Source organism: Arachis hypogaea, chromosome 19 (genome assembly GCF_003086295.3).
Source record: "Arachis hypogaea cultivar Tifrunner chromosome 19, arahy.Tifrunner.gnm2.J5K5, whole genome shotgun sequence".
Lineage (NCBI taxonomy): Eukaryota > Viridiplantae > Streptophyta > Magnoliopsida > Fabales > Fabaceae > Arachis > Arachis hypogaea.
The window spans coordinates 70,650,720-70,722,808 of NC_092054.1; the positions used below are offsets into that span (position 1 = coordinate 70,650,720).

Below are 72,089 nucleotides of genomic sequence, written 5' to 3' on the forward strand. Positions count from 1 at the left end.
ATAAATATGTTACTAGTGTCATTTATGCTAGTAGCTCAGAAAATAATTTTTAGAGATGTTTTTACAAGTGTTCCGATACATCTAGTTTTAGTAGTTATACACCTGAGATATTTTAATATTATTTTAATCCACCTCCAAGCCAACCAATCACAACTCACCTTACACCCCCAAGACCTACAAGGCTGTCTCATTTCATCATTTTGGCCGAAAATAACAAGAGAGAAAAGAGAGAAACTTTCATGAACACTTAATCTTCAAAGCTTGATTTCTTCTGAACTAAAACTCAAATCAAAACTCCGATTTCACCAAAATGATCCTCTCTTCTTCCTCTACATAACCATGTAACTTATCAAGGATGTAAATAAGGTGAGATGGCTGTCTCCCTCCCATTTCAATTCGGTTTTCAAGGAAAACCATGCAAAACATGTGTTTTCTTGATGTTCTTCCTTAGGAATCATGCTTAACTTGACTTGAGAGCCAAGAAACGTGAATTTCCAGGAAGTCTATGGTGAGATATCTCTTCCTAACATAATGAGTGAGATTTGGTCAGTTGAGAGTTTTTGGATTTAAAGTTGTTCTTGATGTGATTTAGGAGGAAAAAGTGCTTAAGGACCACCTGAAAGTCTAACTGAATTAGGAGCAGCAAAAACAGGTAGGGTGTCACGAAATTAATCTTGATTATTTGTGTTTGATTTGTGTGAATGTTGTATAAATTGGCTGTGCTAAAAATTAGTTGCATATATGATTGATTCTTGGTGAAAATTTGGTGAAATTTTGATGAAATTTGATGAAATTCAAGCTTTAAAGTTCATGTTCTTGGGCAGCTGGAAAAACGAAACCCTAAGCTTAAATTGAGGTTCAATTTGTGTTGAAATCATGTAGAAAAGATGGGGTTTTAGTGGCTGCTAATTTATTATGAATTTTGGTAAAAATCGGTTGCTAAAAAGACTGAAAAACGGGTAAAAACAGAGAAAGAATTTGAAGAACTTACGAAGAACACGAAGAACACTTTGAGTGTGGTGAAGAACATTGAAGAACACCTTTTAGATCTTAGAAAGGGCAAGGAAGTAATTATTTTGGTGTTTGAGGGATTATTTGGTAATTTTTGAAAGTTAGGGTGGTAAAAGTAGAAATATTAAAAGTTATGGGTGGTAATAAGTGAATTTTAAAGGTTAAAAGTTAAAGTGGGGTAATTTTCGAAAATTTAATGATAAAATAATAAATAATAATAAAATATTAAATAATAATATTTAATTAAAAATAATATTTTAATAAAAATAATAAAATAATGCGAAGAAGGCAGTTTTCTGTAAAAGCCTTAGAAAGACAACTTTAAGCGCAGAATCTCATAATTACCTTCATAAAACACTTAGGGAGTGGTAAAAACATATTAGTGAGACAAAGATAAATAAAAGATAAAAAGTTGAAGAAAAGATAAAAAATCGAAGAAAAAGTCTGTAAAGTTTTAATGACAGAAAAACAGACAGAAATTAGTGAACGAACTAGGGCAACATAGTTAGTCCTGGAATTGCGAATAGGGTTAGGTATTATATGAAAAGTTAAACTATTTCAGTATAGACTTAATGAACCTATACTTGGGACAGACTAACTATTCATACCGAAATTTACATAAGCTTTAAATACATACGTTAAACAGAGAAATCAGAGCAGAGTAAAGAAACACAGAGAACAGAGTAACCAGAGAAAAGTAAAGAGATACAGAGAAAAGAGTAATCAGAGCAGAGTAAAAAGACAAAGAGAAAAGAGTAATGTGATAAAGAGAAATGGTTTGAGTTACGATGTTGTAAAAGTAAAAGCTGTAAAGTTTGTATAGCATGATTGAACAGAGAAAGAAAGAGGTACTGCATAAGAATGTGAAAGTGATGATGATAATGAGAATGATTATGTAATGATCTGTTGCGTGAAGGCAGTCAGATAGATGGTGGTACGACCACTGAGAGTGCTTTCCTGGGATACTTAGCTATAATGCTATTCTGTAAGTCAGAGGACTCTTACAGAGGTATCGAGAACACACGACTAGCATATACTCCTGTAAGTCAAAGGACTCTTACAGTGAGAGTGTTTGTGTATGCTCCTGTAAGTCAAAGGACTCTTACAGTGAGAGTGTGTGTATGATCTTGTAAGTCAAAGGACTCTTACAGAGAGTGTGTTAGGCAGATATAAGTTAACTAGCTCCACCATGCAAGTCAAAGGACTCTTGCAGTGGGTTGCTAGTGCCGCCCTGCAAGTCAAAGGACTCTTGCATTGGTTTGCCTCAAAAGTCAAAGGACTCTTGCGAGGGACATTGCCAACAGGAAAGCCTTACCTGGTCAGAGGACTCCGGGTAACGTCGGGAGCGGGTATGTAACCGACAAATGAGCTCATTACCTGCGCTAGGGCTAGACATGCATCATACTTTGTAGTGCATTTCCTTTGTTATGATTCTGGTATGAATGTATGTTTTCCTTGTTTGTATTCTATTCTCTGTGTCTGTTTTGTATTTTCTTGTATCTTTCTGTTTTTGTTCTGCTATCTGTTTTCTCTATCTTCTCTATTTATCTGTATCTTCTATTTACTATTTTTTTTGTATTCTGCTATTTACCTGCTAAATAACATGGAATTAATGAACTTAACTAATAACCCCCACCCTACTAAGAACTCCCCAGTTCTTACCCCTTCTCTCTCCCTTCCCCCTTTAGATGGAAGTATGAGTACCTTATCGTAGTTCGTTGATGATAGTTCTGCAAAGAGGATTCCGCTCTGGATAGTCTTCTGAGTCTAGGGTGAATATCGTTCTCTGTTTACATGTATATACTATGAGACCACCCAACGTCTGTATCTCGTTTGTATGCGAACTTTAACTTAAATAATGTGTACCAGACTCCTGTTGTGTTGGCTACTTGATAAGGTACCAGAGAGACGTCCTATGGCAATGTCTGATCGTGCAGAGGAGTAGCAGATGATGTTCTACCTTTTGGTGACGTTCCACCTGACTTGAATTTTGAAGACCTAGAACGTACTTTCCCTCGCTTTAGAAGTTTAGAGGGACTAGGTGAGTATAGAGTCTAGGCTAGCCTAGGTACCAGCTTAGGGACCTCTTGAACAGGTCAGGACCTGGGATGTTGTATGTATATATATGTATATAGATATTATTTAGCTATATCTAGGGGTGTTCTAACTAAAGGTCTATACTCTAACAAAGGCTGGATCTCTAAATGTTGCTAGCTACTTGTGATGTATTTATGTGTGGTTGTTTATAACTGTTTTATCTGTTATTACTTGTGAATTGATTATAAATGATTCTGTATATTAATCCAAACGTTTTTAAAAAAAATACACCACGCAAATTAACTACGCGTCTAACAACGAATCAGGCTCATATGATAAATAATAGATAATAATTAGGAAGACAAATTGGTAGCGCTCAGTTTTTGGTATGATCTAGACATATTGAAAATTGGGTCGTTACACTTCGATCAGCATTCCCTTCACCAATCCATCACAAGTAAGTAGCATGAACAAATTACATGAACACAGAGTAATGCAGCAAAACAGAGCAGTTTCGCACAACAACAGAAATTCAAACAATGCCTAAATGCACTACTTAGCCCAGATTCGCTAACCACCTAAATCAAACTAAACTAACTAACTAAACTAATTCTAACTGCACTAATGGAATTACAATAAGCAGTAAAAATAAGTAGAACAGGGGAGACAGAAACCTGGGGTGCAAAAACTAAACGGGGTAAATGGAATGAAGGCAAAGTGGAGTGGTGGTTTGGCGTGGCTGTGGAGCTTGCGCTAGCGACAATGGTGGTCGCAGTGGCGCTGAGGCGGCGCTGAGGCTGGCCTCGAGAGATAGAGCTGAGACAGAGAGGCGTCAAGTGGAGCGAGAGAGAGCGAGAGAGTGGAGGTTGCGCGGTGATGGCGGCGATGGTCGTGGTTACTCGCCGGATGGCAGCCGCTGGTTGCTGAACAGAGGAGGGAGGTGTTGGTGGAAGAGAAATGGAACGTTGGGGATGAAGGGGGTGTTGCGCGAATGCGCTAGGGCTTCGCGTCTCTGGTTAAATGGGGTTTTTAAATCCACGTGAGCGCGCACCGTCCGCGTCCGCGTGGGTGATAAAAATAGGGAGATGGCGCGAAGGCGCCATACGCGCCTACGCATATATGGACGAGTTAAGGGTTGGCGCGGACGCGTACAGTGCGCGTCTGCGCGGGTATGCCGGGTCAGAGGCACAAAAGAGGCCCAGAGTTGGCACAACTCTCGGGTCCTTTGGCATGGGTGATGCTAAACGCATCGACGCGCGCTCGCACTGTGCGTATTCGCGTGGATGGTATGAGCTTATGGAATGGGCACGGAGGCGCGAAGTATGCCAACGCATGTATGAAGAAACAGAGAGTGGCGCGGACGCGTACAGCGTGCGTCCGCGTGGATTGAGACACAGAGTTGGTCCAAAAGTGGCACAACTCTCTGGTCCTTGGCCCATATAGTTGAAATGGGCAGCCTACTGATGACAAGTCATCTTAGCCTAGTTTCACTAGCCTTTTTCTTTTGTTTTCATTTGAATTATGCACCTTCTTGAGCCATAAGCAAGCCAATTGGGTAGATTTTCATGCTTCCTTTGATTTAATCAACCATAGATGAATTAATGCAATTTCATGAGGTTTTATGCTATAATTGTCACATATTATGAAAGAATGAATATCTCATGATTTTGAGCATAGCTTTGATGTGTTTGGTTAATTAATGATAGGTGAAGAAAGCTTGGAGAAAGGTTGAAGCAAGAAGGAATGGCTAAGAGGAAGAGAGGACAAAAAGTTTGAGCAAAAGTTTGCCTCAAACTTTAGCTCAAACTTTTGGAATAAGTGAAAATGAACCAGGGAGCAAAAAGCTGGACCAAAAGTTTGCCTCAAACTTTTGTGCAAACTTTTGGGCAAAAAGCTTGAGCAAAAGTTTGCCTCAAACTTTTTGGCAAACTTTTGGCATCACAAATCAACACCCTGGAGAGCAAAAGTTTGCGCCAACGTTTGCCTCAAACTTTTTGGCAAACGTTGGCGCATGAACAACACACCCTGGAGAGCAAAAGTTTGCGCCAACGTTTGCCTCAAACTTTTTGGCAAACGTTGGCGCCATGAGTGTGCAAGGGGAGGCCAACGTTTGAGCAAAAGTTTGACCCCAAACTTTTGCCCAAACGTTGGTAGCAGCAAAATAGGGTGGCTGATGTGAAAAGTTTGAGTAAAAGTTTGCCTCAAACTTTTACTCAAACTTTTACTCAAGCTTTCATGATTCCAAACCCGGTTCACTTCGGTTCTTCTCCAAACTCCAAGAGCAATCAACCAAGGCCTCTATGAACCCAATTCCATCAAGAGCAAAGGCCCAATTGAAGGCTTGAAGACCATTTGAAGAGAGTGTATAAATAGCATAGGATTTAAGTTTTTCGAGGAGCTTTCCTTTGAGTTTTCATAGAGAGTTTCAGAGAGCTTTTGGTGTTGAGTGAATTTTAATTTCTAAGTCTCGGGGAAGGAGAATTGAATTCCCTTCCTCTTAGTTTTCTTGCTTTCACTTTCAATTACTTTACTTGTCTTGGATCTTGGGTTGGAGAATTGAAGGAATTCTGTTTCAATCTCATCCTGAGACCTCTCTGTTTCTTTACTGCACAATTGAATTTAAATTTCTGTTAATTGCTTCTTCATCTACTTTCTCTGCAATTTACATTTCCTTGGCAATTGTTCTTGTTGGATCTAGGAAGGCATTGAGATCTATACTTGGTTATCTAGTCTCTTGGGTCCTGAGATCTGAATTATCATTTTACATTCTCTGTTTACTGCTTTCAAGCTCATTTACATTTCTGTTTCAAGATCTGATTCAATCCAATTCATCTTCCACTCTTATGTTTGTTGAATCTTACTTTGCCTTGTTTAATTTCTGCAAATCCAATTCCCAATTCCCTTTATAATTCAAGCCATTTACATTTCTTGCACTTTAAGATTCTGCAATTTACATTTCTTGCGTTCTAAGTTTCTGCCATTTAATTTCTTGTTCTTTAAGATTCAGCACTTTAAATTTCAGTTCTCTTTAATTTCATGCAATTTACCCATTCCCTTTACTTTCTATGCAATTTAAATTCTGCAAATCACAAATCTCTCAACCAAATCTTGATTCGCTTGACTAAATCAACCACTAAACTAAAATTGCTCAATCCTTCAATCCCTGTGGGATCGACCTCACTCCCGTGAGTTATTATTACTTGATGCGACCCGGTGCACTTGCCGGTTAGATTTGTGTGTTTGGAATTCGTTCTCCAAAAATACACATCAAGTTTTTGGCGCCGTTGCCGGGGATTGAATAGATTGACAATGATTAAGTGAGGTGGTAGTTTAGATCAAGCACTTTTTCTTTAATTTTGACTAACCCACTAACTGTTCGAGACTTTGTCTCTACTAACTCTAACTGCACTCAAGTTACAGAGTGCTCTGTTTTAGTTTCTGGTTCTATTTGTGTTTCTTATTTTGTGATAGGAGGAAAGAGCGATGAATCCACACCTTTTGATCCTGAAATATTTTGGAGGTTGAGGAAAGAGGCAAGAGATAGAGGGGAGAAATGCTGGGATTCAGAAAATCCCCACTGAGAGTTTCTCACCAGGGGATAAAGTGATATTAAACACCCAACCAATGAAGGTGCCTCCACAATTATCTGAGTACTATACTGTGAACCGGATCCCTCCACATGAATACCTAGAGATCATCAAAGAGAAGACTGGAAGGAAGTTCACAGTAAGAAGAGAAAAGCTGAGGCACTATGATTTTCAGCCTCCATGATCAAAGAATGAAGGATGTCAAGCTAGTGACAATAAAGAAGCGCTTTGTTGGGAGGCAACCCAACCTGAGGTAGTTTTCTTTCCATAGTTATTTTAATAAAAAGGTTAATTAACTTCATCTATATTGCAAGAAGCTAAGTTTGGTGTTGCACACCAAAACAATCTAAGGGAGAATGAAGGATTCTAAGTTTGGTGTTCCACCAAAATTTCATCATAAGACGCATTCTCACTTTCTGCATAATGCTAGCTTCAAGCATTTAGATAAACTAGTTAACTATTCTGCTGTTTCCTAGTTTTCAGTTTTATTACCTTTGAAAAAAGAAAAAAGAGTTTCACATATGGTTAATCTAATGCATAAGAACCAGTGGCAAGGTACTAAGTTTGGTGTTCCCACACCAAAGTAAGTACAAAAGCCCATAAATAAATCATGCATGCTAATCATTGTTTCTAAGTGCTTGGGGAACAAGCAACTTTCAATATCATTGCAGAGGTCCATACAAGTTTTTGGAAGGATTAAGCATCATCAACCAAAGAGATGAAAGAGGAATGTGTGGATCAGTGATGATGATAATGAGGAGTAAAGCAGGCGAACTCCAAAAGGTTGTATTGATAAGTGATTATCTTACAACACACACTGCTATGATTGAGAGTGGTTTTGTTTCCCTGATTATCTGTCTGTTTAGTATAGTTTTTTTTTCTGAAATTCAATAAGCAAGATGCTTGATCATTTACAACATCATACTCTCAAAAACTTGTTTGCACTCAATTTTTCAAAAAAATGCATCACATGAAAGTTCTTTGAAAAGAAGGTTTGAGGAATTAAACAATTTTGAGGCAAGCAAAAGATTAGGAGAAGTGGTGGTTCTAGTTGTATAATTATGTATTGAGGTTGCATGCTTATGAAAACTTGCATGGGAGCTCATAGGCGGGACATAGAGTTCAAAGAAGTGTTGTGGAGATTCTCAAACATTTATTGATCCAAGAAGCAGCAAACAAAACAAAAGAAAATAAAAAAAATACAAAAACAAAAAGAACATGGCCCAAGGCTCTAAGCATCAATTACTAGGCAAAAAAAAAAGGGAGAAAGAAACAAGAACTCAAAGAGTTGTTAGCCTAGTAAATGCTTGTGGTTGAGTTGTGTCAAAGAAAGAGGCTTGAGCAAGTAAATCCTTAGGGGTGCTTTAACACCTAATACCTTGAAACCAACTGGTTTAGGAGTATTGATTGAAAGCTTATCTAAAGAGCCGCTTTGAGACATGACACTTAGAGTCAAGGCCAAAGCAAAGAAACTATAAGCTGCTTCAAGGTGATTACATATAAAGAGATCTCCATGATACCATTTGGATGAAAATCCTAAGACCTAAGACTCCCAAGATGTAGGGACTAGTAAGCACTGAAGCCCTTGCATGAGCATATGATTTAGAGTTCACCCCACTGTCACTTAATCACTTCACTCACAGGACCTGACAAGTTATTCTTCAATCCGTCTTAATTGAAAGAACCCTGGAGCATAATTCTTTTCTTGCTTGGGGACAAGCAAGCTTTAAGTTTGGTGTTGTGATGACAAGTCATCTTAGCCTAGTTTCACTAGCCTTTTTCTTTTGTTTTCATTTGAATTATGCACTTTCTTGAGCCATAAGCAAGCCAATTGGGTAGATTTTCATGCTTCCTTTGATTTAATCAACCATAGATGAATTAATGCAATTTCATGAGGTTTTATGCTATAATTGTCACATATTATGAAAGAATGAATATCTCATGATTTTGAGCATAGCTTTGATGTGTTTGGTTAATTAATGATAGGTGAAGAAAGCTTGGAGAAAGGTTGAAGCAAGAAGGAATGGCTAAGAGGAAGAGAGGACAAAAAGTTTGAGCAAAAGTTTGCCTCAAACTTTAGCTCAAACTTTTGGAATAAGTGAAAATGAACCAGGGAGCAAAAAGCTGGACCAAAAGTTTGCCTCAAACTTTTGTGCAAACTTTTGGGCAAAAAGCTTGAGCAAAAGTTTGCCTCAAACTTTTTGGCAAACTTTTGGCATCACAAATCAACACCCTGGAGAGCAAAAGTTTGCACCAACGTTTGCCTCAAACTTTTTGGCAAACGTTGGCGCATGAACAACACACCCTGGAGAGCAAAAGTTTGCGCCAACGTTTGCCTCAAACTTTTTGGCAAACGTTGGTGCCATGAGTGTGCAAGGGGAGGCCAACGTTTGAGCAAACGTTTGACCCCAAACTTTTGCCCAAATGTTGGTAGCAGCAAAATAGGGTGGCTGATGTGAAAAGTTTGAGTAAAAGTTTGCCTCAAACTTTTATTCAAACTTTTACTCAAGCTTTCATGATTCCAAACCCGGTTCACTTCGGTTCTTCTCCAAACTCCAAGAGCAATCAACCAAGGCCTCTATGAACCCAATTCCATCAAGAGCAAAGGCCCAATTGAAGGCTTGAAGACCATTTGAAGAGAGTGTATAAATAGCATAGGATTTAAGTTTTTCGAGGAGCTTTCCTTTGAGTTTTCATAGAGAGTTTTCAGAGAGCTTTTGGTGTTGAGTGAATTTTAATTTCTAAGTCTCGGGGAAGGAGAATTGAATTCCCTTCCTCTTAGTTTTCTTGCTTTCAATTTCAATTACTTTTCCTGTCTTGGATCTTGGGTTGGAGAATTGAAGGAATTCTGTTTCAATCTCATCCTGAGACCTGTCTGTTTCTTTACTGCATAATTGAATTTAAATTTCTGTTAATTGCTTCTTCATTTACTTTCTCTGCAATTTACATTTCCTTGGCAATTGTTCTTGTTGGATCTAGGAAGGCATTGAGATCTAGACTTGGTTATCTAGTCTCTTGGGTCCTGAGATCTGAATTATCATTTTACATTCTCTGTTTACTGCTGTCAAGCTCATTTACATTTCTGTTTCAAGATCCGATTCAATCCAATTCATCTTCCACTCTTATCTTTGTTGTATCTTACTTTGCCTTGTTTAATTTTTGCAAATCCAATTCCCAATTCCCTTTATAATTCAAGCCATTTACATTTCTTGCACTTTAAGATTCTGCAATTTACATTTCTTGCGTTCTAAGCTTCTGCCATTTAATTTCTTGTTCTTTAAGATTCAGCACTTTAAATTTCAGTTCTCTTTAATTTCATGCAATTTACCCATTCCCTTTACTTTCTATGCAATTTAAATTCTGCAAATCACAAATCTCTCAACCAAATCTTGATTCGCTTGACTAAATCAACCACTAAACTAAAATTGCTCAATCCTTCAATCCCTGTGGGATCGACCTCACTCCCGTGAGTTATTATTACTTGATGCGACCCGGTGCACTTGCCGGTTAGATTTGTGTGTTTGGAATTCGTTCTCCAAAAATACACATCACCTACGCGTGCGCCCGCTTTGCGCTTGCGCGTAGGTTGGTTTTTTTTTTTTAATGAGCGTCAAAAAGAGCTCATAACCTTCCCATTCTTCTCTGAAACTCTAAACTAGCTAAGATGCAAGATTAAGCGTATTTTGAAACATAGGGGATTCTTCAAATAACTTGAGAAAACTTGAAATTCAAACAAAAACTCAATTCAAAGAATTATCCCTTATTAAAGCATAGAATGTATAAACATCTTAGCAAGCAAAGAAAAATATACCAAGAAGTAAAGAAACTATATACAATTGAACCCAATTCATTCATTCATTATATCTACAAGAGAATGGAAAGAGTTTACCATGGGGGGTGTCTCCCACCAAGCACTTTTAGTTTAAGTCCTTAAGTTGGACATTGGGAGGCTCCTTGTCAAGGTGGTTTGCGCTTGTATCCATCCTTGAACCTCCAAGAGTGCTTGTCCTTCAATTGGTTGTCAGAAGTTCCAACCTTCTTCATTAAGCTTTGGTGAGGTCCTTTCCAAGACGTGAGCTCCCGAGATTGACCATCGTAAGATGATCCAGGATCCCATATCTTGTCCTCGTACCCATATTCTAGTTGATTGCCTTGACTTTGTTCGGGCGACGAGAAAATAGAATTCTCATGGAAGCACCAAACTACTCTCCTAGACCCAATTAATCGAGCATTACACTAACCCATGCTCTCCAATTTCGAGCTTCCCACCATAATGAGCCTAGATTTAGAACGCCAACCACCAAACATCCTCCTCTTTCGCTTAATTCCACAAAGCGCCCTAAGTTGGCCATCCGTTTTAAGCAAACCATACTCAAGTGTGATAGTAAAGCTGAGAGTTAGAAGTTTTACCCACTCAGGCGGAGGATTGGATGACAAACTAGGTGGGAGAATTCCCAAAGATCTTGATAAAGCATGCTCTACTTCCGTCCATCCTCTTCTAGAGGTTTTCACCACTTGGCGAGGTTCTTCAAGTTCCTCCTCATGCCGAGCTTCCTCAAGTTCACCTCCTTCTTCACTAATTTCTTCTATTTCTTCCCTATCACTCTCATCATAGATAGAAGGTAAAGTAAAATCTACCTCGTAATCGAATCTAGACATTTTGGGGAAGGACTCTTCAAACTCGGACGAATCATATGTTGATTCGAAATCATCATAGATAGGAGTGCTTGTTGCTTGGAATACTTCTCCCAATTCTTCATCTTCAGTAGGCCTTGGAGGTTTCAAGTCTTCCTCAACCTTGCTTTCTAATCCACTGGGGAAAGGTTCAACAAGATCGTCGAGGGAGTTGATCAACATGGGTAAAAAATCACTAGTGATGGAACCTACTTCTTGATCAATTTCCTTCGACTCTCTGTTTACTTCTGCAACATTACTCTTTTCTTCGACATCCCCTTCAAGCTTCTTGGAAGAGGGTTCTTCAATTCGAGATTCCTTTATGTGCTCAACGTATCCCAAACATCCATTTATTACTTCCTTTTGTTCGCTAATCTCTATCTTTTCCCCTTGTTGTCCTTCTGGCTTCAATTCTCCTTCCTCACCATGGAGGTTCAAGTTCATACTCTCACTAAGCTCCTTGATTGTTTCTCCACATTCAACAATGGGGGTACTTAAAGTGCATGAACTTAGGTGAGACGTTAAGTGATTCACGGCTTCTACCATGCTAGCTATCTTTACTCTTAGCTCCTTAAACTTAGTTTTATCCTCCTCTTGCCGCCTTAAGATGGGAGATTCAAGGTCTCTCAGTTCTGATATGAAGGCTTCGTCGGGAGGTGGTAGTGGAAGAGAGGGTTCCTCGGTTAAGGGAAGATTGTTGTAATCGAAAGGTGGTTCATGTTGGTGGAGTTCTTGCGTTGGTGTATGTGGAAATTGTGGTTCTTGGGGATATGGGTATTGGGATGGTGGTCGTTCCATATGTGATTCGAACAATGGTTGATATGGTATGTATGAGTTATGGTCATGTAGAGTGGAATGGTGGTGTGAGGCTTGTGAGTATGATGTGTGGCTATATTGAAGAATGGGGTCACATGCATATGATGATTGTGGTTGACAACCACAACAAGGGTCATCACACACATTGGACTGGCGTACGTTAGGATCATAATTATACCCATAGGAGTTCGTAGGAGGTTGTTTCCATGAAGGTTGTTCATAAGCTTGAGGTTCCTCCCATCCTTGATTCCCAAATCCCTGATGCATATCCTCATTAGAGCTTCCATTTCCTACAATATAGTTTGAACTACACTCATAGCCAAAAGGATGAGAATTCATAATGAAATAGAAAATAAAGACAAAGGGCAATAAGAAATAAAGAAGATAAAATCCTAACTAGTAAAACTAGCAAACAAACCATGAATTAATGCCTAGACCTTTCACTTATGTATTTTCTATGGTGGAGTTTCTACACCCCATAGATTAAGGTGTGGAGCTGTGCTGTTCTTCATGAATTAATGCAATTACTACTGTTTTTCCTTCAATTCACGCCTACTTCTTCTCCAAGATATACTCTCGAACTTAATTCAGTTAAGTCAGAATGAAGGGGTGACCCGTGACAATTACCCAATCTTCGTTACTCGCTTAGGCAAGATCGCGTGCCTGACAACCACAAAGCGATCTACATGATGTTCAACGTAGTCATTGGACGACAGCTTGAGTATACTCTCTTGGATATCTAATACACGAACTGAGTCCGTGAGATTAGTATCTTCGTGGTATAGGCTAGAACCTTTGGCAGCATTCCTGAGATCCGAAAAGTCTAAACCTTGTCTGTGGTATTCCGAGTAGGATCTGGGAATGGATGACTGTGACGAGCTTCAAACTTGCGAATGTTGGGCTGATAAACCCATATTTCATGAGTTATTTTGTGCTTAGTTTGAGTGATTTATTCAATCCTTGACCCACTTATTCATGTTAATTGCATGGTTTTACTTTCCCTTCCTTATTATGTGATGTATGTGAAAAACATGTTTCCTAAGCTTTAACATTAATTATTTTAATTACCTTTACTTCCATTCGATGCCGTGATTAGTTTGTTGAGTAGTTTCAGATTTTCTAAGGCAGAATGACTTAAAGGATGGAAAAGGAAACGTACAAAAATGGAAGGAAAGTGCGAAATGGAGTTTTGCAGAAACTGGTATCCACGCGATCGCATGGACGACGCGATCGCGTGCCAGAAGCGAAGAAGCAGCGACGCGGCCGCATGACTGATGCGACTGCACGCCTTAAGTAGAACGCATACGACGCGGACGCATGACTGACGCGACCGCGTGGCAAGGAAATGCTCCGAATGACGCGACCGCGTGACCCACGCAGACGCGTGACAGAGGCCACGTATCAGAATTTACAGAATACGCCCCCAGCGATTTCTGAAGCCCTTTTGGCCCAGATCCAGGTGCAGAACACACAGACTAGAGGCTATAAAGTGGGGGAATGCACCCATTCAGAAAAAGGCTCGCCAATTTTCACTTTCGATGATTTAGATTTAGTCTTGAGAGAGGTTCTCTCCTCTCTCTCTTAGGATTAGGATTTAGGATTTAGGACTTCTCTTAGTTTTTAAGAGTAACTCTCGATCCAGGTTTAATATTTACTTTAATTTATGTTTCTATGCTACTTGAATGCTTTTATTCGTATCTATAAATGTTGCCAACTTGACTTATGAATCCTTCCCATGTTATGATTTGAATTAATGATTATTTGAGGTATTTCAGTTATTGATTGCTTTCTCTTTAATTTGTGTTACCATTGCTTTCCATCTAAGGACATTTTTATTCCAGCAATTTTACTTTTTCCCCTTTTGGTCTTGGTTAAGAAATCAGTAACTCAACATTATCAAACTCAACATAACTGATAATCGCTATCTTGCTAATTGAACTGAACTTCAATAATCCCAACTTTTTCTTAGGAATTAAATAGGATTCCAAGGTCAAACTAATTAGTCCCTTTACTTTCCTTTGCTTTAGTAAAGGTTAACTAAGTGGAATTTAGATTCAACTTTCATTATTGTTGAGAGAGATAACTAAGTTGGACTTCTAATTTCTCTTACCCTGCCAAAAGTTGCTTTACAGTATTTATTTATTTCAGTTGCCATCTACTTTACTTGTCATTTAAATCACTTGCATCTCACCTTCTAAACCCCGATTACAACCTTTATAGCCAATAATAAGAACATACTTTCTTGCAGTTCCTTGAGAAGACGACCCGAGGTTTGAATACTCGGTTAACAATTTTCAAAAGGGGTTTGTTACATGTGACACCCAAAACGTTTGTAAGAAAGGTTGATTGCTTGGTTTAGTAACTATACTTACAACGAGTATTTATTATAACTTCTAAACCATCAATCCTCAGTTCTTCAAAATGGCGCCGTTGCCGGGGAACTGCTAACGTGTGCATTATTATTGGTTATTGTAAATATTTTTCTTTTGCTTTTTTATTTATTTTTGTTTTTCCTTTTTATCTTTATTGCTACCATGAATTCTCACCCCTCTCGCTTTGAGTTTGGTTCTAACTTTGCTGAAGGAAATAGAAGTTACAGCAGGAATATGCATCAAGGTCAAACCAAGCAAGGATGGATGGAGTCAAGAGGATCTAATCAACCCTTTAGGCAGCAACACCCTCCGAGATATCCTGGACAAAGACCATTCTACCATGCATACCCAGCTGAAAGATATGGTGGACAACCTTGTAACTACCAACAAGCCCAACCCCGTGCATATAAACCATCCTTTCAACATAACCTCGAACCACCACACTCACAAGCTTTTCTTCACCATTCGCCACCATATGGTCCTTCCTTACCCCAGTACCAATCCAATCACTCCCAATCACCGCCACTTTCCTATGTATCATGCCCAAGTCCGGCAACCCGAGAAGCAGAGGTTCGCCTAAAGGAAACAGTAAATAAATTTCAAACAACTATTCGACAACTGGAGCAAGTAGTAATTCAATAGGTTTCTAGGCGCTCAAATACACAAGGATCAGCCACATCCCCATGTGAACAATCTAATGAAGAGCATAGCATGAAGGAGATACCAGAAACTCCAGTGGACAAGACAGAGAATGAATTCGTACTAGAACAAGTAGAAGAAGTTGTCATTGTTCAAGAAGAAGAGTTGGTTGAAGATCTAGGAGATGCTGAACCTCCATGGGATTCTAGAACTGAGGAAAACTCCGTCAAGGACGCTACAGTTGATGCTAAGGAGGATATTGTACAATCTCCAAGGCAAGTTGTTTATGAAGAATCAGACGGAATAACCCAGGACACAAATTCCCTTGATGATGATAGTCACAAGTCTAGCTCTCTTAGTAATGAACTTGCATTCGCAAGTGAAGTCTCTGAGATTGAAGAATCTTCCCCAGATGAATACGAAGATGATGCAGAGGTAGATTTCTCTCAACCTCCAATCTATGACTCAAGTGATGAGGAAGAGATAGAAGACTTTGACCAGGACACAGATACAATTGTAGACTCTTGCAAGGAAGTAGAGAAATTCACAGAAGAACCCAAGGGAGAAGAACTTACAGAACCACCAGAAACACCTACCCCAAGGCCATTGCCAGCTAATACAAGCTTCAAGTGGGTACAATCTTTAACCTATAACTTTACTTATTCACTTGAATATGGTTTGCTTGAAACAGATGGCCAGCTTAAAGCTCTTTGCGGCTTTAAGAGTAAGAGGGAAATGGCTCGTACTCAGAGTTGGTGCACAAGGTTCAATAAGGTTCCACGCATCACCTCGAAGTACACGGATTGGTATCATGCTCAATTGCATGGATCATAGAGAATGTTTGGTCACCATGGTGAGATTTTACTCTTTAAACCGCCCGGATGGAGACATGTAGATCAAGACGGAGGCGGATTTAATAGCAAAGCTTGGGATCCTGGAATCTATTCTTACATTTGTCACCCCGGGAGCCTAACAATCTGTTTGAAGCTGCTCAGAAGCTTTACATGCCTAGTTTGGGACCCCGGAGGCTATTGGCATTCCAAGCACTGGTGGAGATTTCTGGATGAATTTAAACACAAGCCACCATAACAGGAAGCCCTTCCAATGTCCAACTTAAGGACTTTAACTAAAAGTGCTAGGTGGGAGACAACCCACCATGGTATGGTTGCTTCTTTTTCAATTTATTTCTTGTTAATTGCTTTCATTTTTATTTCCCTTTTCATTTTACTTCATTGAACCTGGAATCATGCATAGCATTCATGTTAATCATTGCATTCTGCATTTATCATACATGAAAAAAAAAAGGGATGCACGACGCGACCGCATGCCCCACGCGATCGCGTCATACTGCGAAAACACTATCCACGCGACCGCGTCATCCAAGCGACCGCGTCATCCTGGAGATCGGCGTAAGTATCCAACGTCCAGAAAGTTAGGTTGGAATCGTGCGGCCCTTGTGCGTTTTGCACAAATTGACCCACGCGATCGCGCACCTCACGCGATCCCGTCACTTGCAAAATACCAATCCCACGCGACCGCGTGAGCGACGCGATCGCGTCGCATGGATTGCACATCACCCCAGAAGGAGACAGAGAGTTGCGCTGAAACGGTGCTGGAGTCGTGCGTTTAGCACAATTTCCAGCGACGCGATCGCGCGACCCACGCGATCTCGTCACCCCCATTTTCACCCCACCACGCGACCGCGTGGATTCTAATTTAAACCCCTCAGATCACGCGAACCCTATTCTCACGCCACCCCCCTGAACCCCAACCCTTTCTTCTCCCCTCCTCCAAACCCCAGCCACCACCGCACCACCACCCAACCACCATCTCTGACCCCCGCCGACGCCGTCAACCGCCCAGACGCCGCCGCCGTACCACCCCCATCCCTTCTCTCTTCCTCTTTCTCCTTCTTCCACTTTCTCCCTCCTCTTCTGCCACTGCCCACCTCACACCACCGCACCCAACCCAGCCGCGCCCCCTCCGCCACCCACACGCAACCCCCCTCCCTTCCTCTATCAATTACCTTAAACCATATCCCCATTACCCCCTTCTCCACTGCCCCATCAGCCGCCACCGCGCCGCCGTACCCCTCCACCGCGCCGGACGCCGCCGCAGCCACCACCCAGCCGCTTTCTTACCCCGTTCTACTCCTCACGCCTACCAGGTTCCGATGAACGCCGCCTTTCTGTCCTTCGCAGTTATTTTACAATTTTTTTCTGTTTCTGTTCATAATTAGGATAGATAGATATGCATGCTGTAGTGGATTTTTAGGTTGTTAGGTAGTTTAGGCTGTGGTTAGTGGATCTAGGTCTGTTTACTTGCACTGTTCATGTTTCTGTTTTATCAAAATTGCAATTCTGCTGTTCCTGTGACCTTGTTCATATGCTGTGATTTCCTGCATTTGCTGCTTGTTACTCTGAATTTTTCTGTTTCTATTAATTATAGGTAACTGCAGCAAGTTTTTTTTAATTCATATGAACTGCCTTGTTTGCTGTTTATTTTCCGGGATAATCCAACTTTAGCCGAAATGCTGCACAAATTTTTTTTTGTGAATTGTTTTCATTCATGTTTTGGTTTGGCAATCTGAACTCTGTTGTCCTCTGCTTTAACCAAACCGTTTCATGAATGCTATGGCAGACTTTCTTATCCCCTTTGATTTCCTGGTTTATAAACTGCATCTGTGATATTCTAATTCCACTTCTTGCTTTCTTTATATCTATTAGAATCAACATCACCCTGTTTTCCTTGTTCGGTTATGAGTTATTTCTAGTCATAATTGTGAATCCTTGTTACATGGACTATTTTCTTTATGCTACTTACTTTAACCCGCATTTTACTGACTCACTAATTTTAATTTACTAACTTCTTTTTCAAATTCTAACCATACTAACCTTTCAGAATCTCTTTTCTGATTTTTCACTTTCCTCTAACTTTCTAACCATGGCATAATGACAATTTTTTCTATTTAACTTGATTTCTGTTACATTTTGGATTGTAAATTCTTCCTTTCCAATTTTTAAACTACTACAATCTTTAATACGCCATTACTTAACTCATTTACCTATTTCCCATTCTCGTTTGCCGCTTTGAGTTTTCTTTGTTTAATTGCCTATTTGCTTCCCTATTTTTATCCATATCCTGGTTTCCCATTTTTCAGGATGTCAACCTCACAGAGGAAAGGAAAAGGAAAGGCTACTGGCAAGCGCAAGAGAGGAGATTCCTCCCAGTCCATCATTGACCTAATGCATGATTCCTCATGGCGGGAGAAGAACTTTACACAGCAGGAAAAAGACGACCAGCTGCTCCCTGCAAATGATTCAATAAAATTTGCAAACTGATACTGTGAGCTGAAGTATACGGCATTTGCAAACTCCAGAAATCTATACCCGGAGAGAACTCTGAGGATTCCAGAAGCACTCCAGCAGTACACCACTGAGCAAATCAATCAAAGAGGCTGGTTCTTTCTGGAGAGAGCACTAACAGAGGTCAATGCATCTTGGGTCCGAGAATTCTACTGCAACTACTACATCACCACCCTCGATGCAGTAAACCTGAGAGGAAAACAAATTCTAGTCACTGAGGAGGCCTTAGAGGACATTCTCCGGCTCCCAGCCAAGTCCGATCAGCCTGATGGTTATACAAAGGCTGAGGAGGACATGCGCCTGATGCAGTTTGATTGGGATGCTGTGAAGGCACGGATAGCTCTCGACCCGACGGTTCCTTGGGAGATGGGTCAGGACACCACCATGCCTAGAGGGATCAAGAGTGCGTACTTAAATGATGAGGCTCGGTTATGGCACCAGATCTTGAGCAACTATGTGATGCCGAGTACTCATGAGATGGAGACCCCGGCTACTATGATCACCCTCCAATGGTGTGTGCTGGAGGGTAAGGACCTTTATCTGCCATGCTTTATCCGGCATTATATGGCCAGGGTCCACATCCGAGGCACCCTCCCTTTTCCGTACCTGGTTACACAGCTAGGCCGTCGAGCTGACGTGCCTTGGGAGGATGCCAATGAGAGACCACCAGCGGCAGAGTGCAGGAAGATCATTTCTCACAGCAGGAACTTCCTAGCTTTGGGCTACAGACCACCACCCTTCACTGCTACTGATGAGACAGCCCCACCGTCTGCTGGACCCTCTTCATCCACGGCTGCCCCTGCTACCACCACTGCACCTCCACCTGCCTCGGAGCCCGTATATCGCCTCGTGCACCGCCTATTCCGACAGCTTGATCAGATGGAGTGCCGTAACCGGCGCTGGTATGAGAGATTGGAGCGTCGCAGCCAGCGACGCTATTCACATCTGAAGCTGATGATCCGATAGGGTGGTGACATCCCCTCCGAGCCTGACACACCATCCGAGCCATCAGAGGAGGAGGAGGATGAGCCCCAGGAGGAGACCCATCCACAGGTAGGCACAGAGCAGGCTGCACCACATCAGGAGGTTACGCATCAGATCGAGGCTGCAGATTCGGAGATCCCGATTCAGTCAGCACGGCCTCTACAGCAGCTAGACCCTCAGCCCACCACCACCACAGAGCCCCCAGCTACCATCCCTACCAGTGATGACACCCCTTCACACCCGGCTTGTATATATAGCATTACATCATATAGTTAAGTTGACAACATTTCATCAAGGAGGAACATTAAAACTTTAAAGGGCACCCTAAATAATTTTTTTATGAGAATAATGGGAATTTTTAACTAAACTTGAATAACATATATGAATGATATATGATGCTTGAGTTAGAGAACACACAGCCTGTGAGTCTTGAGCTTAATTGTATGGTTGCATTCAAACCATAATTTTATTCCTGTGTGTTTCGCTTCTTTTTATTCTGATGTTCTTTACTTTGCTTTAATCTATATGTCCAATTATAGAATATAGAATATAGAATATAGATACATACCAAAAGAATGATTGAGGCCATCATTTGATTTTAGCTCACTTACCCCAAAATAACCTACCTTTCACATCACCCTTGTTAGCCCCCTTGAGCCTTTAAAATCCCTTTTATTCTATTTAGCCACACTACTAGCCTTAAGCAGAAAAACAAAATAAAATCCCAAGTTGAATCCTTGGTTAGCTTAAGATAGAAAATTATGAATAGATTAAAATGTGGGAAACCTATTGGGAACATGGATGATAGAAACAAAAGGTAGAAGAGTTAAAAGAAATAGAATAAAATTTGGAAAGCATGCTCATGAGAAATCAAAGTGATTCAATTACCATGTGCATTAAAAAAAAAGAGAGAATTATTTTTCAGCATTTAATAAAAGGGGATACAAAAGAATTCCCCAATGCAAAATAAAAGCAATGCACATGGGATAAAAATAAAATTAAAACATGAGCATGTAACAACAAGTGGGATAATATGGGAAAATTGGTAAAGAAGCTTGTTCTACTAAATATGTATGTTAGGTGAGATCTTAGTCTAATTAAGGATTCACTTAGTAGCTCACTTAGCCTTATACATATACCCTTACCTTTACCTTGGCCCCATTACAACCTTAATTAAAGACCTCATGATTTTTGGTATGACTGTACTCTATAATTGTCGATTGGTTAGATGAAGAACAAAGTTATAGAAAGTAAGAATAAAAAAAAAGTAGAGTGAATAAACCCAATAAACACTGAGTGACTAGAGGGTAAACACAAAATCCAATGAGGGTTCAATAACTCATCAACATATATCTGTGCTTGATAAACCCATATTTCATGAGTTATTTTGTGCTTAGTTTGAGTGATTTATTCAATCCTTCACCCACTTATTCATGTTAATTGCATGGTTTTACTTTCCCTTCCTTATTATGTGATGTATGTGAAAAACATGTTTCCTAAGCTTTAAAATTAATTATTTTAATTACCTTTACTTCCATTCGATGCCGTGATTAGTGTGTTGAGTAGTTTTAAATTTTCTAAGGCAGAATGACTTAAAGGATGGAAAAGGAAACGTACAAAAATGAAAGGAAAGTGCGAAATGGAGTTTTGCAGAAACTGGTATCCACGCCATCGCATGGAAAACGCGATCGCGTGCCAGAAGCGAAGATGCAGCGACGCGGCCGCATGACTGACGCGACCGCGCGCCTTAAGTAGAACGCATACGACGCAGACGCGTGACTGACGCGACCGCGTGGCAAGGAAATGCTCCGAATGACGCGACCGCGTGACCCACGCGGACGCGTGACAGAGGCCGCGTATCAGAATTTACAGAATACGCCCCCAGCGATTTCTGAAGCCCTTTTGGCCCAGATCCATGTGCAGAACACACAGACTAGAGGCTATAAAGTGGGGGAATGCACCTATTCAGAAAAAGGCTCGCCAATTTTCACTTTCGATGATTTAGATTTAGTCTTGAGAGAGGTTCTCTCCTCTCTCTCTTAGGATTAGGATTTAGGATTTAGGACTTCTCTTAGTTTTTAAGAGTAACTCTCGATCCAGGTTTAATATTTACTTTAATTTATGTTTCTATGCTACTTTAATGCTTTTATTCGTATCTATAAATGTTGCCAACTTGACTTATGAATCCTTCCTATGTTATGGTTTGAAATATTGATTATTTGAGGTATTTCAGTTATTGATTGCTTTCTCTTTAATTTGTGTTACCATTGCTTTCCATCTAAGGACATTTTTATTCCAGCAATTTTACTTTTTCTCCTTTTGGTCTTGGTTAAGAAATCAGTAACTCAACATTATCAAACTCAACATAACTGATAATCGCTATCTTGCTAATTGAACTGAACTTCAATAATCCCAACTTTTTCTTAGGAATTAAATAGGATTCGAAGGTCAAACTAATTAGTCCATTGACTTTCCTTTGCTTTAGTAAAGGTTAACTAAGTGGAATTTAGATTCAACTTTCATTATTGTTCAGAGAGATAACTAAGTTGGACTTCTAATTTCTCCTACCCTGCCAAAAGTTGCTTTATAGTATTTATTTATTTCAATTGCCATCTACTTTACTTGTCATTTAAATCACTTGCTTCTCACCTTCTAAACCCCGATTACAACCTTTATAGCCAATAATAACAACATACTTCCTTGCAGTTCCTTGAGAAGACGACCCGAGGTTTGAATACTCAGTTAACAATTTTCAAAAGGGGTTTGTTACTTGTGACACCCAAAATGTTTGTATTGCTTGGTTTAGTAACTATACTTACAACGAGTATTTATTATAACTTCTAAACCATCAATCCTCAGTTCTTCATGGGCGAAGTGACAGTGTGCAAAAGAACAATGGTCCTATTCCAACGCTAGCGGGAACCAACAGATGATTAGCCGTGCGGTGACAGCGCATATGGATTTGTTTTCATCCGAGAGGATCATACAGCATGCCGTGGAAGGAGGTAACGCATGGTTGGAAGAAGGCAGTAGGAAAGCAGAAGTTCAGAAGCAACAAAGCATCTCCAGACGCTTATCTAAAATTCCCACCAATGAATTACATAAGTATCTCTATTTTATTTTATATTTTATTTATATTTTAATTATCAAAACCTCATAACCAATTGGATCTGCCTGAATGAGATTTACAAGGATGACCATAGCTTGCTTCAAGCCGACAATCTCCGTGGGATCGACCCTTACTCACGTAAGGTATTACTTGGACGACTCAGTGCACTTGCTGGTCAGTTACGCGGAGTTTTGAAGAAGTGTTGAGATCACGTTCTCGCGTACCAAGTTTTTGGCACCGTTGCCGGGGATTGTTCGAGTTTGGACAACTGATGGTTCATCTTGTTGCTCAGATTAGGTAATTTTATTTTATTTTTAGGATTTTTTTAATTATTTTTGAAAAGAAATTTAAAAAAAATTAAAAAATTTATTTTATTTTGTTCTTCAGAATTTTTAAGAATGAATTCTTGAGTTTTATCATGATCTATTGAAGCCTGGCTGGCTGTCAAGCCATGTCTAAATTTTTTTTTGGACCGAGGCTTCCACTTATCATTGCAGGAGCTTTTTGATTCCCATCAATTTGGCTGTTGTATGTAATGCTCTACTGAAGCTTGGCTGGCCACTGGCGATGTCTAATCTTTTGGACTGAAGCTTTCACATAAAGCTTGGCTGGCTATTAAGCCATGTCTAAATTTTTGGACCAAAGCTTTAAGCCACTGGCCTGGGAAGCCCAGAAATCGCCCCCAGCGGATTCACTTTAAGTGGGTCACGTGCGAATATCGATGCGTACGCGCACGTCATGCGTACGCGTCGCTTAACAATTTTCGATCCACGCGTACGCGTCATGTACGCGTACGCGTCGCCTTGCGACCTCGTCATTTCATGCGTGCGCGTCTGCTGTGCGTGCGCGTGGAGTGAATTTCTCCCAATCCTTGATTTTCCATAATTTCTCCACTTTGCATGCTTTCCTCTCCATTCCTTTGATCCATTCCTAGCCTTTTCAACCTGAAATCACTAACACACACATCAAGGCATCTAGTGGAATCAAAGGTGAATCAAAATTAGCAATTAAGGGCCTAAAAAGCATGTTTTCACACTTAAACATAAATTATTAGACAATCATGAGACCATGCTATTTCCTTGGATAAATGTGGGTAAAAGGTGATAAAATTTCTTAAATTTACTACAAGATAAACCCTTAAAATGGGGTTTATCAGAAACCTACATGACCTAGAAAAGAACGGACTTCCCTCACGGAGGAGGGGTAAGGTAAACTAGTAATAACATCTACATTTGTAGGATCAACAGATATACCAGTATTAGAAGCAACATGGCCTAGAACAATAGCTTATTTTACCATAAAATGACATTTTTCAAAATTAAGCACAAGGTTTGAGCTAGTTCATCTTTCTAATACTCTAGCTAGACTATCCAAACAAAGGTTAAAAGAAACACCATAAATACTAAAGTCATCTATAAAAACTTCCATACATTGCTTAAGAAGATCTGAGAAGATACTCATCATGCACCTTTGAAACGTAGCCGGTGCATTACATAAACCAAAAGGCATTCTTTTATATGCATACGTTCCAAAGGGGCATGTAAAAGTTATTTTCTCCTAATCTTCTAGTGCAATGTGGATTTGAAAATAACCACTGTTCATACCCTGGGTCGAGCTGTCCGACCCGGGCTGATTGACGACAAGTTGACCGACCTCTTCAGGTCGGGATTACCCGACCTCTTCTTAAAGAGTTCGGCCAAATCATCATGAAGAAGCCCAAAAAGGGCCCAAATAAAGGGACATAGCCCAATCTAAAGACAACTAAAGCCCAGAAAGATAAGGGCGGCCCCCCATAAGATAAAGATGACTTCACTCAAGATAAGATAACATAAGATAACTATCTTATCTCTAGGAAGGTCACTCCCAACTACTATAAATACACTGGAGCACCCAGGTATAACTCATACTCTAATTCTACTAAAAACCTGCTTAATACACTTGCTAACTTAAGCATCAGAGTCCTTTGCAGGTACCACCACCCTCCGGTGACAAAGGATTAGCAGCATCGCCAGTTCAACAAGTCGGACACGACAGCTCCGGCCACCACCCACAAAGTCGGACACATCATCTTTGACCAGCACAGAAGATCTCGTCTGAGATCGAGCAACAGTTTCAGGTAACCCTCGGAACATTGGCGCCGTTGTCGAGGACCTGGAAGTCATCCCATCATCATGGCAGACAACCTTGACAATGACCACAATTCTGATCTAGAGAATAGATTGCCACATAAGAACGCAGATGTCACACTAGACGATGCTTCTTAGCCTAGCAAAGATAAGAATTCACCAAACACAGGAGTCATGGAGGCACTTCAAGTTCGACAAAAACAACTCAAAAAAGAGGCCGAGTATCAACGGGAAGCCGAGAGAGACATACGAAGGGAAGCTAGGCGACGCCGAGAATTAGAAGACAAGCTCATAAAGCTTGAAGCCGATTTCAAAGCTAAAACTACTCGATCCAGCCACGAAGATAGCCCCCGCAAGGACCAAGATCCATTCACCAAAGAGATCATGAAGGCCAAAATCCCAAAAGACTTCAAACCCCCTGACATGACTCCGTACGACGGTACATCAGATCCCAGCCATCATCTCAGTAATTTTAGAAGTAGAATGTATCTCACCGACGCCTCAGATACAATTCGATGCAAAGCCTTCCCGACTACCTTGACAAAGATAACAATTAAATGGTTCGACAATCTGCCCCCTAGGTCCATCTCAAGCTTTGACAATTAAGCCAAGAAGTTTCTAGCCAGATTCTCCATCCAGAAGGACAAAACTAAACACGCCCCAAGCCTATTAGGGATCAAGCAAGGAGATCTGGATAGTTTTCGCAACTACATGGAAAAATTCAACAAAGCATGTCTGGACATACAAAGTCTGCCAACAGAAGCAGCCATCATGGGTCTCATCAATGGCTTACGAGAGGGGCCTTTTAGTCACTCCATATCAAAAAACATCCCACATCTTTGAATGAAGTGCAAGAACAAGCAGAGAAATACGTTAACATGGAGGAAAACTCTCGACTAGGAGAGACCTCCAGGTCCGGATTCTCCAACTCCTCCCGAGATAAGGATAAAGAGTCCAAGAAAAAAGAAGATCAGCATGGAGAAAAGATCAAGAAATACCACAAGCACACCCCTCTTCGGGTGTCTCTTGTAGATGTCTATCGAGAAGTATGCCATACTGAAAATATACCCCCACCTCGCCCACTCAAAAACAAGAAAGGAGGAGAAAATCAGACAGAATACTGTGAATACCATTGAATCTATGGACATGCCACCAACGAGTGCTTCGATTTGAAGAATGTTATAGAAAAATTGGTAAGAGAAGGGAGACTAGATCGGTACGTAGCCAGCAAAATAGATGAGCCAAGAAAAAGAAGAAGGGACGAAGATGTCGGACGAACTGAACGACAACCTCGTACCCTAGAGAGACATGTCCACATGATACATAGAGGATTTGTGAGAGGAGGAATCTCCAAATCATCTTGCAAAAGACATCTTAAAGAAGTATATCATGTCGAGGGAGGAGAAGAAGCACCTGACCTCCCTACTATCACTTTCACCAAAGAAGATGCAGCTGGCGTCATCTCGGGACATCACGATCCCATGGTCATCACTATCATATTGGCCAATGATAATCTCCACCGTACACTGGTGGACTAGGGAAGCTCACTGACATTGTAACGACCCAACTTCTAGCATGTCTAGATCATACTAGAAATCGAATATTACCAACTTGTTTTTCCTTTTTGTATTATTAATTAATAAATATAAGCCTGTACGTTGTTAAAACCCCGCGAATTTTACAAGTAAATTTTTTTTTAACAAGAATAATTTAAAGTCGCATACCTTCCATATATCAAGGGATAATTAAACCTTCACATACATAAGACAAAAGATAACAGAATAAGGAACAACACACTATAACATACATCATGTTACAGAAGTGGCTCAGTTATATAAGCATAGAGCTATAGTACAGCACCCCTAAGTCAGTGAATCATATAGTATATACATATATGTACATAAGACGCCCCAGGGCCGGGCTTGACCAAAAGCCCCTAAGCTGGCACCCAGGCTAACCTAACTCTATGATATGCCTATTCCCTCTAATCATGCTAATCAAAAGTGAGGGAGACACTCTAATGTACTGAAGTTAGACTAGGCGTCTCAAAAAGTCTCCTCAGTCCTGGTCCAGAGTACCTCACGGAAAATCACCGGGCGAATGGTGATGCTCGCCTGCTGGCGCCTCGCCTGGCTCATCGTCATCGCTGTCAGAGGAGATAACTATGAAGTTAGGATCTTCCTCTGGATCTTCTTCTTCCTCATCCTCTTCTTCTGCCGGAGTGATAGCAGAAGAACCACTGCTGGCCACAGGAACCATAAAAAGATAGCTACCAAACAAAATACAGTCTGGAGAAGGAGGTGGCGCCTCCATGATCTGATCATACTCATGTCCCTGCTGCTCATCAAAGATAGGAGGCTCGATCGGCTCAGATAAAGGATCAAGCTCGGGTGGCAACACAGGAACACCCCACTCATCAAAGACAAAAGGTGCAGGAGGTGCCTCATGGATAAGCTGGGCAGGTATAGGCTCATCAGGTAGAGGAGGTTCAGGTGGAGGAGGATGGTCAGGTGGAGGTGGCATCTGCTCTTCAGGATGAGGTATCCCATGTCCGCCGGGGTGTAACCAAGATAAAGGAAAGTCATAGGGTGCATCAGGATTAAAGTATGCTGTCCTAATAGGGTACTGGAAAGGTCTACCACGAACTACATAATTACGGATACGAGGTACCGCACAGTAGATGTAATACTCGCCACGCACCGGGTCCTCGTGGATATACGGTGGATCAATCTCGTAGAATAGGACTCCCGTGTCCATCTGTAGAGGTGTAAGGGGTAAGAACTGGGGAGTTCTTAGTAAGGTCGGGGTTTACAGTTAAGTTCATTTGTAATGTCCGTGGTCATAGAAGTATAAATAAATGTAGAGTAATATGTACATAACAGCAACATAAACTAACACATGAACAAGAGAGGAAATAGGAAATAAATGCACATTCACACATTAATATGCAATCACACAATTATGCTCCAACAAACAAGGAATAGAACAAGAACACAAGAAGATTAGCAATAAATAATGCACAAACAAGTATGATGCATGTCTGTCCCTACTGCAGGTAATGAGCTCATTTGTCGGTTTCGACCCGCACCCGACGCAATCCGACCCTCCAAGTCAGATAAGGCCTTCCCAGAACTTAATCCCAGATTAAGTACCGCATATCCTCTACCAAGTGCTCTCGACTTGCAGGGCTGGTATTTGCTCAGGTCTCAATATACCGCAGGTATGCAAGTCAGGCCTCTACCAAGCATTCATTATGCAGGGCTGGTACTACTCTACCGCAGCTTGTCTGGGAAGCAACATCACAATACGGGCGTCCTCGCACAACATTCACAAGCATTGCCCGAAGGCTCATAATTCACATATAACCATACTTTCCATCATTTAGCAATCATCATAAATCAAGCATTACAACATCACAGAAAGCTCATTTTACAATTCTCTGTTTACTCTGTAAGGTCAGGTACACAGCTATATCACTTTTAATTCCTTTTCTTTTTAACTTAAACACAGGTTTCAAAATCTTATTTCTTTACCTCATATACCTCTATATCTTCTCTTATACATCTTCTTAGGTGTTTAGTAAAGGAAATTAGAGAATTCTGGACTCAAATCTGCCTTCCTAAGGCTTTCAGGGAAAACTGTCTTTTTATCAATATTTTATTATTATTAATAAAATAATATTATTATTAAAATAATATTATTAATAAAATAATATATTAATATTTTATTATTAAAATAATAATATTTTATTTAACTTTCAAAAATTGCATTTTGATCCCCGGACTTCTTGGAAATTGCACTTTGACCCCTATAACTTTTAATATTTACACTTTAGCCCCTCAACTTTTGATTAATTAATTTTCAACCCCAAACTTTTAATAATTACATTTTGACCCCAAAACTCCTTGAATACACGTTTTCATGTTCTTCCAAAAACCAAAAACATTTTTTTTCAAAAGTTCATCAGATTTCTGCTTGATTTTCAGCTAGTTTTTCAATCTTTTCGGAAACCGATTTGAACCCGATTTTTATCAAACCAAAGGGAAACTTTTCAGCCATCAAATACACATCAAATAAGCATCAAAAATCATGATTTTCATGGCTGGAATGTGACGTTTTCCAGCAGCACCAACAGCCACTTCAAAACCATCATAAACATGATTTTCAAGCATTAAACAACATGTTTCCATGATCAAACAATCACACAAACACCCAAAATCAAATCTCAAGCAACAAGATCTGGTTTAACACTTCAAGAACACAGCCAATCATTGACTAATTTACCAAACCTTACCTCCTTTGCTGCTGTCCGAGATTGCACCAAAAACAAGCTTCCAGAAGCACTTTTACGCCTATTTTAACATCAAAAACAACTTTAGAATCTTATGAACCATGAAGGCTGAAGCTTCATGATGATGAAAAGAAGGTTTTCCTCACCTTAAGGTAACTAGAAATCACGTTTTCTTGGAGCTTTTGGTGATTGAATAAGAGATCCTAAGAAAGAACATGAAGAAAACATCATTAACTTAAGGAACCACCATGGCCGAATCTTCAAGGAGGAGGAGCAGCCTTCATACCTTGATTTACTCCATGAAAAGTGACATAGAAATGAAGAGGAGGAAGAGGTGAACACTTTGGTAAGATTAGATTTTTGATAGGGGTTTCGGTTTGAGAAAGAACGGAGAAAGTAGCTCAGGTGTTCATGGAAACTTCATGGTTTTCTTTCATGGTGTTCTAAGCTTTTCCAAGAACAAAAATGATAGCCAAGCTGTCCAAGGGAGGCCGTGGCTTTTGGATGATGATTATCCAAAAGTTACTTGTCAAAATATCTCAGAAAAGGATAATTACTAAAGCTAGATGTATTAGAACTTAAGTAATTACACTACTAATGGATAAACATTAAGTTACTTAGTGTAAATGACACTAGTAACTGGATAATCATAAGAATAAAAGATATATGATGAAGCATTAGCAGTGCTAAGTTCATCTAAGAATGCCGGTATTATCCGTTACCGGTAGATTTCAAGCTCAGTTATTATATTACTAAACATAGATCATCATTAATCACAGTAGAGAAGATAATAATATAATATTCTGAATAAAATAATAATATATGAATATTATATTAGTATAATTTTTCTCTCGAAATTCGTGACCGGCTCGTCACATAGAGACTAACCACGGAAATCAGAATTTTGAAATTCGGGCCCGAAGTGGCTCAAAAACGCAACTCTTCGCGACGTGCCTACTTAGATTAGGAGAGGTGTCCTGTGCAATCAAGCTGCTGACTCAGCAGCTTGAAGACGCAGCACTTGTGCAGTGGAGGTGCTTATATGCATAGAAATTCCTAAAAATTCTGTAAAAATTCTGTTTGATCCTGAAAAGTGCCGTTTCTTCGGGGCTAGGCCGTTACATTCTACCCTCCTAAAAGAAAATTTTGTCCTCAAAATTTCAATTACCTGAAAAGAGAAACGGGTAGTCTTTTCTCATCTTGTCTTCCAGCTCCCATGTGTACTCTTCAGTTCCAGTTTGTCCCCATGCTACCTTAACCAATGATACTGTCTTGCCTCTAAGCTGTTTGTCACTTCGTTCCACAGTCCTGACTTGTAGGGTTTGATATGTCAAGTCGGCTCGCAGCTGTACTGTCTCTGGTTGTAAAACGTGGCTTTCGTCGGGATTATACTCTTTGAGTTGTGAAACATGGAAATCATCATGAAGGTTTGACAAATAAGGATGGAGAGCTACTTGGTATGCTACTGGACCGACTCTTTTAAGAATTTGAAAAGGACCTAAATATCATGGATTCAATTTCTTAGTCCTAAGAGCTCTACATATTCCAGTCGTAGGTGTCATTATTAAGAAGATATGGTCACCTTCATTAAATTCTAAGGGCCTACGCCTAATATCTGCATAGCTCTTTTGTCGACTTTGGGCAGTTTGAATCTTCTCTCGAATGTGCTTAATCCGTTCGGTAGTTTCTTGTACCAAGTCTGGCCCCAAAATCCTACCTTCCTCCTTGTCATACCAGCATAATGGTGATTGACACTTTCTTCCGTAGAGGGTCTCATATGGTGCCATTCCGATACTCTGTTGATAACTGTTGTTGTAAGCAAACTCAATCAATGGCAAGTATTTGTCCCAGTTACCCTGTTGGTCCATTACGCAAGATCTCAACATATCTTCCAAGGTACGAATTGTTCGTTCTGTCTGTCCATCAGTCTGTGGGTGATATGCTTAACTTAAGTGCAACTTCGTCCCAAAAGCTTTCTGTAGAGCTCCCCAAAATCTAGAAGTAAACCTTGGATCTCTGTCTTACACAATTGATGAAGGTATTCCATGCAATCGTATTATCTCCTGAATGTATAACCGGGCGAGTTTCTCCAAGCTGTGACCAATTTGAATTGGTAGAAAATGCGCTGATTTTGTTAATCGATCTACAATTACCCAAATTGCATCATGCCCGGCAGAGGTTCTTGGTAACCCAGTAACAAAATCCATCGTAATCTCTTCCCATTTCCATTGCGGTATCTCTAATGGTTGTAGGGTTCCAGGTGGTTTTTGATGTTCCACCTTAATCTTCTGGCAAGTGAGACACTTTGAAACATACGTTGCTATATCTTTCTTCATTCCCGGCCACCAGAACATCTTCTTCAGATCTTGGTACATTTTAGTCGTTCCGGGATGGATAGAAAATCTGCTTTCATGAGCTTCGGTCAGAATGTTCTTTCTCAAGTCCTCCTGAGCAGGTACACAAATTCTATTCCTATATCTCCATATTCCCTCTTTATCTTGGCGTACCTCTTCCGGCTGGTCTGCCTTCATCCGTGTTAACAATGTCAGCATTCCTGAATTCTAGGCTTGAGCTTGCTGAATAGCTATCTTAAAGTCAGATGTTAATTGTAGTCGCGCCATAACAACTCCTCTTGATGTCTCTCTCATTCCTAATTTTAAGTTTTCAAAGGCTGAGATCATTTCTTCTTCCTTGATCATCATCCAGGATATGCCCAAACTCTTCCGACTCAAAGCATCTGCGACTACATTTGCCTTCCCAGGATGATAGCTCAGCTTAAAATTATAATGTTTTAAGAATTCCATCCATCGCCTCTGCCTCATATTAAGGTCTTTCTGATCAAAGATATACTTCAAACTCTTATGATCAGAGAAGACTTCGAATTGGGCTCCGTACAAATAGTGCCTCCAAATCATAAGTGCAAAGACCACTGCTGCTAATTCCAAATCATGTGTCGGATAGTTCCTTTCGTGAGGTCTTAGTTGTCTCGAAGCATAAGCTACCACATTCCTATGCTGCATCAATACACATCCAAGTCCCTTGAAAGAAGCATCACAATACACCGCAAAAGGTTCCTATGGGTCTGGTAACACCAAAACTGGCGCCGTCGTCAACTTTTCCTTTAAAGTTTCAAAGCTTTCTTCACACTTCTCTGTCCACTCAAACGGAACTTCCTTCCTAGTAAGGCGAGTCAAAGGTAAAGCTATCCGTGAAAAACCCTTGATAAACCGCCGATAGTATCCTGCTAACCCTAAGAAACTACGAACTTCTGTAACTGTCTTGGGTTGCTTCCATTGTACTACGGCCTCGATCTTTAAAGGATCTACAGTTATTCCATCTCGTGTGATCACATGTCCCAAGAATGCCACTTCTGTCGCCCAAAACTCACATTTCGACAACTTCGCATATAGCTTCCGTGCTCTTAATATTTGCAACACAATCCTCAAATGCTTTCCATGTTCTTCTTCTGTCTTGGAATAGATGAGGATATCATCTATAAAGACTACCACAAACTGATCTAGATACGGACGAAAAATGCGATTCATATAATCCATGAATACAGCAGGAGCATTAGTCAGTCCAAAGGACAAAACCGTATACTCATAGTGACCGTACCTAGTTCGAAAGGCAGTCTTAGGTATATCTGATACCTTCACCCGGATTTGATGGTAACCTGACCGCAAATCAATCTTCGAGAATACTGTCGCACCTCTCAGCTGGTCCATCAGATCATCTATCCTTGGGAGTGGATACTTGTTCTTGATTGTGATCTTGTTCAATTGCCGATAATCCACACATAACCTCATTCCACCATCCTTCTTCTTTACTAGTAACACTGGAGCTGCCCATGATGATACACTCGGATGAATAAACTTCTTCCCCAGCAATTCATTCAACTGCTTCTTTAACTCTGCTAGTTCCAACGGTGACATCCGATACGGTGCTATAGAAATTGGTCCGGCTCCAGGAACCAGATCAATATTAAACTCTATCTCTCTCTGAGGTGGAAACTCAGGTATATCATCCGGAAAAACATCAGGAAACTCCTTCACCACTCAGATTTGCTGCAAGTCTTGTTCATTAGTTTCTGAGCTAGCCGATAGTAGAACGTAACCCTCTAACCCACTATTACTAGAAATAACTCTTAGGGAATTCAAATAGAAACTACAAGACTCAACTGGTTCAGTGTGCATTTCAGATGATGGAAATGTAGCAATTCGTTTAAAACAATCAAGGAAAACATGATGCTTGGACAACCAATTTAGACCTAAGATAATATCTAAACCACACAAAGGCAAACAAACCAGGTCATGTATAAAAGTCCTAGCCTCAATAACAAAAGGCACCTGTTGACATACTTGACTAGTCAAGGCATTTTGAGATGTGGGTGTACGAACAATTAGATTATAATCTAACATGGTGAAATCTAATCCCAACTCATGCGCAACAGTCTCAGAAATAAATGAATGTGATGCACCAGAGTCATACAGTACAGTTAAGAGTCGAGATTTGACATAACACTGACCTTGAATTAGGGAGTCTGATTTCATTGCGTCATCAGCAGTCATAGCAAACACACGTCCTTGCTGTCGTGGCCTATCTGTTCCTTGTACTGGCTTCTTCGGACAGTCCTTAGCCGTATGTCCAGGCTGACCACAAGAAAAACAGATAACGCCTGTAAACTGACAAGGTCTACCTCCATGCTCCTTTTCGCACTGCCTACTTACTGGTCGCATCTGCGCCTGCTGAGGTCGCTTACCCATATCCTGCTGAGGACGTGCATGAACATTTCTATTCTGATTGTACCTTCGTGAAGGCATTGCTCCCTCCTTAAAATTCCTTCCCTGAGGAGCTATATACCGATTATAATTCTGAAAAGAAGATCCTGGGCGATTCATCCGAGCTGCAGCTATCTTCTTAGCACAGTCCTCTACTAGCTGACTCTTATTAACCAACTCCGCAAAATTCCGTATTTCCAATGGAACCACTGAGTTCAACAAATCTTCACGGAGTCCCCCTTCAAATTTCAAACATTTCCACTCTTCGAAATCTGCTGGATTCCCTTGACAAACCTTGGAAAAATGACATAAATCTTCAAACTTCCTTGTATACTCAGCAACAAACATACTTCCCTGTTTTAACTGCATCAACCCCATCTCCTTTGCCTCACGAGTAGCTCTAGGAAAGTACTTCTTATAGAACTCTTCTTTGAAAACATCCCACAACATATTACCCTCATCTTGCTGCAGTAAACGTTGAATGCCCTGCCACCAGTGCTGAGCATCCCTTTCCAACATATAAGTAGCAAATTCTACATACTGTTCTTCCGGGACATGCTGTGCCCTCAAGGACCTTTCTATGCCTCGGAACCAATTATCAGCTTCAGTTGCTACAGTCGTACCCTTGAACTTCAGTGGATTAACTTTCAAGAAAGCAGCTAATGTCATAGGCCTATCATGATTCATGTTATCTTCACCACCGTTCCCACCATTCTCACCATTACGATCATTGTTACGCTCTCCATTACGTTCCCCTAGACGGTTAACTGCTTGGGTAGTAGCAGTCGCCGTTTCACGCATAGCCTCAGCCATAGCGTGAATCGCAGCAAACAGATTATCATCGTTTCGTGGCAGATTGTTAACAGTAGACCCTTCCCGATCGCTACGTCTCCGTGGAGGCATCCTGATTCTGTTCATACCAAACAATCAATACCAAGGTGATCAGTCTTAATACCTCAAGTTTGGTGTGAACATTATCAGAATGAAAGCACAAAGACATTCATGCAACACATATCACATAGATACCCTATAAGCATGAGACACACCACAGAGCATGCAATAAAGCATGATTCAGTCCATTCCCCAGACTCTAACAGGAAGAACCGCTCTGATACCAAATTGTAACGACCCAACTTCTAGCATGTCTAGATCATATTAGAAATCGAATGTTACCAACTTGTTTTTCCTTTTTGTATTATTAATTAATAAATATAAGCCTGTACGTTGTTAAAACCCCGCGAATTTTACAAGTAAATTTTTTTTAACAAGAATAATTTAAAGTCGCATACCTTCCATATATCAAGGGATAATTAAACGTTCACATACATAAGACAAAAGATAACAGAATAAGGAACAACACACTATAACATACATCATGTTACAGAAGTGGCTCAGTTATATAAGCATAGAGCTATAGTACAGCACCCCTAAGTCAGTAACTCATATAGTATATACATATATGTACATAAGAAGCCCCAGGGCCTGGCCTGACCAAAAGCCCCTAAGCTGGCACCCAGGCTAACCTAACTCTATGATATGCCTATTCCCTCTAATCATGCTAATCAAAAGTGATGGAGACACTCTAATGTACTGAAGTTAGACTAGGCGTCTCAAAAAGTCTCCTCAGTCCTGGTCCAGAGTACCTCACGGAAAATCACCGGGCGAATGGTGATGCTCGCCTGCTGGCGCCTCACCTGGCTCATCGTCATCGCTGTCAGAGGAGATAACTATGAAGTTAGGATCTTCCTCTGGATCTTCTTCTTCCTCGTCCTCTTCTTCTGCCGGAGTGATAGCAGAGGAACCACTGCTGGCCACAGGAACCATAAAAGGATAGCTACCAAACATATATAGTCTGGAGAAAGAGGTGGCGCCTCCATGATCTGATCATACTCATGTCCCTGCTGCTCATCAAAGACAGGAGGCTCGATCGGCTCAGGTAAAGGATCAAGCTCGGGTGGCAACACAGGAACACCCCACTCATCAAGGACAATAGGTACAGGAGGTGCCTCATGGATAAGCTGGGCAGGTATAGGCTCATCAAGTAGAGGAGGTTCAGGTGGAGGAGGATGGTTAGGTGGAGGTGGCATCTGCTCCTTAGGATGAGGTATCCCAGGTCCGCCGGGGTGTAACCAAGATAAAGGAAAGTCATACGGTGCATCAGGATTAAAGTATGCTGTCCTAATAGGGTACTGGAAAGGTCTACCACGAACTACATAATTACGGATACGAGGTACCGCACAGTAGATGTAATACTCGCCACTCACAGGGTCCTCGTGGATATACGGTGGATCAATCTCGTAGAATAGGACTCCCGTGTCCATCTGTAGAGGTGTAAGGGGTAAGAACTGGGGAGTTCTTAGTAAGGTCGGGGTTTACAGTTATGTTCATTTGTAATGTCTGTGGTCATTGAAGTATAAATAAATGTAGAGTAATATGTAAATAACAGCAACATAAACTAACACATGAACAAGAGAGGAAATAGGAAATAAATGCGCATTCACACATTAATATGCAATCACACAGTTATGCTCCAACAAACAAGGAATAGAACAAGAACATAAGAAGATTAGCAATAAATAATGCACTAACAAGTATGATGCATGTCTGTCCCTACTGCAGGTAATGAGCTCATTTGTCGGTTTCCACCCGCACCCGATGCAATCCGACCCTCCAAGTCAAATAAGGCCTTCCCAGAACTTAATCCCATATTAAGTACCGCATACCCTCTACCAAGTGCTCTCGACTTGCAGGGCTGGTATTTGCTCAGGTCTCAATATACCGCAGGTATGCAAGTCAGGCCTCTACCAAGCATTCAGCTTGCAGGGCTGGTACTACTCTACCGCAGCCTGTCTGGGAAGCAACATCACAATACGGGCGTCCCCGCACAACATTCACAAGCATTTCCCGAAGGCTCATAATTCACATATAACCATACTTTCCATCATTTAGCAATCATCATAAATCAAGCATTACAACATCACAGAAAGCTCATTTTACAATTCTCTGTTTACTCTGTAAGGTCAGGTACACAGCTATATCACTTTTAACTCCTTTTCTTTTTAACTTAAACACAGGTTTCAAAATCTTGTTTCTTTACCTCATATACCTCTATATCTTCTCTTATACCTCTTCTTAGGTGTTTAGTAAAGGAAATTAGAGAATTCTGGACTTAAATCTGCCTTCCTGAGGCTTTCAGGAAAAACTGTCTTTTTATCAATATTTTATTATTATTAATAAAAAAATATTATTATTAAAATAATATTATTAATAAAATAATATATTAATATTTTATTATTAAAATAATAATATTTTATTTAAATTTCAAAAATTGCATTTTGACCCCCGGACTTCTTGGAAATTGCACTTTGACCCCTATAACTTTTAATATTTGCACTTTAGCCCCTCAACTTTTGATTAATTAATTTTCAACCCCAAACTTTTTAATAATTGTATTTTGACCCCAAAACACCTTGAATACACGTTTTCATGTTCTTCCAAAAACCAAAAACATTTTTTTTTTCAAAAGTTCATCAGATTTCTGCTTGATTTTCAGCTAGTTTTTCAATCTTTTCGGAAACCGATTTGAACCCGATTTTTATCAAACCAAAGAGAAACTTTTCAGCCATCAAATACACATCAAATAAGGATAAACAATCATGATTTTCATGGCTGGAATGTGACGTTTTCCAGCAGCACCAACAGCCACTTCAAAACCATCATAAACATGATTTTCAAGCATTAAACAACAAGTTTCCATGATCAAACAATCACACAAACACCCAAAATCAAATCTCAAGCAACAAGATCTGGTTTAACACTTCAAGAACACAGCCAATCATTGACTAATTTACCAAACCTTACCTCCTTTGCTGCTGTCCGAGATTGCACCAAAAACAAGCTTCCAGAAGCACTTTTACGCCTATTTTAACATCAAAAACAACTTTAGAATCTTATGAACCATGAAGGCTGAAGCTTCATGATGATGAAAAGAAGGTTTTCCTCACCTTAAGGTAACTAGAAATCACGTTTTCTTGGAGCTTTTGGTGATTGAATAAGAGATCCTAAGAAAGAACATGAAGAAAACATCATTAACTTAAGGAACCACCATGGCCGAATCTTCAAGGAGGAGGAGCAGCCTTCATACCTTGATTTAATCCATGAAAAGTGACATAGAAATGAAGAGGAGGAAGAGGTGAACACTTTGGTAAGATTAGATTTTTGATAGGGGTTTCGGTTTGAGAAAGAACGGAGAAAGTAGCTCAGGTGTTCATGGAAACTTCATGGTTTTCTTTCATGGTGTTCTAAGCTTTTCCAAGAACAAAAATGATAGCCAAGCTGTCCAAGGGAGGCCGTGACTTTTGGATGATGATTATCCAAAAGTTACTTGTCAAAATATCTCAGAAAAGGATAATTACTAAAGCTAGATGTATTAGTACTTAAGTAATTACACTACTAATGGATAAACATTAAGTTACTTAGTGTAAATGACACTAGTAACTGGATAATCATAAGAATAAAAGATATATGATGAAGCATTAGCAGTGCTAAGTTCATCTAAGAATGCTGGTATTATCCGTTATCGGTAGATTTCAAGCTCAGTTATTATATTACTAAACATAGATCAACATTAATCACAGTAGAGAAGATAATAATATAATATTCTGAATAAAATAATAATATATGAATATTATATTAATATAATTTTTCTCTCGAAATTCGTGACCGGCTCGTCACATAGAGACTAACCATGGAAATCAGAATTTTGAAATTCGGGCCCGAAGTGGCTCAAAAACGCAACTCTTCGCGACGTGCCTACTTAGATTAGGAGAGGTGTCCTGTGCAATCAAGCTGCTGACTCAGCAGCTTGATGACGCAGCACCTGTGCAGTGGAGGTGCTTATATGCATAGAAATTCCTAAAAATTCTGTAAAAATTCCGTTTGATCCCGAAAGCGCCGTTTCTTCGGGGCTAGGCCGTTACAGACATCTTGTTCAAAACCACCTTCGACAAAATCGGCCTAGAGGAAAAAGAACTCAGAGCATATCTGAACAGCTTATTTAGGCTAGGAGACACTCCAACCCAACCACTTGGATACATCTCACTGCACACAACCATTGGAAAAGTAAACCGGTCAAAGACACTCAACATAGACTACATTGTGGTCGACGTGAGTTCAGCCTACAATGCCCTGATAGGTCGGACAACGCTAAATCAGCTCGGTGCAGTAGTCTCGACTCCACATCTGTGCATGAAGTTCCCAACCACAGAAGGGATCGCTACGATAAAAGCAGACCAAAAAATAGCACGCCGCTGTTACAACGAAAGTTTGAACCTCAGAGGCAAAGGAGAAGAAATCTATACCATCGAACTCGGAGGAATTCGAGGGCAGGAAGAACTTCGTCCACAACCTGAAGGCGAGATAGAAAAAGTCCAGATCGGAGATGTCCCAGATAAAACAACCAATATTAGCACAATCCTAAAAGGAGACGTAAAGGAGTCCCTCAAATAGTTCTTAAGAAATAATGTCGACCTCTTCACATGGAAAGCCGCAGACATGCCGGGCATAAACCCCAAGCTAATGTGCCACAAGCTGGCAGTATATCCAGGATCTCGGCCAGTACAGCAGAGACGTAGAAAGCTCGGGCCAGAACGATCCCAAGCTGTGGAAGAGCAGGTGCAAGCTCTACTAGAGGCAGGATTCATAAAAGAAGTCAAGTATCCACTATGGCTAGCCAACGTCGTCTTGGTGAAAAAATCAAATGGGAAGTCGCAGATGTGCACTGACTACACCGATCTCAACAAAGCTTGCCCAAAAGATCCTTATCCACTCCCAAGTATAGACGCTCTGGTGGATGCCTCTTACGGATACAAATACCTCTCGTTTATGGATGCCTATTCGGGATACAATCAAATCCCAATGTACCCACCTGATTAAGAAAAAACCTCATTCTTAACCCCAAAAGCAAACTACTGCTACATCGTCATGCCATTCGGACTCAAAAACGCAGGAGCCACTTATCAAAGATTAATGAATAAAGTCTTTACAGATCATGTCGGGAAAGTCATGGAGGTATACGTGGACGACATGTTAATAAAGACAAGAAGAGAGGAGTCACTACTGTCCGACCTCACCCAAGTATTCGATTCCATAAGAAGGCATGGCATGCGACTTAATCCTGTAAAATGCACCTTCACAGTAGAAGCTGGCAAATTCTTGGGTTTCATGATCCCACAAAGAGGAATCGAGGAAAATCCGGATAAAAGCTGGGCTATACTCGACATGAAGAGTCTGACCTGTGTCAAAGAGGTACAATAACTCAATGGAAGATTGGCAGCCTTATCCAGATTTCTAGCCGGATCAGGAATAAAATCTCTCCCCTTCTACGCCACTTTAAGGAAGGGAAAGAGGTCTGAATGGACAACGGAGTGCGAGCAGGCCTTCTAGGATTTCAAAAGGTTCCTGGGAAAACCACCTATTCTAACTCAGCCACGGGAAGGAGAACCACTTGTATTGTACCTCGCAGTAGGAAATCGGGCAGTAGCATCAGCAATGGTCAGAGAGGACGAAAGTGGACAACAACCTATATACTTCATCAGCAAAGCACTACAAGGGTTTGAACTAAACTACCAAAAAATAGAAAAATTCACCTACACCCTCATACTAACGTCTCGACGACTTCGTCCATATTTTCAAGCCCACTTCATCAAGGTTCAGACCAACCAGCCCATAAAAGGCAATTTGCAGAAAACGGATTTGGTAAGAAGAATCTTACAGTGGGCAGTCGATTTGTCCGAATTTGACATTCAATATGAAGCTCGGACAGCCATCAAATCACAGTACCTGGCCGACTTCATTGCAGAGTTTACTGACACCCCAAAAATCCTACAGAATGGAATCTCTACGTAGATGGCTCCTCGAACAAAATCGGGAGTGGAGTAGGCGTGATAATAGAAAGCAATCAGGGAACCCAAATCAAACTCTCCCTAAAGTTTGAGTTCCCTGCTTCAAACAATCAGGCCGAATATGAGGGATTGCTAACTGGTTTGAAGCTGGCTAAGGAGGTTGGAGCTCAAAAACTTATTATCTTCAGTGACTCACAAGTAGTCACCTCACAAATAACAGGGAGCTACCAAGCCAAGGATCCTACCATGAAAAAGTACTTGGACAAAACCAGGGAACAGCTTGGACAACTCAGGGAATATGAGGTCTGCCACATACCTCGGGAACAGAATGTCCGAGCTGATGCACTCTCAAAACTAGCCAGCACCAAACCAGGAGGCAACAATAGAAGCCTCATCCAAAAAATACTGCAGAACCCGTCAATTTCGAAAGAAAAGGTCCTAGCCATAACCGGTCTGGATCAAAGGATGGATGACTCCCATAATTAACTACCTCAAACCAGAAATACTCCCTGCAGATAAGAAGGAGGCAAAGAGGTTAAAACGGGGGGCACAATACTAAACATCATAAACAATACTCTATACAAGAGAGGGATTTCAACATCACTATTAAAATGTGTGCCGACTTCCAAAACAAAGGAAGTTTTAGAAGAAATACACAGTGGCATCTGTGGGAACCATCTCGGAGCACAAGCTCTCACCAAAAAAGTACTCCGAGCTGGATTCTATTGGAAGACTTTTGATGCGTGAGCATCTTTCTTATCTTTTCCTAGTGAATTTGCATCTAATTTGTTGAGTTTAATAAAGAATTAATTATCTTTTAGCCAATATGGATGCTACTTTGAGTCTTTTGCAATTTTATTTATTTTAGGTAGCATTCGGCTGGATTTGATGGAGTTTCTGCAGCACAAGAACCAAAGGAGATGGCAGCGAGGAGCGACGCGTACGCATGACTGACACGTGCGCGTGATTTGGAGCTTTCCATGGCGACGCGTGCGCGTGACCGATGCGTGCGCGTGACCGACGCGTGCGCGTGAATTGAAGATTTGCTCAGCGACGCGTACGCGTGGCTGACGCATACGCGTGACATGCGCCACGTGCAGAAAACGCAAAAAAACGTTGGGGGCGATTTCTGGGCTGTTTTGACCCAGTTTCCAGCCTAGAAAACATAGATTAGAAGCTACAGAATGAACAAAATAAGTGGTCCCCACCCATCAACTAAAGACTTGTTAATTAAATCTAATTTAAATTCAAATATTATTTTTTTAGGAAAAGATATTATTTTAGCTTCAGAAATTAGATTTTAAATTATTAGGATTAGATATAAAAGAGAGAAACTTTTCTTCCAACAGGGGGATTCCAACTTAACATTTTTCCATTCCAATTTACAATCCTTATTTTCTTTTTTTACCATGAGCAACTAAACCTCCATTATTAAGGTTAGGAGCTCTGTCTATTTGTAAGGATTGATTTTATTGCTTTTTCTACTTTAATTCATGTATGATTTATAATTTAGGAATTGTTTTCACTCTTTATCTTATGAATTTGGGTGGAACGGAAGTATGACCCTCTTTCTACTTGAGTTCTTGTATAACTTGGAAAAGCTCTTTACTTGAACAACAGCTTGAAAACATATTCTCCTAAATTATAATTATCTGGATTTAACGGGATACATGACATATAATCCTTTTATTTTCAGGTAATTAGAGTTTTTGTGGCATATAAACTGGAATTTGATCATCACCCTCTAATTGGAATTAATTGACCAAGGAATTGGCAGTTGATGAAAATTTAAGGAGACTAGAAAGGTCTAAGGAATTAGGGTCTAGTCACATATAGTTTTCCATAAATTAAATCCTACATGATTAAAATAGTTAGTAAGAAAAGTTAATCCGGAAAAATAGATAACTCTGAAACCTTAACTGCCTTTTCCATACTTTACTCCCAACCCATTTACTTGCCTTTTTTCAATATTCTTTATATTGTTTAATGTCTTTTGAACTCCCAAACATTACTTTTTGTTTGCCTGACTAAGCCTATCACTCAATTATTGTTGCTTGATCCATCAATCCTCGTGGAATCGACCCTCACTCACCTGAGGTATTACTTGGTACGACCCGGTGCACTTGCCGGTTAGTTTGTGGTTAGAAAATCTGCACCAAGATTTTGGTGCCGTTGCCGGGGATTGATAGTGATTAACAACTATTAGTTGTTTGATTGCTTAGATTAGGCGTTTTAGTTTTAATTTTTTTTATTTTTGCTTATTATTTTCGAATATATATATATATATATTTTTTTTCCTTAATTTCTGAAATTAAGTTTGGTGTCACCTAGTTAATTTTATTTTAATTCTCTTGTTTATTTTTCCTGTTAATTTTCGAAAATTTCTATTTAATTTTAGTTATTATTTTCGAAATTTATTTATTTATTTTATTTAGCATCTTTATTTTATTATTTTACACAGGATACCTCACTGGGACTTCTCTGCACTCTGACGTAGAGATTCTCACCTTTTCTTGTTTTCTGTTTGTTTATGCACAGGAACAGAGACAAGGAACCTCTGTTAAACTTTGATCCAGAACCTGAAAGGACTTGTAGGCGACGTTTACAACAAGCAAGACTTTGTAAGCCTGCAGAATCCACTATGGATCACAATAATGCTGTTAATGCCAATGTGGCAAGTCCGAATGGGAATGAAGAACAAAGGAGAGTGCTTGGCTCTTAGTCCGCTCCTACTGAAGATTTTTATGGTAAAAGCATTGTGGTGCCTCGTACAACTGCGAACAACTTTGAGTTGAAGCCACAATTGGTCACGCTGGTGCAACAAAACTGCCAGTATCATGGTCTTCCCCACGAAGACCCAAACCAATTTATTTCTAATTTTCTGCAGATTTGTGATATTGTGAAGACAAATGGAGTGAACCCAGAGGTGTACAAACTCATGCTCTTCCCTTTTTCTCTTAGGGATGGAGCAAAGCTACGTCTAGATTCCCAGTCCAAGGAGAGTTTGAATACTTGGGACAAGGTTGTTACTGAGTTTCTTACTAAATTTTTCCCACCAAAGAAGCTGACTAAACTTAGGGTGGAAGTTCAGACCTTCAGGCAGAGGGATGGTGAAACTCTTTATGAAGCTTGGGAAAGGTACAAGCTACTGATTAGGCAATTCCCTCCAGACATGTTCTCTAAATGGACCCAACTAGATATCTTTTATGAAGGCTTTGGTGAAATGTCCAAGATGTGCTTAGATAATTCTGTAGGTGGTTCATTGTACAAGAAGAAGACACCGGAGGAGACTATTGAGCTAATTGAATTGGTTGCTAGTAACCAATATTTATACTCATCTAACAGAAATCCTGTGAACTCTGAGGCTCCTCAGAAGAAGGGTGTTATGGAAGTAGAAGCTCTTAATGCTCTTCTTGCTCAAAATAAACTTATATCTCAGCAAATAAGTCTACTTACTCAACAGATGGGTGGTGTTCCGAGGGTTACCAAAAACTGTAGGTCGATCTCGGACGAGATCTTCTGTGCTGGTCGGAGATGATGTGTCCGGCTGGTGGACGGCGGCCGGAGCTGTCGCGCCCAACTTGTTGGACTGACAATGTTGCTGATTCTTTGTCACCGGAGGGTGGTGGTACCTGCAAGGGACTCCGATGCTAAAGTTAGCAAGGGTATTAAGCAGGTTTTTTTAGTAGAATCAGAGTATGAGTTATACCTGGGTGCTCCAGTGTATTTATAATCGTGAGGAGTGACCTTTCTGGTGATAAGATAGTTATCTTATCTTATCTTATCTTTGGGTGAGGTCATCTTATCTTCAAAAGAACCGCCCTTATCTTTCTAGGCTTTAGGTGCCTTTAGATTTGGGATGTGTTCCTTCGTTTGGGCCTTCTTGGGCCTCTGTAGTGGTTTGTCCGAGCTCTTGAAGAGGTCAGATAGTCTGACCTGAAGAGGTCGGTCGACTTGTCGTTAAAACATCCCGGGTCGGACAGCTCGACCCAGGGTATGAACAATACCCCTGCTCGAGCTCGGTCTTTCTTTTGAGGTCGAGCCTTTAGTTTTAGGACTTCGATCCTTTTTATGGTGAAGCCGAACTCGAGCATTTTGTCGACTTCTTCTTTGTAGAGTTCTCCTTTGAATGTGGAACATTTTCTTTGAATTTTCATTCTCTTGAAAATGCGCATCTCCTTGCTTTGGGAATGCACGAGGGTTTAATAACCTCATTAATTCTTTTAATGCTCCATTTCTTTGCCTCCCCCGTTCATTTTGAACTTTTCATAAAAAACAGTTTTTCTTCTCTGTTTCTTTGCCGTTACTTCCCCCTTTTCTTTCTCACTTTCTGTTTTTACCAGAGACTTGCATTTTCGCATTTCTTTCTGCGATGCCGTTTGGTGATTGTTGGTGCTTTCTTTGCTTTGAAAGGTGATTCTGGATTCTGTCTTTCTGTCTTCAATTTCTTCGATGCTTTCTCCTTTTTTCAGGTTGGTTCTTCTTTCCGCTTCTTTGCATTTATTTCTTGATAAAGTTTTGATTTTGCTTGAATGTATGTTGGAAAGCTTGAACCTTTTTGTACTCTTGTGCTTGCTTGTCACTGTGATGTGTTTTTCCTGGCTTCCTTTTCGACCTTATGTATACTCTTGGCATTTCTCTCGATGGTTGAAGCTTTTTAGGGCTTTGCATGTTTGTTGCCTGCTTCTATATTTTTTGATTTTGTGGCTTTTGGGATAATGGCTTGTTTTGATTCTGAAAAAAGGTTCGCGTCTTTGATGATTTCTACTTGGCATGTTTTGTTTCTTGGTAGTTCCTTTGCTAATAGACCGAAACTGTAGTTCGAGAGGTGGCTTATTTGGTTTGTAGCTTTCTTTTTGGAGTGTTGATTGAAAGGAGGTTCATCTTGTTGGGATAGCTTTGATTTTCTTCTCGTGTTGTTGTTTGTCTGGAAGGAGATTTTCTTTGCTGAAAGTTTTTGAGGTGTAGCTTCATAGCCTTTAGTTTTTGAGATGTAGCTTCATAGCCTTTTCCTGAGTTTTCCTTACTTTGGCTCTACCTCCAAAGGATGCTCCTGGACCTTGGTGTGTGTCTTGGAATTTTCCTTTTACTGTTTGCATTTCTCTGAGTCACGTTTGTCCGAGTTGCTTTGATTTCACCCGAGCTGTTTTGGTTAGTAATCCATTTCTTTTTCTTGTTGTAGGACTAGTTGGCCATGTCTTCCCGTAAAAATGTTGTTGAGACGTCTTCTAAGGTTCCTGAGGGGATGTTTGACTGGTTGGACTCCCATGTGTTGCTGTGTGTTTCTCTAGCTAACTCTGAATTCTGTACGGAGCTTAGAAAACATCATCGAATCTGTAGTAGTAGAGATCAAGAAAATAACTACGAATTAGTAGCACCTGATTCTATTGAAAGGGTTTGCTTCCCTGTTCCGACCCAGGGGGAGCGTCCCTTTTTTTATGCATACGACTTATTTTTTAGTTAGATTAACATCATCCTTCCTTTCACTCCTTTTGAGACCGACCTATTGTGGTCGTGTAACGTAGCTCCATCCCAGCTTCATCCAAACTCGTGGGGATTTATCAAAATTTTTTAATTGGTTTATCAAGAATTTGATGTTAAACCTTCTCAAACTCTCTTTCTGTACCTCTTTGTGTTGACCAAGCCTGGTACTACCAAAAAGAAAGCTTCTTAGATTTCTTTTAGGTCTGCCCAGGGACACAAAGTTTTTTCCATGTATGATGAGTCCTTCAGAGATTTTAAGAATTACTTTTTTAAGATCCGAGCTGTTGAAGGAGCTCGTCCTTTCTTTTTAGATGAGAATGGCAAGCCCAGCTTTTCCTTAGAATGGCAGAGGAATGTAGTGGTGTCTAGGTACACCTGAGAGATGTTAGACGAGGTTGAGCAAGCTTTTTGTAACCATGTTGTAAGAAAACTGGGGGCAGCCTCCCCATCTTGATACTAAAAAATTTGTAGGAAACCCATTACTTCTCCGAGCTAAGTTGGGTAGGGGTTAGCTTCCTTGATATTTGTTGTATTTTGTTTATTTTGTCGAGTTCATTCTTCCTATTTTCTGGTTGATAACTTGGTTTTCTTTGTGTTGTTTCAGATATGGTTAAGAATAATGACTCCATGAGGGCTTTTAAAAAGGCCAGGAAGGCTACGGGTGCCCAGAACATCTCAGCTAAGGCGACTGGGGAGGGATCCTCTCAGGTTCCTCCTAAAAAGCCGATATTGAGTTCTTCTAGGCCGAGGAAGATGATTCCTACTCCTCAGGTCCACTTGGTTGATCCTCCCCAAGCCTCTATAGCTACCTCTTCTCCTACTGCCGTCCCTCCTCCAAAAAGACAGAGAACTGTTGAGCCTTTCAATCTGGATGCCCTCGACTTTGACGCTGTCAGGTTTGTTGATCAACAAATTGCTCCTTATAGTGTTGTTCCTACTGACGATGTATCCATTCTTCGTCATTTGGTCTTCATTACCCGGAGCGGTTTAAAACTGCCACACATGGGGGCAGCGTTATTTCGGACTGCCCAGGATGTTCCAGTTCACGCTACAAAGGCTTTTATGGAGGAGGCCAAGTCGGAATATGACTAGATTAAGGGTTTAAAGGAAGAAATCGAGGTAAAAGTGGCCAGGTTGGAGAAAGAGTTGGAGAGTGAAAAGGCTAGAGCTGTTGCTTTGGCGGCCTCTGTAAAGTTGGCTGAGGACACGGCGTTGAAGCATAAGGAGAGTTATGTCACCACATATAGGGAGATGATGGATCTCAGGAAAAATTTGGAGTCTGTCCGAGCTGATTATGCTTAATTTCAAGGTCATCTCATAGGCAGTGTTACTGCTGCTTATGAGAATCTGAAGGAGCAAGTTCGAGTTCTTGCGCTCGAGCTTGACCTTACGCTCTTTAGCTTAGACAACATTGTGAAGGACGGTAAAATTGTCCCTGATGATCTAGATGATGATGATGATGTCGAGCCCCCTCCTGTGCCTACTGCCAAAGTCTCTGTTGTGCCGACTTCTTCAACTCATGCAGATGGTCCTCCCGAGTCAGATCTTGATTGTCAGATCCTGAACCGAGATGATGGGACAGTAGATGCGGTGCCTCTTCAGGCTCGTCCTCCTTCACCTCGGGATGCAGCTACTGGGAAGTCTATGGATTCTCTCTGACTTATTCTGGATGTTTTGTATACAGCCCGGCTTGTGGGCTTTGAACTTTAAATTTTGTAATTGGTTGTTCTGACTGTGGGTACCTTTTTAGTTGCTTTTCTGTTAGCAACTCTGTTTTTTGGAAAAATAAGGTATCTCTTCAGATTCTTGGGGTCGACTTTAGGTGGCCCCTTGAGTCTTTGTTATTATTACAACTTGTTTCTTTCATAATATGCTTGTCCACGCTTATCTGACACGTTCTAGGTTTTTTGGGAGTGTTGGAACCTTGTTGTTTGACCTCTTTTAGTTGTCTTCGTATTTTCATAGTTGTAGCTTGATTCTTTTGAGGTTACGGATTTCTGGATCCAACTTGTGTGTCTTCTGTTGGTCGATTTCTTCAACTTGGTCGTGTTTTACGGCTCTTTCGAGTAATCCCTCCTGATTGGATCTTAGGTGATCTCTTCTTATGGATTATAGTTTTTGGTAGCCTTGCCGAGTCGATTTGGTTGTGTCGACCTCATCTGAGTTATCTCTACTAATCCATTTTTGGATCTTTTGTCAGATCTCTTGTATGGAATACTTTTATAACTTTTGTTCTGGGCCGACTTCTTCATGTCGGGCCCTTCTAAGTTAGTTTTAGTATTCCTCTTTTTTTTTGGACCTTGTTCATGTCTCTTTTAGGGATTACTTTTATAACTTTTTGTTCTGGGCCGACTTCATCATGTCGGGCCCCTCTAAGTTATTTTTAGTAATCCTCTTTTTTAGGGCTGGCCATGCCTCTTTCCAGGGATTTACTTTTTATAACTTTGGTTTTTGTGGTCGACTGGTCCGACTTTCTTTTACGTCGACCGGTCTTTAAGTTATTTTTAGCAACCCATTTTTATTAAGACCTCGTCAGGTCCTTTCTATGGATCACTTTCGATAACTTCTTGCATTATTATGTTTTTGTTGCATTTTCATCTTTGCCAATTTTGTTGAAATTGGGTTTGATCCCCGTTGGTCGACCTTTTGATGAATTTGTTTTTCATCTTTGTTGGTCTTTATCGTGATCGTGCAGTGAATTTGATTTTCACTTTCGTGCAGTTTTATAATCGGGCAATGAATTTTTTGCGTTTCAGATTAATGCGTCTTGATAAAGGATTTGTAGAAAATCTGAAAAACTTTATTCAAAATAGAAAATATGCAAATATATACATGTGTGATTTTTACTCCTCTAAGTTAGGTATTTTACGAATCTTGGCTCGGTGCCTCATTAAAAAACCTTTTCAGGAAAAAGAGTGCACCTTATCCAAAGATCCTTATTACCTCTAACTATAATACCTTCGCAGGTTGCAAGCGTGCCATGACCTGGGAAGCTCTCGCCCTTCTAGTTTGGACAATCTGTAGTAGCCCTTTCCAAGTACTTCTATGACTCGATAGGGTCCTTTCCAGTTTGCTGCCAGCTTTCCTTCTCCAGGTCGAGTTGTTCCGATATCATTTCGGATTAGGATGAGGTCGTTCTCGGCAAAACCTCGCGACACTACCTTTTGATTGTATCTTGAAGCCATTCGTCATTTTAATGCCTCTTCTCTTATCCGAGCTCTTTCTCGGATTTCTAGAAGTAGGTCGAGGTCTTCCCTTTGAAGTTGAGAGTTGGCCTCTTCATTATAGTGGATCACTCTAGGCGACCCTTCTTCGACTTCAACTTGGATCATTGCCTCCATTCCGTAAGCTAATCGGAAGGGTGATTCCTTTGTGGTGGAGTGTGGAGTTGTCCGATATGCCCATAGGACTTGTGGGAGCTCCTGTAATCTCCGTTTTAGCCCGGCTAATATGACTTTGTTAGCAGCTTCTGCTTGTCCATTGGCCTGGGGGTGCTCTACGGATGTGAATTGGTGTTCTATGTTTAGATCGGCCACCAACTTTCCGAAGCCTGCATCTGTAAATTGAGTGCCATTATCTGTGGTTATAGAGTATGGAACCCCAAACCTTGTGACAATGTTTCTATATAGGAATTTTTGACTTCTTTGCGCAGTGGTGTTGGCTAGGGGTTCTGCCTCGATCCATTTTATGTAATAGTCTACCCCCACTATGAGGAATTTGACTTGTCTTGATCCTTGAGGGAAGGGTCCGAGAAGATCGAGTCCCCAGTTTGCGAATGGCCAGGGTGAGGTTATGCTGATGAGCTCTTCTGGCAGGACGATGTAAAAGTTGGCATGTTTCTGACATGGTGGACATGTCTTCACGAAATCTGTTGCTTCTTTTTGTAAGGTCGGCCAGTAAAATCCAGCTCGGAGTACTTTCTTAGTGAGTGCCTGCGCTCCAAGATGGTTGCCACAGATACCATTGTGTACTTCTTCTAAAACTTCTTTTGTAATGGAGGTCGGCACGCATTTTAATAGTGGTGTTGAAATCCCTCTTTTGTATAGAGTATTATTTATGATGGTGTAGTATTGTGCTTCCTGTTTTAGCCTCTTTGCCTTCTTCTTATCTATAGGGAGTGTTTCTGTTTTGAGGTAGTTAATTATGGGAGTCATCCATCCTTGATCCGGACCTGTTATGGCTAGGACATTTTCTTCTTCCGAGATTGACGGGTTCTGCAGCATCTCTTGGATAAGGCTTCTATTGTTGCCCCCTAGTTTGGTACTGGCCAGTTTTGAGAGTGCATCAGCTCGAGCATTCTGTTCCCGAGGTATGTGGTGGACCTCATATTCCCCGAGTTGTCTGAGCTGTTCCTTGGTTTTGTCCAAGTACTTTTTCATGGTAGGATCCTTGGCGTGGTAACTCCCAGCTATTTGTGAAGTGACCACCTGTGAGTCGCTGAAGATGATAAGCTTTTGAGCTCCAACCTCCTTAGCTAGCTTCAAACCAGCTAGTAATGCCTCATGCTCAGCTTGATTGTTTCAGGCAGGGAACCCAAATTTGAGGGAAAGTTTGATTTGGGTTCCCTGGTCGCTTTCAATTATCACACCCGGGCCGCTTCCAGTTTTGTTTGAGGAACCGTCTATATAGAGATTCCATTCTGTAGGAATTTTTTGGGTGTCTATAAATTCTGCAATGAAGTCGGCCAAATATTGCGATTTGATCGCTGTCCGAGCTTCATATTGAAGGTCGAATTCAGACAACTCGACTGCCCATTGTAAGATTCTTCCTGCTAAATCTGTTTTTTGCAGAATGCCTTTTATTGGCTGGTTGGTCTGAAACCTGATAATGTGGGCTTGGAAATATGGACGAAGTCGCTGAGATGTTAATATGAGAGTGGTGCACGAAATTACAATCACACTTTTGCAACTCCGTACAACTAACCAGCAAGTGCACTGGGTCGTCCAAGTAATACGTTACGTGAGTAAGGGTCGATCCCATGGAGATTGTCGGCTTGAAGCAAGCTATGGTTATCTTGTAACTCTTAGTCAGGATATCAATAATTCTCAGATTTAATTGTAAAAAGTAAAAGAACATGAAATAAATACTTGTTATGCAGTAATGAAGAACAGGTTGAGGCTTTGGAGATGCTTTGTCTTCTGAATCTCTGCTTTCCTACTATCTTCTTCTTCATGCACGCAAGGCTCCTTCCATGGCAAGCTTTATGTTGGGCATCACCGTTGTCAATGGCTACTTCCCGTCCTCTCAGTGAAAACGTTCCAAATGCGCTGTCACCGCACGACTAATCATCTGTCGGTTCTCGATCATGTTGGAATAGGATCCATTGATCCTTTTGCGTCTATCACACGCCCAACAATCGCGAGTTTGAAGCTCGTCATAGCCATCCCTTCCCAGATCCTACTCAGAATACCACAGACAAGGTTTAGACGTTCTGGATCTCAGGAATGGCCGCCAATAATTCTAGCTTATACCATGAAGACTCTAATATAAATCATGAGGCTAAGAGATATGCATTCAATCTAAGGTAGAACGGAGGTGGTTGTCAGGCACGCGTTCATAGGTGAGAATGATGATGATTGTCACAGATCATCACATTCATCAGGTTGAAGTGCGAATGAATATCTTAGAATAGAAGCAAGCATGATAAAATGGAAAACAGTAGTAATTGCATTAATTCATGAAGAACAGCAGAGCTCCTCACCCCCAACAATGGGGTTTAGAGACTCATGCCGTAGAGAATACAATAAGAAACGTGTAAAGTGTCATGAGGTACAATATAAATCACTTAAAGTAGTATTTATAGTAAACTAGTGACCTAGGGTTACAGAAAATGAGTAAGCTAGGGTGTTTATTGTAAAATTCCACTTCCGGGGCCCACTTGATGTGTTCTTGGGCTGAGCATTGAAGCTTTCATGTGTAGAGACATTTCTTGGAGTTAAACGCCAGCTTTTATGCCAGTTTGGGCGTTTAACTCCAGCTTTTGTGCCAGTTCTGGAGTTAAACGCCAGAATTCTTGAGCTGACTTAGAATGCCTGTTTGGGCCATCAAATCTCGGGCAAAGTATAAACTATTATATATTGCTGGAAAGCCCAGGATGTCTACTTTCCAACGCAATTAAGAGCGCGCCAATTGGGCTTCTGTAGCTCCAGAAAATCCACTTCGAGTTTAGGGAGGTCAGAATCCAACAGCATCTGCAGTCCTTTTTCAGCCTCTGAATCAGATTTTTGCTCAGGTCCCTCAATTTCAGCCAGAAAATTCCTAAAATCACAGAAAAACACACAAACTCATAGTAAAGCCCAGAAAAGTGATTTTTATTTAAAAACTAATAAAAACATAATAAAAACTAACTAAAATGTATTGAAAACATACTAAAAACAATGCCAAAAAGCGTATAAATTATCCGCTCATCACAACACCAAACTTAAATTGTTGCTTGTCCCCAAGCAACTAAAAAATTAAATAGGATAAAAAGAAGAGAATATACAATGAATTCCAAAAACATCTATGAAGATCAGTATTAATTAGATGAGCGGGGCTTTTAGCTTTTTGCCTCTGAACAGTTTTGGCATCTCACTTTATCCTTCGAAGTTCAGAATGATTGGCATCTATAAGAGCTCAGAATCCAGATAGTGTTATTGATTCTCCTAGTTAAGTATGTTGATTCTTGAACACAGCTACTTTATGAGTCTTGGCCGTGACCCTAAGCACTTTGTTTTCCAATATTACCACCGGATACATAAATGCCACAGACACATAACTTGGTGAACCTTTTCAGATTGTGACTCAGCTTTGCTAGAGTCTCCAATTAGAGGTGTCCAGAGCCCTTAAGCACACTTTTTTTGCTTTGGACCACGACTTTAACTGTTCAGTCTCAAGTTTTCACTTGACACCTTCACGCCACAAGCACATGGTTAGGGAGAGCTTGGTTTAGCCGCTTAGGCCAGGATTTTATTCCTGTGGGCCCTCCTATCTACTGATGCTCAAAGCCTTGGATCCTTTTTATTACCCTTGCCTTTTGGTTTAAAGGGGTATTGGCTTTTTCTGCTTGCTTTTCTTTTTCTTTCTTTTTCTCCCTCTTATTTTTTTTTTGCAAGCTTTCTATTCACTGCTTTTTCTTGCTTCAAGAATCAATTTTATGATTTTTCAGATCATCAGATAACATTTCTCCTTTTCCCATCATTCTTTCAAGAGCCAACAATTTTAACATTCATGAACAATCAAGTTCAAAAATATGCACTGTTCAAGCATTCATTCAGAAAAACAATAGTATTGCCACCACATTAAAATAACTAAACTGTTTTAAAATTCGAAATTCATGCACTTCTTTTTCTTTTTCAATTAAAAACATTTTTTCATTTAAGAAAGGTGATGGATTCATTTTCATAGCTTTAAGGCATAGACACTTAGACACTAATGATCATGTAATAAGACATAAACATAAAGCATAAAAATTCGAAAAACATAAAATAAAGAACAAGGAAATTAAGGAACGGGTCGACCTTAGTGATGGCGGCTTGTTCTTCCTCTTGAAGATCTTATGGAGTGCTTGAGTTCCTCAATGTCTCTTCCTTGCCTTTGTTGCTCCTCCCTCATGGTTCTTTGGTTTTCTCTAATTTCATGGAGGAGGATGGAATGCTCTTGGTGCTCCACCCTTGGTTGTCCCATATTGGAACTTAATTCTCCTAGAGAGGTATTGATTTGCTCCATCCTTTTCTTAGTGATGGGCTTGTCCTCATAAATGGTTATGGAAAAACAAAAAGCAATGCTTTTACCACACCAAACTTAGAAGGTTTGCTCGTCCTCAAGCAAAAGAAGAGAGAAGAGAGTAGAAGTTGGTAGGGATCCTGTGGGGTCCACAGATCTTGAGGTGTCAAGGATTTCTCATCCCTGCACAAATGAGGCTTGCAAAACACCCCTTGCTACCCATCCTAGCGTTAAACGCCAGGTTGCTGCCCATTTCTGGCGTTTAACGCCAGCTTCTTGTCCTTTTCTGGCGTTAAACGCCAGTCTGGTGTCCATTTCTGGCGTTAAACTCCCAGAATGGTGCCAGACTGGGCGTTTAACGCCCATTCTGCTACCCTTACTGGCGTTTAAACGCCAGTAAGTTTCTCCTCCAGGGTGTTCTGTTTTTCATTCAATTTTTCCTTCTGTTTTTGCTTTTTCAATTGATTTTGTGACTTCACATGATCATCAACCTACAGAAAATATAAAATAACAATGGAAAATCGAAATTTAATATAGATTGGGTTGCCTTCCAACAAGCACTTCTTTAATGTCAATAGCTTGACAGTGGGCTCTCATGGAGCCTCACAAATATTCAGAGCAATGTTGGAACCTCCCAACACCAAACTTAGAGTTTGAATGTGGGGGTTCAACACCAAACTTAAAGTTTGGTTGTGGCCTCCTGATGAGCGGATAATTTATACGCTTTTTGGCATTGTTTTTAGTATGTTTTTAGTAGGATCTAGTTACTTTTAGGGATGTTTTCATTAGTTTTTATGTTAAATTCACATTTCTGGACTTTACTATGAGTTTGTGTGTTTTTCTGTGATTTCAGGTATTTTCTGGCTGAAATTGAGGGACTTGAGCAAAAATCAGATTCAGAGGTTGAAAAAGGACTGCTGATGCTGTTGGATTCTGACCTCCCTGCACTCAAAGTGGATTTTCTAGAGCTACAGAACTCGAAATGGCGCGCTTCTAATTGCGTTGGAAAGTAGACATCCAGGGCTTTCCAGCAATATATAATAGTCCATACTTTGGCCAAGAATAAATGACGTAAACTGGCGTTCAACGCCAGCCTTCTGCCCAAATCTGGCGTCCAGCGCCAGAAAAGGATCCAAAACCAGAGTTGAACGCCCAAACTGGCACAGAAACTGGCGTTCAACTCCACAAATAGCCTCAGCACGTGGAACACTTAAGCTCAGCCCAAACACACAACAAGTGGGCCCCCGAAGTGGATTTATGCATCAATTACTTACTCATGTAAACCCTAGTGACTAGTTTATTATAAATAGGACCTCTTACTATTGTATTAGGCGTCTTTTTGACCATCTTTGGTCTCAGTTTTAATCCATTGTTCATCTTTGGATTACCTCATGATCCTTTGATCACGTTTTAGGGGGCTGGCCATCTCGGCCATGCCTGGACCTTCACTTATGTATTTTCAACGGTAGAGTTTCTACACTCCATAGATTAAGGTGTGGAGCTCTGCTGTTCTTCAAAGATTAATGCAAGTACTACTGTTTTCTATTCAATTCATCTTATTTCGCTTCTAAGATATCCATTTGCACCCAAGAATGTGATGAAGGTGATGATTATGTGTGACGCTCATCACCATCTCCCTTATGAACGCGTGCCTGACAAACACTTCTGTTCTACATAAATTAAGCTAGAATGAATATCTCTTAGATCTCCTAACCAGAATCTTCGTGGCGTAAGCTAGAATGATGGCGGCATTCAAGAGAATCCGGAAGGTCTAAACCTTGTCTGTGGTATTCTGAGTAGGATTTAATGATTGAATGACTGTGACGAGCTTCAAACTCGCGATTGTTGGGCGTTAGTGACAGACGCAAAAGGAGGTGAATCCTATTCCAGCATGATCGAGAACCGACAGATGAATAGCCGTGTCGTGACAGGGTGCGTGAGCATATTATTCACTAAGAGGAGGGGATGTAGCCACTGACAACGGTGATGCCCCTGCATACAGCCAGCCATGGAAAGGAGTGAGACTGATTGGATGAAGATAGCAGGAAAGCAGAGGTTCAGAGGAACGAAAAGCATCTCCATTCGCTTATCTGAAATTCCTACCAATGATTTACATAAGTACCTCTATCCCTATTTTATTATATTAAATTCGAAAACACCATTATCCATTTATATCTGCCTGACTGAGATTTACAAGGTGACCATAGCTTGCTTCATACCAATAATATCCGTGGGATTCGACCCTTACTCACGTAAGGTATTACTTGGACGACCCAGTGCACTTGCTGGTTAGTTGTATCGAAGTTGTGACAATTATGTATTGAGATCCGCGCACCAAGTTGCTCACGTTGCCAGGGATTGTTTGAGCCTGGACATCACAATTTCGTGCACCAAGTTTTTGGCGCCGTTGCCGGGGTTTTAATTGTTCCTATTTGGCGCCAAGATTCGTCTGAGATCCCAATCCCGGCAACAACACCAAGTTTTTGGCGCCGTTGCCGGGGATTGTTCGTGTTTGGACAACTGACGGTTCATCTTGTTGCTCAGATTGGGTAACTTTCTTTTCGTTTTCTTTTCAAAAATCCTTCAAAAATATTTTCAAAAAAATTTCTCTTTTGTTTTCGAAAAAAAAAAATAAAAAATAAAACTGTTTTCAAAAAATTTTTTATTCAAAATTTTTAAGAATGAATTCTAGTGTTTCATGAAGCATGTTGAAGCCTGGCTGGCTGTAAAGTCATGTCTAAATTTATTTGGACTGAGGCTTGCAATTTGTTATCAAAGAGCAATATACTCTCGTGTTAAAGGCTGAAGCTTGGCTGGCCATTGGCCATGTCTAGTATTTTGGACTGGAGCTTTCTTTGAAAGCTTGGCTGGCTAGTGAGCCATGTCTAATTCCTGGACTGAAGCTTTAGACTAACATGGCAAGATTCCTGGAATTCATATTAAAAATTTTGGAATCCTTATTTTTCTTTTTTTTTTAATGAATTTTTCGAAAAAAAAATCCAAAAAAATTAGAAAATCATAAAAATCAAAAATATTTTGTGTTTCTTATTTGAGTCTTGAGTCATATCATAAGTTTGGTGTCAATTGCATGTGCATCTTGCATTTTTTGAAAATTTCATGCATTCATGGTGTTCTTCATGATCTTCAAGTTGTTCTTGGTAAGTCTTCTTGTATGATCTTGATGATTTTTTGTTTTGTGTCTTTTCATGTTTATCATATGCATTCTTGAATTCTTAGTGTCTAAGCATTAAAGAATTCTAAGTTTGGTGTCTTGCATGTTTTCTTTGCATTAAAAATTTTTCAAAAATATGTTCTTGATGTTCACCATGACATTCAAAGTGTTCTTGGTGTTCATCTTGACATTCATAGCATTCTTGCATGCATTCATTGTTTTGATCTAAAAATTTCATGCATTGCATATTTTTCATGTTTTTCATAAAAATTTCAAAAATCAAAAAAATATCTTTCCCTTTTTCTCTCATCAAATTCGAAAATTTGGATTGACTTTTTCAAAATTTTTTAAAATCAAATTGTTTCTCATGAGTCAAATCAAATTTTCAATTTGAAAATCTTATCTTTTTCAAAATCTTTTTCAAAAATCAAATCTTTTTCAAAATTCTTAGTTATTTTCGAAAATTTCAAAAATATTTTTCAAAAATATTTTTTCTTATTTTTATATCAAATTTTCGAAAATAACATAAACAATTAATGTTTTGATTCAAAAATTTGAAGTTTGTTACTTGCTTGTTAAGAAAGATTCAAACTTTAAGTTCTAGAATCATATCTTGTGATTTCTTATGAATCAAGTCATTAATTGTGATTTTAAAAATCAAATCTTTTTCAAAAACTAATTCCTATCATATCTTTTCAAAAATATCTTCTCATCTTATCTTTTTCAAAAATATATTTTCAAAATATCTTTCCTAACCTCCTAACTACTTATCTTTTCAAAATTGGTTTTCAAAATTTGTTTCAACTAACTAACTAACTTTTGTTTGTTTCTTAACTTTTTCAAAACCACCTAACTAATTCTCTCTTTCTAATTTTCGAAAATATCTCCCCCTTTTTTCAAAAATTTCTTTTTAATTAACTAATTATTTTTATTTTTATTTTTGATTTCAAAAATTTTCGAAAATTACTAATATTTTTCAAAAACCATTTTCGAAAATCACTAACTCTTTTTCAAAAATTGTTTTCAAAAGTTCACTTCCCCCTCTCATCTTCTTCTATTTGTTTATTGATATACTAACATCTTTCCTTCAACTCTCCAAAAATCCGAACCCCCTCTCTCTTTGAGTTCAGATTTTCTTCCCTTCTTTTCTTCTACTAACACAAGGATCCCTTCTACTAACACAAGGATCCCTATACTGTGGTATAAAGGATCCATATTATTATTACTATTTTTTCTGTGCCATCTTCTTTGTCATATGAGCAGGAGCAAGGACAAGAACATTCTTGTTAAAGCAGATCCAGAACCTGAAAGGACTCTGAAGAAAAAAATTAGGAGAAGCTAAAATACAACAATCCAGAGATAACCTTTCAGAAATTTTCGAACAGGAAAAGGAGATGGCAGCCGAAAATAATAATAATATAAGGAATATGCTTGGTGACTTCACTGCACCTAATTCCAATTTACATGGAAGAAGCGTCTCCATTCCTGCCATTGGAGCAAACAACTTTGAGCTGAAACCTCAATTAGTTTCTCTGATGCAGCAGAACTGCAAGTTTCATGGACTTCCATCTGAAGATCCTTTTCAGTTCTTAACTGAATTCTTGCAGATATGTGATACTGTTAAGACTAATGGAGTAGATCCTGAAGTCTACAGACTCATGCTTTTCCCTTTTGCTGTAAGAGACAGAGCTAGATTATGGTTGGATTCTCAACCCAAAGACAGCCTGAACTCTTGGGATAAGCTGGTCACGGCTTTCTTAGCCAAGTACTTTCCTCCTCAAAAGCTGAGCAAGCTTAGAGCTGATGTTCAAACCTTCTGACAGAAAGAAGGTGAATCTCTCTATGAAGCTTGGGAAAGATACAAACAGTTGACCAAAAAGTGTCCTTCTGACATGCTTTCAGAATGGACCATCCTGGATATATTCTATGATGGTCTGTCTGAGTTATCTAAGATGTCATTGGATACTTCTGCAGGTGGATCCATTCACCTAAAGAAAATGCCTGCAGAAGCTCAAGAACTCATTGACATGGTTGCTAACAACCAGTTCATGTACACTTCTGAAAGGAATCCTGTGAGTAATGGGACGCCTATGAAGAAGGGAGTTCTTGAAGTTGATACTCTGAATGCCATATTGGCTCAGAATAAAATATTGACTCAGCAAGTCAATATGATTTCTCAGAGTCTGAATGGAATGCAAGCTGCATCCAACAGTACTCAAGAGGCTTCTCCTGAAGAAGAAGCTTATGATCCTGAGAACCCTGCAATAGCAGAGGTGAACTACTTAGGTGAACCTTATGGAAACACCTATAACTCATCATGGAGAAATCATCCAAATTTCTCATGAAAGGATCAAAAGCCTCAACAAGGCTTTAACAATGGTGGAAGAAACAGGTTTAACAACAGCAAGCCTTTTCCATCATCAACTCAGCAACAGACAGAGAACTCTGAACAAAATGCTTCTAATTTAGCAAATCTAGTCTCTGATCTATCTAAAGCCACTGTAAGTTTCATGAATGAAACAAGGTCTTCCATTAGAAATCTGGAAGCACAAGTGGGCCAGCTGAGTAAAAGGATCACTGAAATCCCTCCTAGTACTCTCCCAAGCAATACAGAAGAGAATCCAAAAGGAGAGTGCAAGGCCATTGACATAAGCGCCATGGCCGAACCTGTGAGGAGAGGAGAGGACGTGAATCCCAAGGAGGAAGACCTCCTGGGACGTCCAGTGGTCAATAAGGAGCTTCCCTCTGAGGAACCAAAGGACTCTGGGGCCCATCTAGAGACCATAGAGATCCCATTGAACCTCCTTATGCCCTTCATGAGCTCTGATGAGTATTCCTCTTCTGAAGAGAATGAGGATGTTATTGAAGAGCAAACTGCCAAGTTTCTTGGTGCAATCATGAAGCTAAATGCCAAATTATTTGGCATTGATGCTTGGGAAGTTGAACCTCCCTTGTTCATCAATGAACTAAGTGATCTGGATCAACTGACATTGCCTCAGAAGAGACAGGATCCTAGAAAGTTCATAATACCCTGTACCATAGGCACCATGATCTTTAAGGCTCTGTGTGACCTTGGTTCAGGAATAAACCTCATGCCCCTCTCTATAATAGAGAAACTGGGAATCTATGGGGTGCAAGCTGCTAAAATCTCATTAGAGATGGCAGACAGCTCAAGAAAACAGGCTTATGGACAAGTAGAGGACGTGTTAGTAAAGGTTGAAGGCCTTTACATCCCCGCTGATTTCATAGTCCTGGATACTGGAAAGGAAGAGGATGAATCCATCATCCTAGGAAGACCTTTCCTGGCCACAGCAAGAGCTGTGATTGATGTTGACAGAGGTGAAATATTCCTTCAATGGAATGAGAACTCCCTTGTGTTTAAAACTCAAGGATCTCCCTCTGCAACCATGGAGAGGAAGCAGAAAAAGCTTCTCTCCAAGCAGAGTCAACCAGAGCCCCCACAGTCAAACTCTAAGTTTGGTGTTGGGAGGCCACAACCAAACTCTAAGTTTGGTGTTGAACTCCCATATCCAAACTCTAAGTTTGGTGTTGGAGAGTCTCAACAAAGCTCTGCACATCTGTGAGGCTCCATGAGAGCCCACTGTCAAGCTATTGACATTAAAGAAGCGCTTGTTGGGAGGCAACCCAATGTTTATCCAATTCTTATTTTTATTGTTTTTCATGTTTTCTTAGGTTCATGATCATGTGGAGTCACAAAATAAATAGAAAAATTGAAAACGGAATCAAAAACAGCAGAAGAAAAATCACACCCTGGAGGAGCATCTGTCTGGCGTTCAGCGCTAGAACAGAGCATGGTTCTGGCGCTGAACGCCCAAAATGGGCAGCTTCTGGGCGCTGAACGCCAGAACAGTCATGATTCTGGCGTTCAACGCCAGAAATGGCACACAAATGGGCGTTGAACGCCCAAAATGGCCACCAACCTGGCGCTGAACGCCCAGAGTTGGGTACAAAGGCATTTTTACATGCCTAATGGGTGCAGGGATGTAAATCCTTGAAAACCTCAGGATCTGTGGACCCCACAGAATCCACTCAGGATCTGTGGACCCCACAGGATCCCCACTTACCTCCACTCACTTCTTCTCACCACTCTCTTTCACACAACCCCATAAACACTCTTACCCAAAAACCCTTCACCAATCACCTCAAACTCTCTTCCCCATCACCTCTTCACCACTCACATCCATCCACTCTTCCCCATAAACCTACCTCATAAACTCCACCTACCTTCAAAATTCAAAACCAATTTCCCACCCAAACCCACCCATATGGCCGAACCTTAAACCCCCCTCCCTTCCCTATATAAAGACCTCCATTCTTCATCAAATTCACACAACACACCCCTCTACACTCCTCTTGACCGAAACCACATCTCCCTCTCCCTCTCCATATTTCTTCTTCTTCTTCTTCTTCTATTCTTTTGTTTATTGCTCGAGGGCGAGCAATATTCTAAGTTTGGTGTGGAAAAAGCATAGCTTTTTTGTTTTTCCATTACCATTGATGGAACCTAAGACCGGAGAATCCTCTAGAAGAGGGAAAGGGAAGACAAAATCTTCCACATCCGAGTCATGGGAGATGGAAAGATTCATCTCCAAAGCCCATCAAGACCACTTCTATGATGTTGTGGCCAAGAAGAAGGTGATCCCTGAGGTCCCTTTTAAACTCAAAAGAAATGAGTATCCGGAGATCCGACATGAAATTCAAAGAAGAGGTTGGGAAGTTCTAACAAATCCCATCCAACAAGTCGGCATCCTAATGGTTCAAGAGTTCTATGCCAATGCATGGATCACCAAGAACCATGATCAAAGTAAGAACCCGGATCCAAAGAACTATGTTACAATGGTTCGGGGAAATACTTAGATTTTAGTCCGGAAAATGTGAGGTTGGCGTTCAACTTGCCATACATGGAAGAGAACGCACGCCCCTACACAAGGAGAGTCAACTTTGATCAAAGGTTGGACCAAGTCCTTATGGACATATGTGTAGAAGGAGCTCAATGGAAGATTGACTCCAAAGGCAAGCCGGTTCAACTAAGAAGATTGGACCTCAAGCCTATAACTAGAGGATGGTTGGAGTTTATTCAATGCTCAATCATTCCCACTAGCAACCGGTTTGAAGTTACCATAGACCGGGCCATCATGATCCATAGCATCATGATTGGAGAAAAGGTGGAAGTTCATGAGATTATACCTCAAGAACTCTACAAGGTGGCTGACAAGTCCTCCACCATGGCAAGGTTAGCCTTTCCTCACCTCATTTGCCACCTATGCAATTCAGCTGGAATTGACATAGAGGGAGATATCCTCATTAAAGAGGAAAAGCCCATCACTAAGAAAAAGATGGAGCAAGCAAGAGAGCCCACTCATGGAGCTCAAGAGGCGTATGAAGCTCATCACCATGAGATTCCGGAAATGCCTCAAATGCACTTTCCTCCACAAAACTATTGGGAGCACATCAACACCTCCCTAGAAGAATTGAGTTCCAATATGGGACAACTAAGGGTGGAACATCAAGAGCACTCCATCATGCTTCATGAAATAAGAGAAGATCAAAAAGCAATGAGGGAGGAGCAACAAAGACAAGGAAAAGACATAGAAGAGCTCAAGGACATCATTGGTTCCTCAAGAAGGAAACGCCACCATCACTAAGGTGGATTCATTCCTTGTTTTTGCTTTCTCTATTTTTCGTTTTCTATGTTATGTGCTTATCTATGTTTGTGCCTTCATTACATGATCATTAGTAGTTAGTAACTTTGTCTTAAAGATATGAATGTCCTATGAATCCATCACCTCTCTTAAATGAAAAAATGTTTTAATTCAAAAGAACAAGAAGTACATGAGTTTCGAATTTATCCTTGAACTTAGTTTAATTATATTGATGTGGTGACAAAGCTTCTTGTTTTCTGAATGTATGCTTGAACAGTGCATATGTCTTTTGAAGTTGTTGTTTAAGAATGTTAAATATGTTGGCTCTTGAAAGAATGATGACTAGGAGACATGTTATTTGATAATCTGAAAAATCATAAAAATGATTCTTGAAGCAAGAAAAAGCAGCAAAGAACAAAGCTTGCAGAAAAAAAAAAATATAGGCGAAAAAAAAATAGAAAGAAAAAGAAAAAGCAAGCAGAAAAAGCCAATAACCCTTAAAACCAAAAGGCAAGGGCAAATAAAAAGGATCCCAAGGCTTTGAGCATCAGTGGATAGGAGGGCCTAAAGGAATAAAATCCTGGTCTAAGCGGCTAAACCAAGCTGTCCCTAACCATGTGCTTGTGGCGTGTAGGTATCAAGTGAAAACTTGAGACTGAGCGGTTAAAGTCAAGGTCCAAAGCAAAAAAAAAAAAAAAAAAAAGAGTGTGCTTAAGAACCCTGGACACCTCTAATTGGGGACTTTAGCAAAGCTGAGTCACAATCTGAAAAGGTTCACCCAATTATGTGTCTGTGGCATTTATGTATCCGGTGGTAATACTGGAAGACAAAGTGCTTAGGGCCACGGCCAAGACTCATAAAGAAGCTGTGTTCAAGAATCATCATACTGAACTAGGAGAGTCAATAACACTATTCGAAATCTGAAGTTCCTATAGATGCCAATCATTCTGAACCTCAATGGATAAAGTGAGATGCCAAAACTATTCAAGAGGCAAAAAGCTATAAGTCCCGCTCATTTGATTGGAGCTATGTTTCATTGATAGTTTGGAATTTATAGTATATTCTCTTCTTTTTATCCTATTTGATTTTCAGTTGCTTGGGGACAAGCAACAATTTAAGTTTCGTGTTGTGATGAGCGGATAATTTATACGCTTTTTGGCATTGTTTTTAGTATGTTTTTAGTAGGATCTAGTTACTTTTAGGGATGTTTTCATTAGTTTTTATGTTAAATTCACATTTCTGGACTTTACTATGAGTTTGTGTGTTTTTCTGTGATTTCAGGTATTTTCTGGCTGAAATTGAGGGACTTGAGCAAAAATCAGATTCAGAGGTTGAAAAAGGACTGCTGATGCTGTTGGATTCTGACCTCCCTGCACTCAAAGTGGATTTTCTGGAGCTACAGAACTCGAAATGGCACGCTTCTAATTGCGTTGGAAAGTAGACATCCAGGGCTTTCCAGCAATATATAATAGTCCATACTTTGGCCGAGAATAGATGACGTAAACTGGCATTCAACGCCAGCCTTCTGCCCAAATCTGGCGTCCAGCGCCAGAAAAGGATCCAAAACCAGAGTTGAACGCCCAAACTGGCACAGAAACTGGCGTTCAACTCCACAAATGGCCTCAGCACGTGGAACACTTAAGCTCAGCCCAAACACACACCAAGTGGGCCCCGGAAGTGGATTTATGCATCAATTACTTACTCATGTAAACCCTAGTGACTAGTTTATTATAAATAGGACCTCTTACTATTGTATTAGGCGTCTTTTTGACCATCTTTGGTCTCAGTTTTAATCCATTGTTCATCTTTGGATTACCTCATGATCCTTTGATCACGTTTTAGGGGGCTGGCCATCTCGGCCATGCCTGGACCTTCACTTATGTATTTTCAACGGTAGAGTTTCTACACTCCATAGATTAAGGTGTGGAGCTCTGCTGTTCTTCAAAGATTAATGCAAGTACTACTGTTTTCTATTCAATTCATCTTATTTCGCTTCTAAGATATCCATTCGCACCCAAGAACGTGATGAAGGTGATGATTATGTGTGACGCTCATCACCATCTCCCTTATGAACGCGTGCCTGACAAACACTTCTGTTCTACATAAATTAAGCTAGAATGAATATCTCTTAGATCTCCTAACCAGAATCTTCGTGGCGTAAGCTAGAATGATGGCGGCATTCAAGAGAATCCGGAAGGTCTAAACCTTGTCTGTGGTATTCTGAGTAGGATTCAATGATTGAATGACTGTGACGAGCTTCAAACTCGCGATTGTTGGGCGTTAGTGACAGACGCAAAAGGAGGGTGAATCCTATTCCAGCATGATCGAGAACCGACAGATGAATAGCCGTGCCGTGACAGGGTGCGTGAGCATATTATTCACTGAGAGGAGGGGATGTAGCCACTGACAACGGTGATGCCCCTGCATACAGCCAGCCATGGAAAGGAGTGAGACTGATTGGATGAAGATAGCAGGAAAGCAGAGGTTCAGAGGAACGAAAAGCATCTCCATTCGCTTATCTGAAATTCCTACCAATGATTTACATAAGTACCTCTATCCCTATTTTATTATATTAAATTCGAAAACACCATTATCCATTTATATCTGCCTGACTGAGATTTACAAGGTGACCATAGCTTGCTTCATACCAACAATCTCCGTGGGATTCGACCCTTACTCACGTAAGGTATTACTTGGACGACCCAGTGCACTTGCTGGTTAGTTGTATCGAAGTTGTGACAATTATGTATTGAGATCCGCGCACCAAGTTGCTCACGTTGCCAGGGATTGTTTGAGCCTGGACATCACAATTTCGTGCACCACCTCCCAACACCAAACTTATAGTTTGACTGTGGGGGCTCTGTTTGACTCTGTATTGAGAGAAGCTCTTCATGCTTCTTCCTTTTCCTGTCTGCAAACCATGGTGCTTCTTGAATGGCAAAGAGTTGCTCATCCGGAAAGGTTTCAGAGATCTCAGTAGGAGGGTGGGACGCCCCTGCTACTGGTTCTATCCGGGACAGGTGATCAGCTACCTGGTTCTCTGTCCCTTTTCTGTCTCTTATTTCTATATCAAACTCTTGCAGAAGCAACACCCATCTTATGAGCCTGGGTTTTGAATCCTGCTTTGTGAGTAGGTATTTAAGAGCAGCATGGTCAGTATACACAATCACTTTTGAACCTACTAAATAGGATCTAAACTTGTCAATGGCATAAACTACTGCAAGTAACTCTTTTTCTGTGGTTGTGTAATTCTTCTGTGCATCATTTAAAACACGGCAAGCATAGTAAATAATGTGCAGAAGCTTGTTGTGCCTCTGTCCCAACACTGCACCAATGGCATGGTCACTGGCATCACACATTAGTTCGAATGGTAATGTCCAGTCAGGTGCAGAGATGACTGGTGTTGTGACCAGCTTGGCTTTTAGGGTTTCAAACGCCTACAGACACTCTATGTCAAACACAAATGGCGTGTCAGCAGCTAGCAGGTTGCTTAGAGGTTTTGCAATTTTTGAAAAATCCTTTATGAACCTCCTATCCTGCATGTCCCAGAAAGCTTCTGATTGCCTTTACATTGGCAGGTGGTGGTAATTTTTCAATTACTTCCACTTTAGCTTGATCCACCTCTATTCCCTTGTTTGAAATTTTATGCCCAAGGACAATTCCTTCAGTCACCATGAAGTGACATTTTTCCCAGTTTAAAACTAGGTTGGTCTCTTTGCATCTTTTTAGAACAAGTGCTAAATGGTCAAGACAAGAGCTGAATGAGTCTCCAAATATTGAAAATTCATCCATGAAGACTTCCAGAAATTTTTCCACCATATCAGAGAAAATAGAGAGCATGCATCTCTGAAAGGTCGCAGGTGCATTGCACAGACTAATAGGCATCCTTCTGTAGGCAAATACTCCAGAAGGACATGTGAATGCTGTTTTCTCTTGGTCCTGAGGATCCACTGCAATTTAGTTGTATCCAGAATAGCCATCCAAAAAGCAGTAATATTCATGACCTGTTAGTCTCTCTAGCATCTGGTCTATGAATGGTAAAGGAAAGTGATCCTTTCGAGTGGCTGTATTGAGCCTTCTGTAGTCAATACACATACGCCACCCTGTAACTGTTCTTGTAGGAACCAGTTCATTCTTTTCATTATGAACCACTGTCATGCCTCCCTTCTTGGGGACAACGTGGACAGGGCTCACCCAGGGGCTATCAAAAATAGGATAAATAATCCCAGCCTCTAGTAACTTAGTGACCTCTTTCTGCACCACTTCCTTCATGGCTGGATTTAGCCGCCTCTGTGGTTGAACCACTGGCTTAGCATCATCCTCCAATAGGATCTTGTGCATACATCTTGCTGGGCTAATGCCCTTAAGGTCACTTATGGACCACCCAAGAGCTGTCTTGTGTGTCCTTAGCACTTGAATTAGTGCTTTCTCTTCCTGTGGATTTAAAGCAGAGCTTATGATCACTGGAAAAGTGTCACCCTCTTCCAGAAATGTATATTTCAGGGATGGTGGTAGTGGTTTGAGCTCAGGTTTAGGAGGTTTCTCCTCTTCCTGAGGGATTTTCAGAGGTTCTTTTATTTCCTCTGATTCTTCTAGATCAGGCTGAACATCTTTAAAGATGTCCTCTAGCTCTGATTCAAGACTTTCAGTCATATTGACCTCTTTCACCAGGGAGTCAATAATATCAACGCTCATGCAGTCATTTGACGTGTCTGGATGCTGCATAGCTTTGACAACATTTAACTTGAACTCATCCTCATTGACTCTCAGGGTCACTTCCCCTTTTTGGACATCAATGAGAGTTCGTTCAGTTGCTAGGAAAGGTCTTCCTAGAATTAGAGTTGCACTCTTGTGCTCCTCAATTTCCAGCACTACAAAGTCAGTGGGAAAGGCAAATGGCCCAACCTTGACAATCATGTCCTCAATTATGCCTGATGGGTATTTAATGGAGCCATCAGCAAGTTGAAGACATATCCGGGTTGGTTTGACTTCTTCAGTTAAGCTAAGCTTTCTAATAGTAGATGCAGGTATTAGGTTAATACTTGCTCCAAGGTCACATAGGGCTGTCTTGGTACAAGCACCCTCTAATGTGCATGGTATCATAAAGCTTCCTGGATCTTGAAGCTTCTCTGGTAAGCTTTTCAGAATGACTGCACTGCATTCTTCAGTGAGAAACACTTTTTAAGTTTCTCTCCAATCCTTCTTATGACTTAAGATCTCCTTCATGAACTTAGCATAAGAGGGTATTTGCTCAAGTGCCTCTGCAAACAGAATCTTTATTTCAAGAGTCCTGAGATACTCTGCAAAGCGGGCAAATTGTTTATCCTGTTCCGCTTGGCGGATTTTCTGAGGATAAGGCATCTTGGCTTTATATTCTTCAACCTTAGTTGTTGCAGGTTTATTTCCTACAGAGGTGATTGGAGAAGCCTTCTTAGAGGGGTTATCATCAACACTTGCAGGTGTCTGATCCCTCATTGGCGTTTGAACGCCAGAATTGGACAAGGAATGGGCGTTTAACGCCAACTTTTCCCCCTTTTCTGGCGTTTGAACGCTGATGGGATATTTTCGCGGAGAAACGAATTTCTCCAAAACACCCAAAACTAACCGGCAAGTGCACTGGGTCGCATCAAGTAATAATAACTCACGTGAGTGAGGTCGATCCCACAGGGATTGAAGGATTGAGCAATTTTAGTTTAGTGGTTGATTTAGTCAAGCGAATCAAGATTTGGTTGAGAGATTTGTGACTTGCAAAATTTAAATTGCATAGAAAGTAAAGGGAATGGGTAATTGGCATGAAATTAAAGAGAGCTCGAATTTAAAGTGCTGAATCTTAAAGAACAAGAAATTAAATGGCAGAAACTTAGAACACAAGAAATGTAAATTGAAGAATCTTAAAGTGCAAGAAATGTAAATGGCTTGAATTGTAAAGGGAATTGGGAGTTGGATTTGCAGGAATTAAACAAGGGAAATTAAAATTCAACAAGCAGAGGAATAGAAGAACACTTGGATTGAATCAGATCTAAAAACAGAATTGTAAATGAGCATGAAAACAGTAAACAGGGAATGGGAAATGGGAAATCCGGATCTCAGGACCCAAGAGACTAGAAAACCAAGTCTAGATCTCAATGCCTTCCTAGATCCAACAAGAACAATTGCAAAGGAAATTGTAAATTGCAAAGAAAGTAGATGAAGAACAATTAACCGAAACTGAAATTCAATTAAGCAGAAAATTAAACAAGATTCCAAGGTGAGATTGAAACAGAATTTCTTCAATTCTCCACCCAAAATCCAAGACAAGAAAAGTAAAGAGTGCTGGGCAAGAACAAGGAAGAAGAGAGATCAATTCTCCTCCCAAATTCTCTTGAATTAAAACAACAATGCTAAGAAATGTAAAGGTGAGCTCTCCGCAAAACTCAAAAGAAAGCTATTCTGAAAACTCAAAGGGAAGCTCCCTTAAAATACACTTTCTTCAAATGGTCTTCAAGCCTTCAATTGGGCCTTTGCTCTTGGTAGAATTGGGTTGAGAGAGGCCTTGGTTGATTGCTCTTGGAGTTTGGAGAAGAACCGAATTGAACCGGGTTGGAATCATGAAAGCTTGAGTAAAAGTTGGAGTAAAAGTTAGGGTCTAACTTTTGCTCCAACTTTTCACATCAGCACCCTTATTTTGCTGATACCAACGTTGGGGCAAAAGTTAGGGGTCTAACTTTTGCTCCAACGTTGGCCTCCCCTTAGTTATTCATGGCGCCAACGTTAGCCAGAAAGTTAGGGGCTAACGTTGGCGCAAACTTTTGCTAGCCCAGGGAGTTTTTCAAGCGCCAACGTTAGCCAAAAAGTTAGGGGCTAACGTTGGCGCAAACTTTTGGTGCATCCAGGGAGTGTTTTTCATGCCAAAAGTTAGCCAAAAAGTTAGGGGCTAACTTTTGCTCTAGCTTTTGCTTCCTGGTTCATAATTAATTCAAGACTCAAGTCATTCCTCCTAGCCATTCCTTCTTGCATCAACCTTTCTCCAAGCTTTCTTCACCTATCATTAATCAATCAAACACATCAAAGCTATGCTCAAAATCATGAGATATTCATTCTTTCATAATATATGACAATTATAGCATAAAACCTCATGAAATAGCATGAATTCATACATGGTTGATTAAATCAAAGGAAACATGAAAATCCACCCAATTGGCTTGCTTTTGGTTCAAGAAAGTGCATAATTCAATTGAAAACAAAAGAAAAATGCTAGTGAAACTAGGCTAAGATGACTTGTCATCACAACACCAAACTTAAAGCTTGCTTGTCCCCAAGCAAGAAATGAATTATGCTCAATGGTTCTTTCATTTAAGATGGATTGAAGAACAACTTGTCAGGTCCTGTGAGTGAAGTGGTCTAGTGTCAGTGGGTTGAACTCTAAATCATATGCTCATGCAAGGGCTTCAGTGCTCACTAGTCCTCACATATTGGGAGTCTTAGGTCTTAGGATTTTCAACCAAATGGTATCATGGAGATCTCTTTATATGTAGTCACCTTGAAGCAGCTTATAGTTTCTTTGCTTTGGCCTTGACTCTAAGTGTCATGTCTCAAAGCGGCTCTTTTGATAAGCTTTCAATCAATACTCCTAAACCAGTTGGTTTTAAGGTATTAGGTGTTGAAGCACCCCTAAGGATTTACTTGCTCAAGCCTCTTTCTTTGACACAACTCAACCACAAGTATTTTACTAGGCTAACAACTCTTTGAGTCATTGTTTCTTCTTTCTTTTTTGCCTAGTAATTGATGCTCAGAGCCTTGGGCCATGTTCTTTTTGTCTTTGTATTTTCTTTTCTTTGTTTTGTTTTGCTTGCTGCTTCTTGGATCAATAAATTTTTGAGAATCTCCACAAAACTTCTTTGAACTTCATGTCCTGCCTATGAGCTCCCATGCAAGTTTTCACAAGCATGCAACCTCAATACATAATCATACAACTAGAACCACCACTTCTCCTAATCTTTTGCTTGCCTCAAAATTGTTTAATTCCTCAATCCTTCTTTTCAAAGAACTTTCATGTGATGCATTTTTGAACATTGAGTGCAAACAAGTTTTGAAGAGAAAAATGTTGTGAATGATCAAGCATCTTGCTTATTGAATTACAGAAAAACTATGCTATGCAGGCAGGCAGGGGTATTATGTAACTTTCAATTTAGCAGCATCTGATACAAAATAATCACTGAACAATACAACCTTTTGGAGTTCGCTTGCTTTCCTCTTTCTCATCATCATCATTGCTGTTCTTCATATTCCTCTTTTATCTCCTTGATTGATGATGCTAAATTTTTCCAAAAGCTTGTATGATGCTCTGCAATGATATTGAAAGTTGCTTGTTCCCCAAGCACTTAGAAATAATGGTTAGCATGCAGGATTTATTTGTGGGCCTTTGTACTTACTTTGGTGGGAACACCAAACTTAGTACCTTGCCAATGGTTCTTGTGCATCAGATTAACCATGTGTAAAATTCTTTTTTTTTTTCAAAAGTAATAAACTGAAAACTTAGGAAACAGCAGAACAGTTAACTAGTTTATCTAAATGCTTGAAGCTAGCATTATGCAGAAAGTGAGAATGTGTGTTTATGATGGGATTTTGGTGGAACACCAAACTTAGAATCCTTCATTCTCCCTTAGATTGTTTTGGTGTGCAACACCAAACTTAGCTTCTTTCAATATAGATAAAATTAATTAACCTCTTTATTAAAATAGCTTATGAAAAGAAAACTACCTCAAGTTGGGTTGCCTCCCAACAAGCGCTCTTTTATTGTCATTAGCTTGACATCCTTCATCCTCTGATCATGAAGGCTGAAAATCATAGTGCCTCAGTTTTTCTCCTCTTGCTGTAGGATTCCTTTCCTCCATGACCTGCACAATCACAAACAATCCAAATGAAAATTGGATATTCTCATGCCAGAATGCAGTCAGAGGATTAGTTGACACAAAGTATCAAACAGTTGATGGACTTGGGAGATTAGTGCAGAAATTGCTTCTCTTGTGTAAGCAAGAGCATTGCATAGAGCCAAAAATTTCCAGGAAAACTTCACTTTGTGGCTAAAGCGAAGTTTCAGTTATCTCAGGCAAAAATTCAAACAGTTAGTGGGTTAATTGAAAATTAAAGAAACAGAAAATAAAAGTGCTTGATCTAGATCACCACCTCACTTAATCATTGTCAATCTATTCAATCCCCGGCAACGGCGCCAAAAACTTGATGGGATATTTTCGCGGAGAAACGAATTTCTCCAAAACACCCAAAACTAACCGGCAAGTGCACCGGGTCGCATCAAGTAATAATAACTCACGTGAGTGAGGTCGATCCCACAGGGATTGAAGGATTGAGCAATTTTAGTTTAGTGGTTGATTTAGT

At 40.3% G+C, this 72,089-nt stretch overlaps 2 protein-coding genes and 1 non-coding gene across 3 annotated transcripts; all 3 read right to left on the reverse strand.

Moving 5' to 3' along the window:
* Nucleotides 1–28,778: 28,778 nt before the first annotated feature.
* Nucleotides 28,779–30,879, reverse strand: LOC140182286 (uncharacterized). Its single transcript, XM_072228440.1, has 3 exons — nt 30,594–30,879; nt 30,180–30,509; nt 28,779–28,858 (listed from the first exon to the last, which is right to left on the reverse strand). The coding sequence occupies exons 1-3, from the start codon at nt 30,877–30,879 to the stop codon at nt 28,779–28,781; spliced, it is 696 nt and encodes a 231-aa protein (XP_072084541.1).
* Nucleotides 30,880–32,085: 1,206 nt separating this feature from the next.
* Nucleotides 32,086–34,692, reverse strand: LOC112778446 (uncharacterized). The gene is made up of 2 exons (XM_025822760.1): nt 33,316–34,692; nt 32,086–33,057 (listed from the first exon to the last, which is right to left on the reverse strand). Exons 1-2 carry the CDS (start codon nt 34,690–34,692, stop codon nt 32,086–32,088), a joined length of 2,349 nt encoding a protein of 782 aa, XP_025678545.1.
* A 24,149-nt stretch (nt 34,693–58,841) lies between these two features.
* Nucleotides 58,842–58,949, reverse strand: LOC112781301 (small nucleolar RNA R71). The gene has a single exon (XR_003192085.1). It is a non-coding gene; the product is annotated as a small nucleolar RNA R71 (small nucleolar RNA).
* Nucleotides 58,950–72,089: the final 13,140 nt, after the last annotated feature.

Bases quoted from the DNA above. Each gene is read 5' to 3' on its own strand.
- LOC140182286 (XM_072228440.1), bottom strand. From the start codon at position 30,879: ATGGACCAACAGGGTAACTGGGACAAATACTTGCCATTGATTGAGTTT. The intron at 30,510-30,593 runs GTGACCATATCT...CATGATATTTAG, and splicing joins GCCCTTAGAATTTAATGAAG to GTCCTTTTCAAATTCTTAAA. The intron at 28,859-30,179 runs GTAATTGAAATT...ATGGTTTTGAAG, and splicing joins CTACCCGTTTCTCTTTTCAG to TGGCTGTTGGTGCTGCTGGA.
- LOC112778446 (XM_025822760.1), bottom strand. From the start codon at position 34,692: ATGCCTCCACGGAGACGTAGCGATCGGGAAGGGTCTACTGTTAACAAT. The intron at 33,058-33,315 runs GTTTGTTTGCCT...TGAGTGGTGAAG, and splicing joins GGACTTTTATACATGACCTG to GAGTTTCCTGATGTTTTTCC.